Source organism: Dermacentor variabilis, chromosome 2 (genome assembly GCF_050947875.1).
Source record: "Dermacentor variabilis isolate Ectoservices chromosome 2, ASM5094787v1, whole genome shotgun sequence".
NCBI classification, from domain to species: Eukaryota; Metazoa; Arthropoda; class Arachnida; order Ixodida; family Ixodidae; genus Dermacentor; species Dermacentor variabilis.
The window spans coordinates 202,201,267-202,273,355 of record NC_134569.1 but is presented as its reverse complement, the minus strand read 5'-3'; the positions used below and the strand labels follow the sequence as shown (position 1 = coordinate 202,273,355).

At 45.5% G+C, this 72,089-nt stretch overlaps 1 protein-coding gene and 1 non-coding gene across 2 annotated transcripts; both read left to right on the top strand.

Annotated features, from left to right (window-relative positions):
- The first annotated feature begins 40,922 nt into the window (after nt 1–40,922).
- LOC142571149 (uncharacterized) lies at nt 40,923–67,148 on the top strand. Its single transcript, XM_075679429.1, has 6 exons — nt 40,923–41,060; nt 45,505–45,608; nt 47,239–47,378; nt 57,838–57,905; nt 59,173–59,253; nt 66,936–67,148. Exons 1-6 carry the CDS (start codon nt 41,039–41,041, stop codon nt 67,058–67,060), a joined length of 540 nt encoding a protein of 179 aa, XP_075535544.1. The 5' UTR covers nt 40,923–41,038; the 3' UTR covers nt 67,061–67,148.
- On the top strand, nt 43,763–43,955 carry LOC142573498 (U2 spliceosomal RNA). Its single transcript, XR_012826344.1, has one exon. It is a non-coding gene; the product is annotated as a U2 spliceosomal RNA (small nuclear RNA).
- Nucleotides 67,149–72,089: the final 4,941 nt, after the last annotated feature.

Sequence of the window (72,089 nt, the reverse complement as noted above, 5' to 3'; positions counted from 1 at the left end):
TGATGAGTACATTCGTAAAAGGTATGAAAACCAACTTACAAATTACAAACAGGTGAAATTTATGAAAGACAAAGATATCGCGGAATAGCATGCGCGATAGAACCGTGTCTCCATCTACGCACTTCTGCAGTTGGTTTAATTGCGCGGTTACGTTGTATGCCAGGGTTTGCATAAAGTAATTTGTTCGATGGTGCCTTATCATCCATTTTTCCTATCCTCGTGTTACACGGGTGCTGGGTTGTTATATGAGGGCTGACACATTTTTTCGGAACTGTATGGTTTTTTTATCTGCACATTGTAATCGGTGTAGGAGACGGTATGCGTAAAGAGCTTTGACGTTCATTATTCTGCTTTCTTGAAGTAACGGTATTGTAGGATGTAAATAGTGAACATTGTGAATACAACGAATAGCTTTCTTTTCGAGCAGCAACAGCCTGTTAATGTTACGTTGTGTAGTCGTGGCTCATACTCAGGTGCAATAGTTTATATGCGACCGAAAAGGGGAATGATAAAGCTGGAACATTACACGAGGTGGGAACATATGACGGCATCTGAATAGCACAGCTAAGGGAGCAGACAATTTCTTTGCGACAAAGTCTATGTGTGAGTTCCACATCATGTGTCTAGAAAATACAACAGCCACAATTTTGTGTTCCTGTACTACACCAAGCGAGTGGGAACCTATGTTTAAATCCACGCATGACACAAATCTGTTCTTTGCAGCAAAAACAACGGCTTTTATTTTTTCACATATATTTTTAGGCTGTTACATAAGAACCACTCTAACACTTTGTACAGCACGTTATTTTGGCGTGTAAAAACAAGTCTGACTCGTTATCAGAAGAAACAAAGAAGCTAGTGTCGTCTGCGTATAAAACAAAATCTGTACGCTTATCAATAAAAGGTAAGTCATTCACATATACATTAAATAAAAAGGCGTCCAAGATGCTTCCCTGGAGTACGCCACTCAGTAATGGGCGAAAGGATGACGTAAACCGTCTATAACTACGCACTGCTGTCGATCGGAGAGATACGACTGAAAAAGTGAGTCAACGACACCTCGTATGGCATATTCTTCTAGTTTTGTTAAAAGTGTGTCATGATAGAGTGAATCAAATACTTTGCTGTAATCAATGAAGATTCCGAGAGTTACCTTTCCCGCTTCAATGTTTTTGATAATTATTTCTTTTTGTACCAGGAGCGCAGACTCAGTCGACTTGCCCTTTGTGAAACCGTGCTGGCATTCAGACATAATTTCGTGCTTCAAAAAAAAAAAAACTTTGCAGTCGACATAAAATTATCTTTTCAAGGCCCTTGGCAAATATAGGCAAAACAGATATTCGTCGGTAGTTTCCGATGTTGTTTCCCCCCCCCCTCCCCTTTGAATATAACAGACACTTTGGCTCGTTTCATTTTAGCAGGAAACGTCCCTGAATCAATCGCTACGTTGAAGATATGGGCCAAGCACGGGCAGATAATGTCGATCACACATTTTACGGGTGTTATGCGGATATTATCGATATCAGTGGCTTTACTGTTTTTTATTGCAGTGAAGGTTTTATATACTTCGGAAGAATCTGTGGGTTGAAAAAATGCCGTTTTCCGAACATTTCCTTCCAGTCTGTGCAGGGGGCGGCAGAAAGTTAGATGGGCAGGTGAGATTAAGAAGTTTGCAGGAACAACATGGCCATAATTAGTACAAGACCGGGGTAGTTAGGAGAGGGTTTGCCCTGCTGTGAACGTAACCAGGCTGCTGCTGATGATGATGAGGACGTGATGATGATGATGATGATGATTATGATGATGATGCCCCTTAAGGAAAAGGGTCAGACAAGGAGACAAAATGTATCCAATGCTATTTACGGCGTGTTGGAAGACGTATTCAAGCTATTAAGATGGGAATGCTTAGGAGTAAGGATCAACGGCGAATATCTCGGCAACCTTCGGTTTGCCGTTGACATCGCTCTGTTCAGCAACACTGGAGACGAGTTACAAGAAATGATTGAGGACCTTAAAAGAGAGAGCGTGAGAGTGGGGTTAATAACTACTGTGCAGAAGACGAAGATAATCATGAATAGCCGGGCAAGGGAACAAGAGCTCAGGATCGCCAGTCAGCCTCTAGTCTGTGAAGAGTACGTTTGCCTAGGTCAGTTACTCACAGGAAACTCGTGACCATGAGAAGAAAATACGCAGAATTGAAATGGGTTGGAACGCATACGGCAGGCATTGTCAGCTCCTGGCTGGAAGCTTACCATTATCAGTGTGAAAGAAGGTGTACAATATCTGCGTTTTATCGGTGCTGACATCTGGGGCAGAAGCTTCGAGACTCACAAAGAAGCTTGACAACAAGTTAAGGACCGTGCAAATAGGGTAGGAATGAAAATTGCTAGGCATAACGTTAAGAGACAGAAATAGAGCGGTTTGGATAAGAAAACAAACGGGTATTGCCGATATTCTAATTGACATTAACATAAAAATGGTGCTGGGCAGGTGATGTAATGCACAGGTTAGATAACCGGTGGACCATTAGGGTTACAGAATGGGGGCCAAGCGAAGAAAAGCGCAGTCGAGGACGGGAGAAGGCTAGGTGGTGCGACGAAATTTGGAAATTCGCAGGCGCTATTTGAAGTCGGTTGGCGCACGACAGGGTTAATTGGAGATCGTAGCTGGAGAGGCCTGGAGAGATCGTAGCTGGAGAACTGGAGGGACATAACATAGGCTGATGACGGTGACGATCAGTCGACAAGCTCGTGTCTGGTAAAAGCTAGGTTAATCTACTCCGAGCGTGCAGAATTTGGAGCAAATGGGAGAACTCCAAAATCAATGCGCCTCCAATCGCATTCAGATGACGAGATTCGGTTCCGACGGATACTTTTTCTTCCATGGATTACAGTTACGAGTCTTACACTTCGTGTAATATTCTAACATGTTGCTATCGTATTTGTTGCTTCGCCCGTATGGCGAAACTATGATTTTTGCTATTGGTGGGTGGAAACCTCCACCAATAAAAGTAGTCAAGCATTGTATCTACAGACAACAATTGTGAGGCCTGTCAAAATAAAGAGTGCCTCTAATTCTGTAGCAGGAAAATACCACCGCTGTTTGGCGCATCACATTTTTCGTAACTACTCATTGCTGCACCACAGCTTAGAACTACAGCGAGGATGCTGCACTAAGGCCACATTAGTGAAACAAATTTTCTCAAATCCAAAACTGATCTTCGAGGCTGATTGTAGGCTCGGACATGCACGCACACATCGCGCTGGGTGCTCCGTCCGCCTCAACTCCAGCAGAAACTCCGGTCATGCCACCTGCAACCATATTAGTACGTCTCAGAACAGTTTCCCACGTAGAAGACGCCAAGTCATAACAAACAGACCGCACGACACAAGCATATATGGAATACAGCACGGAGCGCTCGCCCAAGCCAGCATACCAACTGCCCATAGATGGCGCCACAGCGGACACAATATGGCGGCACCCATGAAAAAACGGTCTATAAAAACAGGTTGGCTCGGGCGAAAAAAGGTTCAATTTAGAATTGGTGACTTAAACGTGGAGACGCTCAAGTGGTAGGTTTGTTAAGTGCTGAGAATTAGGAAGCACTATGTATACATTAAGAAAAAGGCAGAAGCGCCAGCGCTCTGCTTGATTGCAATGAAAACAACTTTAGACACGTTTTTATTCGTCTAGTGCTGGATGCTCGCTAGTACTTTCTTTTTTGCTATGAAAACAGAACTTTTGTTCGGAAGGAATTCTATTTTACTTATTATGTACGCCTGCTGACGATTCCATATTTGTGATACTTTATCTAGTGTAAAGTGAACTAATGAAATATAAGCTAAAAGTTTTGCTGTAGAATTGGCAGAATGCAAGTTGCGCTATTGAAGGCGTGTGTGTTATGTGCGCTACTAGTTCAGCACATATGTGTAGGTACTATGATACCGTAAATCGGATGCTAAATCAGCACCTCAAAACTTAATGTTAGATAGAAATTCAAGTGGCTTGGAATTCAATGCGTAATTATTTGTTAATAGATATATGTTTGCAGTGAATCTAGCGGTGTTTGTACTGTTTGTGATTACTTACATTTTCCAGTCATGACGATATTTACCTATTTCCATCGCACTACAAGTTATTAGCATCCTGTGTATTAGTTACCTGTCCGTATATCACGATATCACTCAATCATTCGCGATTATACTTACTGCATAAGCCTAGGAAATTACCAATATCCTCAAAGTAAGTTCGAAGCAACGTTGTCCCGAGCACATATCCTTGTAGAACTCCTGATTAGACGTGCACTAATGGAGAACAGTGTTCGTTTACTACAGTGGATTCATAGCAGTTAGCGAATATTTACCCATTTCAGTACATGAGTGCTTATGATAGGACTGGTAAGGTTTTATATCCGACGGATGTGATTGACCTTGTCGAAGGCTTTAGCGAAATATACAAAAACGGCATCAATTTGAGACAATCATGTACAGCACTCTGTATTTCTTTAATTTACCAGAATAACTGGTGCGTCTCGTCTATTGGCAATGAACCGCCTTGAAGAGATCAAATGTTTGCGTAGCTGATGTCGTGCCTTTGAAATATCATAATAATGATGCTTCATCTTTTTGGTGTTGTTATGTTTGAAGACCACTAGTGAGCGGTGTTCTCAGGCACCATACCAAGTCGATATGTCTAATTCTGGAACAAGGCGATTTCATCACTAGCCTCATTTCAGCGCGGGGAATCTTGTGGTTGTCGGAGCCAGGGCTTAGACGTGATAGAAGACTCAACAACTTGCATTGGGCGGGTTGGTTTATCTCGAGTAAAACTTGAAGGAGCGCGAAGACTAGCACAGTAATGGAAAACAAACACAACAGGACGAGCGCTCGTTCTGTTGTGTTTGTTTTCGATCACTGTCCTCGTCTTGTTCACGCTGCTTCAAGTTTTACTCATGATCAAAGACGGGATGGCCCATGGTGATAATGTAGCGACGCACTTTGTGGTGCACAAGCTGTGTGGAGCAAGGCAGGGCCGTAACCTTGGTTAACTGGCGCACTAAAGCCGTGCTAGGGCCTTCTGCAAAGTATGCACAGGGGAGCACCAAAATTGTTTCCAGTGAAGGAACGAGGTCATGAATTGAGAATAAAGGCATGTAGTCGAACTTAAATAATTGAATATTTCTCTTTGAATACCACCGTCATACTTCGATAAGAACGTCACGGGTTCCGAGGGAACCTAAAACAATACTTGCATAATGGATGTCAGCTACCAGTGATATCCAGCAAAGCGGTATACAGAAACTTAGCTGTAACTTCAGCGAATGTTACTTGCATAAAGAAATACGGGAATCGTTGACGGCTTGCAGATACACCTTGAGAAGTGCACGAGTGTGAAAAGAGATCGATAAACTGTACTTATTTTTGCAAGCAGATTGAACAAGACAACTAGCATTATTTCCAGTCATCTGAGCAGCCTCGTAACAATAGAAGAATCTACGCGGGGAGCTTATGTGTAATCAGTGCCATAAGAAGTGACGAGGCTATGACCAAGAGTGTAAAGGTATGCAAAAATGTTTGTGCTTTGCTCTTGGTGACCTGACAGAAAATAACTAATGCGAGTATTCAGCATGCAGCTGTTGCACCTGACACAATGATGTGGGGCTCCCGCACCGCGGGACGGCGCGCGCAAAGGTCAGTGCCATGAAAGATGATGAAGCGGTTAAACTGCACGCTCGTCTCCTGGCCCGCCATTAAAGAGAAGCGTCCATTTTGCAAGACGGATATACTTTACATTTTTCTGGTGGAGGTGCTGGGTACACGCCACCACTACCAGATCAAACACCGTCTACAAACCGAGTACGAAGTCCGGTCGAGCTGACTCCTGTTCACGCACGGACAAGGCGTCGACTTCAAGTACTGCCACCTGAGAACGAGCCTCTACCCAATCGAGTCAGAAGAAAGAGTACATCGGTTCCGTCTTCTTCCTCAACCGCGCCGACCGAGGTCGCCCTTAACCAGCCGCGAATCCCCACGTCCTTCCATGAGGACACCTTCGTGGAGGTTGAGATCTGGCTCGATCACTTTGAGCGTGTTGGAGAATTCAACGGCTGGACACCAGAGCTCAAGCTACCCATCGCCTACTTTTCCCTCGAGGACTAGGCGCGGACATGGTTTGGGAACTGTGAGGTGGCCCTACCGACATGGGACGAATTCCGACGGCAGCTAATCAGCACATACGCCAGCCTCGGTCGCAAGGAGCGAGCTCAATCTGCAATTCAGGCGAGAGTACAGCGGCCGAACGAAAGCGTCGAAATGTTTGTCGAAGATATGTGCCGGCTCTTCCGAAGCGCGGATCCGTCCATGTCGGAAGAAACGAAGCTCAGAAACTTGATGCGCGGTGTCAAGCAAGAGTAATTCTGTGGCCTAATAAACCACCCACCAAAGACCGTTGCAGAGTTTCTCGCAGAAGCCATGTCAGTGGAAAAGGCACTGTAGCAGCGAACAAGGCAGTACAACCGCAACGTATCGACGCTATTGCGTGACCCTCTCGCTATACCCTCTCGCTACACCGACGCCTTGCGTGAGCTCATTAGGCTTGTTCGAGAAGAGCTCCAGAAGCTTCAGGTGGCTCAGGCATCGGTGCAGCGTCTCGCTCTTGCTGAGGTCATCCGGGAGGAAATCAGGCAAGCAGTCCAAGTTCCAGAGCTAATAAGCGAGACACCACAGCACGAAGTACGGCACCCACAGCCTAGCATGTCGTATGCGGAAGCTGCGCGAAGTTTGTTGTCCCCGAGTTTTCACGATGTGAGCGACGTCCCGAATTTTCATGGTGTGTGCGCGCCGTTGAACAAGCAACTGGCGACTTCAGGCATCGCCGCACGCCATTCATGGCTGAAACACGACGACCCCGCAAGAGCGACGTTTGGCGCACTGCAGACCGGAGGCCCTTGAGTTTTCATTGCGGTGAAGCCGATCACCTCTACAGGGCGTGTCCTTACAGCTGAGCTGGGCTCCGTGGATTTTCACTGATGCGCCGTGCCCGCGCAATGGTGAACGCCCCCTGGAGATTGAAGCCTATCACTTCTATCGCCAGGCTCGTTGTGTGTGGGTGCCACTCACGTCAACACTTGACGCCATGCTACCTCTGGCTGATAATAGCCCGACCAGCGAACACCTGGAAGAGTTCGTACAACGAGCCGAAGAAGCACGCCAGCTTGCTCGGAATCGTATCCGGAACCAACAGCATACCGACACCCTTCCATACAACCAAGATCGACGCTACGTCCATTACAATACCGGCGCCTGCGTGTGGGTCTGGACGCTCATCTGTCGCCGTTGACTCTCGGAAAAGTTGCTCCGTTGGTATTTTGGTCCCTACAAGGTTACACGCCGCCTCAGTGACGTGACCTACCAAGTCATCCCCTGCAGTTCTGACCCCGGTTCGCTCCGTCGCCGTCCTCGCGCTAAAGTTGTCCATGTAGTGCGCATGAAACCATACTATGCGGGTACTTGAACGCCGAGATGCCCCTGAGGAGCTCCATTTCTTGTCGTCGCTGAAAGAACTTTTTGACGCAACCGAGAAGATCGCTTTTCGCATGAGGGGGGGGGGGGGCAACTTACATGATGATGTAGGGCTCCCGCGCCACGGGACGGCTCGCGCAAAGGTCGGCGCCATGAAAGACGATGAAGGGCGCAAGCTGCGCGTCCTTCTTCTAGCCCGCCATTAAGGAGAAGCGTCTATTTTGCAAGACTCAGTCGTCAATCTACGTTACACACTAGTGAATTATGTCTGTGTGCCACTTTGCGCTCAACGTTTCTCAGCCAGGTGGCCTGTCTGCAATACCATTGTCGCAGCAGTATGTCAGGTGGTTGTTTTTGTCGCCATTCTATCGTATATCAATGTCGGATGGGCAGCCTCCGCGAGAATAACTGCAAATGTTAGTGCAATGATAAGGTTTACTTAAGATACATTAAATAAATTCTGTGATTTTACATGCCGACACCATGATATGATTATGAGGCACGTAGTAGTGGTAGACTCCGGAATAATTTTGAATACCTGCGTTTTTTTAACAATCACCCAATGCACGGTACCCGGAAGATTTTGCATTTAACCACAATGAATATGTGGCCACCGGGACCGGAATCAGACTCCGTGTCCTCACGTTTAGCAAATGATAAAACTTATGGAGCCAGAATAATTGGTGCAGATGAATCCAAAAGAAATTATTCATTCGTCAATGTCTTTATTTTATTCATGCAAATGCCCTGCTCCGCCTAATAAAAGGCAGTATTGTACAGGGGTACAGTGGATAATAAATCACAGATAACGAGAAAACATAATAAACATTGGAAAGAAACGGTCAAAATGTTAAAAAAGGAGCTATTCAAGTACAATAACAAGCAAACTTTATCAGAAGGTCAACAAGAACAAGTTCCTTCCTCCCAGCGCACATTTTTACAGTCTCTTCGGGAGCTTAGTTCCGCTGTGCAATTTCGTGCGAGAAGGAGTATTCGAAAACAGCTGTGTGGCATCGGATTTCTCTTAGTATTATGCGTGGTCGCGACGGTTGGATAAAAAGTAAGAGTGTAGCAAATAGTGTGCCTGAGTAATAATAGATTTCTTCAAGTAAATGTGGAGATGCCACACCAGTTTTGTTTAACCTCCTTTATTGAAGAGTTGCCCAGCCTAAGCTTTACACATTGAGCCTGAGGGACGCGGCGAAGGACCCTCGGCCTAGACCACTATGGTGATGCGACTACCCGCACGATGAAGGAGAGAAGCACACACATGATGATGATGATGATGTACAGATGATGAAAAAGTGCTCATTAAATGCCTATAATATATATATATATATATATATATATATATATATATATATATATATATATACTGTCGCAGCCTATTAGGAGACGGGAAAGCCGGCGTAGAGGACGTGTAAAAGCTCTTTTATGACAGCAGTCAACGCGACGTCGTTGTCGTCTCTGTTTTTTCACTCGCGCGCCACTTCTGCGTCGTTCTCATCGCCTGGCACATACCCGCGGCGACCATATAGGATGTGGCATTTGCCCCCCCCCCCCCCTTTGAAGATTTGAAGAAAGAAAAGGCATCGTCCCGATGCCTTTTCATCGTCCCGATGCTGTCCACAGACGGTGAAAAGTTAAGGTCACGAGGAAATGTAGGGCTTCATACGAAGCACGTGCACAACCTCGGGCAGATGCCGCCGGCGTTTGGAGCAGTTATGGCTGTGGGGGACAACTTCATAATTCACATCGCTGATGCGGCGCAGAACTGTGTACGGGCCGAAGTATCTTCGCAGGTGCTTCTCAGACAGCCCCCGCCGACGAATCGGAGTCCAGACCCACACCTGGTCACCGACGTTGTATGTGACGGGTCTGTGCCGAAGATTGTAGTGTCGGGCATCGTATTCCTATCGTTCTTGGATTCGAAAACGCGCAAGCTGCCTGGCTTCCTCTGTGCGCTGCGTAAACTCCTCCGGCACCAGTGTCGTCGTCACCGCACTCGTGTGGCAGCATTGCGTCCCACATTGTTGTCACTTCGCGTCCGTAAACGAGGTTGAAAGGCGTCACGCGTGTTGTCTCTTGGCGAGCCGTGTTATACGCAAATGTAACGTATGGTAAAATCTCATCCCATTTCTTGTGGTCAACTTCGATGTACATACTCATCATGTCTGCCAGTGTCTTATTCATACGTTCTGTCAGCGCATTGGTTTGGGGATGATAAGCCGTGGTCTTTCGGTGAGTGGTACCACTTAGTCGCAACACGGTATCCAGAAGCGCAGCCGTGAACGCAGATCCTCTGTCTGTTATGACCACTGCGGGAGCGCCATGCCTTAGGACGACGGCTTCGACGAAAAATCGCGCTGCTTCGGCTGCTGTTCCACGTTGGATAGCACCTGTTTCGGCGTATCGAGTAAGATAATCAGTGAAGACGATTATCCATCTATTTCCGGCAGTAGACAGTGGAAATGGACCTAAAAGGTCCATGCCAATTTGTTCGAACGGCGCTTGCGGTATCTGAACAGGATGCAGCAGTCCAGCTGGCTTGCCGGGTAGGGCTTTGCGGCGCTGGCAATCTAGGCATGTCTGTGTGTAACGTTTTACGATCGACGCAAGTCTTGGCCAATAGTACTTTAGCCTAATTCTTGTCAATGTGCGGGTGTATCCCAAGTGACCAGCGGTCGGCTCGTTGTGACAGGCATGTAGGACTTCGTCGCGAAGAGATGCGGGAATGACGAGTAGGTAGCTGCTGCCATTAGGTGAAAAGTTCTTTTTATAGAGAACGTTGTGGCGTAAGCAAAACGAAGGCAGCCCTCTAGCGAATAACCTCGGGACGCTGCTTGTTTTTCCCTCTAAGTAATTGAAAAGAGGAACCAGTTCTGCGTCCTCGCGTTGGTGGCGTGAAACGTCGACAGTATCTAGCACGCCTAGAAAGCCCGCGTCATCATCGTCGTGGACTGCAGTCTCAACAGGAGACCGAGAGAGGCAGTCGGCGTCGGTGTGTCGTTTCCCCGACTTGTACACAACCTTGAATTCGAACTCTTGGAGCCGAAGACTCCAGCGCGCAAGCCGACCAGCTGGATCTTCTAAATTAGTCAGCCAGCAAAGTGCATGATGATCACTGACAACGGTAAAACTCCGACCATACAAATATGGCCGAAATTTCAGGACGGCCCACATCAGGGCGAGACGTTCTTTTTCTGTAGTGGAGTAGTTAGCCTCCTTCCTTGATAGCGTCCTGCTGGCGTAAGCAATCACTCTTTCGGTGCCGTCCTGCCACTGTACAAGCACTGCGCAGAGGCCGACATTACTAGCGTCGGTATGAAGAATCGTAGGAGCGTCTTCATCAAAGTGTGCGACGACGGGAGGCGCCTGCAGCCGTTGCCGTAGGTCATCAAAAGCCCGTTGCTGGTCTTCACCCCACACAAAGGGGACATCTTCTCTGGTAAGATGGGTCGATGGCCATGCGATGCACTAAAATTCCGCAATAAACCGTCGGTAGTAGGCGCAAAGGCCCAGAAAACGTCGCACGGTCTTTTTATCTGATGGCGTTGGGAAATTAGCAACGGCAGATATTTTATCAGGGTCAGGTCGGACACCTTCACGACTAACAGCGTGACCGAGAAATTGAAGTTCTTCAAAGCCAAAATGGCACTTTTCAGCTTTTAAAGTTAGACCAGCTGAGCGTATTGCTTCGAAGACCATCTTTAGTCTCCGTAAGTGTTCGTCGAACGTTACGGAGAAAATCACGTCGTCGAGGTAGACCGGACAGGTTTGCCATTTGAGGCCTGAGAGTACAGTGTCCATTAGTCTTTGAAACGTTGCCGGCGCAGAACACAAACCGAAGGGGAGCACCTGAAATTCATAAAGTCCGTCGGGCGTAACAAAAGCGGTCTTCTCACGGTCTCTCTCATCAACTTCTATTTGCCAGTAGCCGCTTTTCAAATCCATCGACGAAAAGTAACGTGCGTTTCGTAGCCTGTCCAGTGAATCGTCGATACGCGGTAGCGGATAAACGTCTTTCTTTGTGATCAGGTTGAGTTTTCGGTAGTCGACGCAGAAGCTCAGGCTACCCTCCTTCTTTTTCACCAATACGACAGACGATGCCCAAAGACTCTTAAATGGCCGAATAACGCCGTCGTCAAGCATCGTCTTCACTTGTGTCCGGATTGCCTCGCGCTCTTTCGGTGCTACACGATAAGGATTCTGCCGAATTGGTCTGGCGTCGGCTTTGGTGACAATACGGTGCTCAGTGAGCGGCGTCTGGCTAATTCGTGACGTGGATGAGAAGCAGCTCTTAAACTCATCGATGAGCTCAAGAAGGCTGCTGCGTTCGACGGGCGATAAGGTGGGACTGAGATCGACCACAGGGGCAGGCATAGCCCCAGTGAACGTCGCGTGCTCCACTGAGAGGCACTCCTGTATTGATGTAAATTCGTCGAAGTAAGCAACAGCCGTGCCTTTAAAGGGAAGCTGAAAGGTTTTCCAGAATAAAATGAGTGAACATCTGTACATAATGGTTTTCAACCCTCCGAATTCGAATATCGTATCGAAAGTGAGCGAAAGAAAGCGCAAATATATTTTATTTCGACGAGTGTGAGTGAGTGAAAAACTTTATCAGCTCTAGATTCGCTGGTCTTCTGCGGTCTTCAGATGGAATCGTCCATCTTCTAGCACAACGGTCGGTTGCCCTTAGTCCAGGGCTCCGCTGGATGCTGCTGCCAGTTGTGCTCGCCGAATCAGACCTTCTTGGTCGACCTGGCGATCGCTGGAGAGCACTCCCTCCCATTGCTCCGCACTCGGGTTTGGTATAACGGGTACCACGTCTATCTTCTGGCATGCCCACGTTATGTGATACAGCGTGGGTGTTTCGTGGCACCAGGGGCATTTGTCATTGTATTGTGTGGGATAAATTTTGCTGAGTACGTTTAGGTTCGGGTACGAGCCCGTTTGTTGCTGCCTCCACGCGACAGAGTCCTCTCTGCGAAGGGAGTTGTGCGGTGGTGGATACCGCTTTCTGCAGCCCTTGTAGTAATTTAGTATCGCCGAATAGTCTTGGGCTACAGGTTCGGTCTCCTCGAGGTCGCCTATGTTGGATGCTCGGTAATAAGTGTACCCTCGAGCGATCCTGTCCGCCTCTTGGTGCCCTGCCACTCCCGTGTGTCCCGGCGTCCATACTATCGTATGCCTAATTGGTTCTTCTTTTGTTTGTCGTTCTCTTATGGGGTCTCCGGAGCGGAGTATGCGGAGCGCTCCGTGCCCTATTCTGCCGCGTAGGTAGTTGCGGCACGCTGTTTGCGAGTCTGTAAGGATTGTTAGAGACCGTTTAGACCGATATCCCTCCGCTGCCGCTAGAGCGACGGCCGCTTCTTCAGCCTCGACTATCGTACAGCCTTACGAAAGTGCAGCAGCGGACACGCCCAGCTCGCGCGTCTCGTTTCCGCCTGTGATTGGTCGGTGCTCCTCGTGACGTCAACTCTGCCGCTGCCGACCGCTGCCGCTACACATGAAGCGCGGTGCCAGGTAGTTTAGTGCTGTTTTTCTGAGACGGTAATGGAAAATTTAGAGGTACTGCGTTTTTCTGAGGAGTTCGGCGTTAATCCCTACATGCACGAGCCGATTGCGAAGAGCCGGCCTCTCGAAGAAGCAAACGATGCTGGTGCGAGCAGTGCTTTCGACGCGAACGAAAGCAAAGCCTTGGGATCTCCTCGTGTTGGAAATGCTCTTTGGTGAGTATGTTTTTTACAAAGCGATCTAGTGATCTCGCCGATCTTTCGCCGATTTAGTGAGCTAGTTTCCGGTCAAACAACTGTAGTGTTGTGTTCCTGCATGCCTCCTCGTGGAACGTAAGCGGGGATGCGATCGTCGGCATTTGTGCGCTGTCCAAAGCTGTCGGCAATCTACAAAGACGGTTTAAACGCGTGAAAAGCTTCCCGGTTCATGCAGTACGTATAGTGACCTTCATCTGTTGGCTACCACTCACGTTGACTACCACTCACGTTGATTACCACTCACGTTGACTACCACGCACGTTGACTACCACACACGTTGACTACCACTCTACATACACGCAGACGCACCAACAAAGGAATGCAGGGTCGAAGCAGATTACGATGGCACGCACGCAGAAACAAGCGCGGTCAGGCACGGTCGCGGACGCTGCGAAGGAACGAAGCAGAGTTCACGTCACAACACCGCGGTTTCCGGTCTCCGCTCCGCTCGCTCACTCAAAGGGGGGCGGAGCTACAGCGCAATTTGAACCGACGATTACGTCGCTGCTAATTGAACAAAAACCCCCAAATTTTACCTACATGGTTTATAAGGTTCCCGCATCCGTATATCAGCGTCTTATTGAATTCGACAGACTCTTCAGCTTCCCTTTAACAATCTGTCGTCGGCGTTCCCTAATAAAATTTGTCAGCAGGAGTTCAGCACGTCCGTCGTGTACGTTAATTACGGCCCTGGCGATGGAAACGCCTTGACTCAGTACCAGTGCGTCGATGTGTTCAGCGACGCCAGTCCCAGTGTTCAAGTTGTCGCAGATTACAGGCACAAGGGAACAACTTCGCGGCGGAAGCGTGACGTCGTCGTCGGCGATACGTAAGCGGGGTCGCTGGTGTCCCGCGGGGTCGACGTCGTCTGAACTCGTAGAAAATGTGACGACGAGGTCACAGACATTAATCACTACACCATACTCTCTCAAAAAATCCATCCCCAATATAAGTTCTTTACAACACTCAAAGGGAATGACGAGGGTGGCGACGAAGGTTGCACCGGCGATTGCTATTCTGGCTGTGCATTTTCCAATCGGCGTCATCAACTGGCCACCGGCAGTTCTGATGTTGGGCCCAGTCCATGGCGTCTTCACTTTTCGCAGCCTGTCGGCCAACTTTTGACTGATTATCGAAAAATGCGAACCAGCATCGACGAGAGCGGCCACTTGGTGGCCGTCAAGGCAAACGACAAGATCGGCGCTGACGGTGTCGGTTACAGGAGGTGTGGTTGGAGTCGTCGGAGTTGTAGAGTCGTCGATCGTCGGAGATGGGGGCTCTTGGGTAGCTAGCCGGTTTGCAACCTCACCCCCGGAGGTCGCTGCGTCTAGTTTCCCCGGCGCGGGCTAGGGGACCTGACCCTAGAGGCGTCAGAAAAATCGCGACGGGTCGGTGGGGTGTAACGAGCCGGAGATGGGGAACGCGATCGAGGCGTCGTTGAACCTTCTGGCCGAAAGTTTGTAGAATTTCCGTCGCGGCTACGTGCAGCATCAGACACAGGGTAACTGCAGCTGTAAAATTTCGGATATCCAGCCGCGCGGTAGTGGCACGCGCGGTAAACATGTCCTGCTTCGCTGCAATGAAAGCATAGCGGCCGGCGGTCAGCGGTGCGCCACAAATCGGTCTTTCGAAGCGGGTAGCCGGCAGAGGATTCACTGTAGAAACGAGGCGCAGCGATCGACTGGCGGCGATACGGCATAGTTGGCGGCGGCTGTGACTGTCGAAAATAGGGCGTCGGGGGTGGCGCTGATGGCTGCGTCGTAGTGGTCGACGGTGTCAGCAGCATCGAAGTGGCAGGAGGTGGACGCCAGACATCTTCCGCGTGCCAGTCGGGCGACGAAAAGGCCTCTCGAACTTCCTCCCGAACGATATCAGGCACAGAAGCCACCGCTGGTGCCATGGGAGAGATGCCGAGCTGCCGGATCTCCTCTCGCACAATCTCTCGGATGACTTCACGTAGAGACGTGCTGCAGCTCTCAGGTAGAATGGAAGCATTCACCGGCGAGCTCTTGCGATCATATTGGCGGTACCGTTGCTGTAGTGCCCGTTCTATAGCGGTAGCCTCCTTGGTAAATTCGGCCACTGTCGTCGGTGGGTTCCTCACGAGCCCGGCAAACAGTTCCTCCTTCACTCCCCGCAAGAGATAGCGCAACTTCTTTTCTTCGGCCATATCAGGGTCTGCTCTGCGGAAAAGCCGGGCCATGTCTTCTGCAAACATGCCAACGCTCTCGTTTGGTTTTTGAATACGGGATTCGAGTAGGCGCTGCGCGTTGTCTCTTCTGTCGCTACTAGTGAACGTGTCTAGCAGCTGGGTGCGGAAGGCATCCCACGTGGTCAAATTTCTCTCCCGGTTCACAAACCACGTCCGCGCACTGTCTTGAAGCGCAAAATAGACATTAGACAGCTTTTGCTGGGAGCCCCAGTCATTATAACTGGCGACACGCTCAAATTGGTCAAGCCAATCTTGGACATCCTCAAAAGCGTCGCCGTGGAAACATTCTGGTATCTTAGGATTCTGCTGCGTCACCTGCGATGGATTTGCAGTAGCCATGGGGGAAGTAGGTTGACGCGTTGCAGCAGGGTCCTGCAAAGGGTTGAACTCGGGCGTCAGGCCTAGCAGGCGGCGACTGTACCGGCGAACAGGAGTTTCGATGAACGAAGGTGATTCCGCTTTCGAGGTATGGCTCCGCGAAGGGCTGCCGAGCATGAGGCAATCCTACCCAGCACCTCTACCCGTGTCGCAGCCTAGTAGGAGACGGGAAAGCCGGCGTAGAGGACGTGTAAAAGCACTTTTATGAGAGCACTCAACGCGACGTCGTTGTCGTCTCCGTTTTTTCACTCGCGCGCCACTTCAGCGTCGTTGTCATCGCCTGGCACATACCCGCGGCGACCATATAGGATGTGGCAATATATATATATATATATATATATATATATATATATATATATATATATATATATATATAATCGAATTTTTCAGTGAAGATTACCTTAAATAATCAGCATATATCCATACATCCTGTGCGATCTGACAAGTACTTGACTATAGACAGAAAAACGGCACTGTGTCCATCGTCTACCATCCAGCACATCCATCGCATGTGGCCCTACGCGGGGAATGTGTGTGAGCACCCCCTTGAGAATTCGGTTCAAGTTTTTACGGTAAAGGTGACCTCCCCCGCCACCAAGAAAAGTGCCGGGAGAATGGTGGTATGCAGATTCAATTCGCAGACGGGTTTCTATCGAAGCGCTAATTTGACTTAGCCTAACCCCATATTATGAGGGGCGCATTTAGGTCTGCGGAAACAGTTTATTACTGGCTAGCCAGGATAGTGCTGCCGCACGGGCGCATGCCAGCCGAGACATAATTTAGACAGGCGCGGCTGCTCTTAATAAGAAACAACGTGGGAGATTTGCGCCGTCACTCTGATTTCTTTATGTGTCCCAAACCTGCGTCAAACAAGTTGACTGGTGTTGAATATAGGTGGAAAGAGATAGAAATAGGAGAAATGTTTCCCAGTTGCAGAAAAACAATGTGACACACAAATACGCAGATATATCATCATCATCATCATCATCATCAGCCTGGTTGCGCCCACTGCAGGGCAAAGGCCTCTCCCATGCTTCTCCAACAACCCCGGTCATGTACTAATTGTGGCCATGCCGTCCCTGCAAACTTCTTAAACTCATCCGCCCACCTAACTTTCTGCCGCCCCCTGCTACGCTTCGCTTCCCTTGGGATCCATTCCGTAACCCTTAATGACCATCGGGTATCTTCCCTCCTCATTACATGTCCTGCCCATGCCCATTTCTGTTTCTTCATTTCAACTAAGATGTCATTAACTCGCGTTTGTTCCCTCACCCAATCTGCTCTTTTCTTATCCCGTAACGTTACACCTATCATTCTTCTTTCCATGGCTCGTTGTGTCGTCCTCAATTTGAGTAGAACCCTTTTCGTAAGCCTCCAGGTTTCTGCCCCGTAGGTGAGTACTGGTAAGACACAGCTATTATATACTTTTCTCTTGAGGGATAATGGCAACCTGCTGTTCATGATTTGGGAATGCCTGCCAAACGCACCCCAGCCCATTCTTATTCTTCTGATTATTTCCGTCTCATGATCCGGATCCGCCGTCACTACCTGCCCTAAGTAGATGTATTCCCTTACGACTTCCAGTGCCTCGCTGCCTATTGTAAATTGCTGTTCTCTACCGAGACTGTTAAGCATTACTTTAGTTTTCTGCAGGTTAATTTTTAGACCCACTCTTCTGCTTTGCCTCTCCAGGTCATTGAGCATGCATTGCAATTGGTCCCCTGAGTTACTAAGCAAGGCAATATCATCAGCGAATCGCAAGTTACTAAGGTATTCTCCATTAACTTTTATCCCTAATTCTTCCCAATCCAGGTCTCTGAATACCTCCTGTAAACACGCTGTGAAAAGCATTGGAGATATCGTATCTCCCGGCCTGACGCCTTTCTTTATTGGGATTTTGTTGCTTGCTTTATGGAGGACTACGGCGGTTGTGGAGCCGCTATAGATATCTTCCAGTATTTTTACATATGGCTCATCTACACCCTGATTCCGTAATGCCTCCATGACTGCTGAGGTTTCGACTGAATCAAACGCTTTCTCGTAATCAATGAAAGCTATATATAATGGTTGGTTATATTCTGCACATTTCTCTATCACTTGATTGATAGTGTGAATATGGTCTATTGTTGAGTAGCCTTTACGGAATCCTGCCTGGTCCTTTGGTTGACAGAAGTCTAAGGTGTTCCTGATTCTATTTGCAATTACCTTAGTAAATACTTTGTAGGCAACGGACAGTAAGCTGATCGGTCTATAATTTTTCAAGTCTTTGGCGTCCCCTTTCTTATGGATTAGGATTATGTTAGCGTTCTTCCAAGATTCCGGTACGCTCGAGGTCATGAGGCATTGCGTATACAGGGTGGCCAGTTTCTCTAGAACAATCTGTCCACCATCCTTCAACAAATCTGCTGTTACCTGATCCTCCCCATCTGCCTTCCCCCTTTGCATATCTCCTAAGGCTTTCTTTACTTCTTCCGGCGTTACCTTCGGGATTTCGAATTCCTCTAGACTATTTTCTCTTCCATTATCGTCGTGGGTACCACTGGCACTGTATAAATCTCTATAGAACTCCTCAGCCACTTGAACTATCTCATCCATATTAGTAATGATATTGCCGGCTTTGTCTCTTAACGCATACAACTGATTCTTGCCAATTCCTAGTTTCTTCTTCACTGTTTTTAGGCTTCCTCCGTTCCTGAGAGCATGTTCAATTCTATCCATATTATACTTCCTTATGTCAGCTGTCTTACGCTTGTTGATTAACTTCGAAAGTTCTGCCAGTTATATTCTAGCTGTAGGGTTAGATGCTTTCATACATTGGCGTTTCTTGATCAGATCTTTCGTCTCCTGCGATAGTTTGCTGGTATACTGCCTAACGGAGTTACCACCGACTTCCATTGCACACTCCTTAATGATGCCCACAAGATTGTCATTCATTGCTTCAACACTAAGGTCCTCTTCCTGAGTTAAAGCTGAGTACCTGTTCTGTAGCTTGATCTGGAATTCCTCTATTTTCCCTCTTACCGCCAACTCATTGATCGGCTTCTTATGTACCAGTTTCTTCCGTTCCCTCCTCAGGTCTAGGCTAATTCGAGTTCTTACCATCCTGTGGTCACTGCAGCGCACCTTGCTGAGCACGTCCACATCTTGTATGATGCCAGGGTTAGCGCAGAGTATGAAGTCTATTTCATTTCTAGTCTCGCCGTTCGGGCTGCTCCACGTCCACTTTCGGCTATCCCGCTTGCGGAAGAAGGTATTCATTATCCTCATATTATTCTGTTCCGCAAACTCTACTAATAACTCTCCTCTGCTATTCCTAGTGCCTATGCCATATTCCCCCACTGCCTTGTCTCCAGCCTGCTTCTTGCCTACCTTCGCATTAAAGTCTCCCATAAGTATAGTGTATTTAGTTTTCACTCTACCCATCGCCGATTCCACGTCTTCACAGAAGCTTTCAACTTCCTGGTCATCATGACTGGATGTAGGGGCGTAGACCTGTACAATCTTCATTTTGTACCTCTTATTAAGTTTCACAACAAGACCTGCCACCCTCTCGTTAATGCTATAGAATTCCTGTATGTTACCAGCTATATTCTTATTAACCAGGAATCCGACTCCTAGTTCTCTTCTCTCCGCTAAGCCCCGGTAGCACAGGACGTGCCCGCTATTTAGCACTGTATATGCTTCTTTTGGCCTCCTAACTTCACTGAGCCCTATTATATCCCATTTACTGCCCTCTATTTCCTCCAATAGCACTGCTAGACGCGCCTCACTAGATAACGTTCTAGCGTTAAACGTTGCCAGGTTCGTATTCCAATGGTGGCCTGTCCGGAGCCAGTGATTCTTAGCACCCTCTGCTGCGTCGCAGGTCTGACCGCCGCCGTGGTCAGTTGCTTTGCAGCTGCTGGGGACTGAGGGCCGGGGTTTGATTGTTGTGTTCATAGGAGGTCGTGGCCAAGTACTGCACCAGGGTGGCCAATCCTGCTCTGGTGAGGGAGTGCGTTACCGGTTCTGGTCACCGGGATCAGGCCACACTCCAGGCCTGTTTGTGTAATGTTATCAACACGCGGATTTTTTTTTTTAATACGGTGGAAAATTGCCGGCACCGGGATTCGAGCCACGGACCTCTTGCACCCGAGGCGGGTGGTCTACCTCTACGCCACCGCTGCACTACGCAGATATATATATATATATATATATATATATAACGAGATAAGCAGGAATACCGAGCGGTTCGGTTTTGTAAATCATGACCATATTAAAGCCAATAGATAACGAACCCAAGGAACGCATCGGGGAAATTAACTGTTGTAGAAATCGAAATGGTGAAAATAATAAAGAAAAGGGAAATAAAAGTGGACGAAACGATAACGTATCGCTGATAGGTGCCGAACCCACAACCACCTCACAATGCGTACGTTGCAGTACCAATTCTGCTACGGCGAGGGGTATCAATTTAACCACTAACTTGGGGGCCTTTATGTTTACTCTATCTAGCTCTGGGATTGTTAGCCAGCGCCACTCAGAACCAAGGCGGGCAGCTCTAAAGTCTTCCGGTAGCATGTGTGGGCTTATTTACCAGTTCCCTTCACTCAGAAAACTCCCTTAGACGTGACGCCATCGGCAGAAAGGATGTTCCACATTCGTCGCCGTCAAGGTCGTAAGTGGTGGCGCTGGCTAACTCTAGTTCTAGTAGATAAGCATAACTACCCCAGAAAGTGGAAAGGCAAACGGCGCCGCGGTACCTCATTTGGTTAGAGTATCGCGTGCGTAATGCGAAGACGTGCGTTCGTATCCCACCCTCGGTGCCTCGGTTTCCTTTCTTCTCGTTCATATACGTCACTTAGAAGCCCGCGGATGGCTGTTGACCAGCTCTGAATAGCCTCAAATAATGTTGAAATGTTATTTCGCGGAGAAGCAGAAAAATGTTACTGACAAGAAAAAATCATCCTGGCATCATAGTGCCATAAAACTGATTCCGCAAATATTATACAGGAATATCCACAAGGCATTATTTGATCACTGGCTTCAACGAAATAGCGCATGGCGTCTGCAGTTTCGCTTCGTTGATAAGGATGTGATCAGGGTCTAAGCCATTTCCTTTAGCAGACACCAGTGTAGGAGTCAAGGTGTCTGTCTAATGGTAAAATTTTGATGGGCATTTGCCGATTACGTGCTCTGCATAAGGTCTAGGGTGAAAAGACGTGCCCAGCCCCCTGGGCCCCTTTTCCGCATGCGATATGGGAAGAGGGGAATGTCAACACCGCCTTGGTAGGTGAACATTGCGACCATCCTCTACCTTTTTGCCATGACTTTGGTGTAGGAGGATCTCTAGCGCTAACGCCGCCAAAGGTAGCGGGAGTCCAACGTAAAGGACAGCCAGGTATGCCTGCAAAGGAATATCGAACGAAACATTGTCCGCCGTCGCTTGTGGTAAGTAGATGAAGATGGGGGAGTGCATCCAGATTCCAGATTCGGAGACCGCCATTAGTAGTCGTCTGCGTTGGTACCTGCAGAGAGGCCCGAAGCCAGCCCCAATTACGGGTCACGTATACACGAATCAAGGATTGCGCAATAGAAGTCGGTGGTAACTCCGTTAGACAGGATACCGCTAAGCTATCGCAGGAAACGAAAGATCTGATCGAGAAACACCAGTGTATGAAAGCCTCTAACCCTACAGCTAGAATAGAACTTTCTAAGAGGCAGAACTTTCTAGGTTAATCAACAAGCCTAAGACAGCTGACATAAGGAACTATAATATGGATAGAATTGAACATGCTCTCAGGAACGGAGGAAGCCTAAAAGCAGTGAAGAAGAAACTAGGAATAGGCAAGAATCAGATGTATGCATTAAGAGACAAAGCCGGCAATATCATTACTAATATTGATGAGATAGTTCAAGTGGCTGAGGATTTCTATGGAGATTTATACAGTACCAATGGCACCCACGACGATAATGTGAAAGAGAATAGTCTAGAGGAATTCGAAATCCCACAAGTAACGCCGGAAGAAGTAAAGAACGCCTTGGGAGCTATGCAAAGGGGGAAGGCAGCTGGGGAGGATCAGGTAACAGCAGATTTCTTGAAGGATGGTGGGAACATTGTTCTAGAAAGACTGGCCACCCTATATACACAATGCCTCATGACCTGGAGGGTACCGGAATCATGGAAGAACGCTAACATAATCCTAATCCATAAGAAAGGGAACGCCAAAGACTTGAAAAATTATAGACCGATCAGCTTACTCTCCGTTGCCTACAAAGTATTTACTAAGGTAATCGCAAATAGAATCATGAACACCTTGGACTTCTGTCAACCAAAGGACCAGGCAGGATTCCGTAAAGGCTACTCAACAATAGACCATATTCACACTATCAATCAGGTGATAGAGAAATGTGCGGAATAGAACCAATCCTTATACATAGATTTCATTGATTACCAGAAAGCATTTGATTCAGTCGCAACCTCGGCAGTCATGGAGGCAATAAGGAACCAGGGCGTAGACGAGCTGTATGTAAAAAAAAACTGCAAGATATCTATAGCGGCTCCACCGCCAGCGTAATCCTCCATAAAGAAAGCAACAAAATCCCAATAAAGAAAGGCGTCAGGCAGGGAGATACGATGTCTTCAATGCTGTTCACAGCATGCTTACAGGAGGTATTCAGAGACCTGGATTGGGAAGAATTGGGGACAAGAGTCTATGGAGAATACCTTAGTAACTTGCGATTGGCTGATGATATTGCCTTGCTTAGTAACTCAGGGGACCAATTTCAATGCATGCTCACTGACCTGGACAGGCAAAACAGAAGGGTGGGTTTATAAATTAATCCGCAGCAAAATAAAGTAATGTTTAACAGTCTAGGAAGAGAACAGCAGTTTACGATAGGTAGCGAGGCACTGGAAGTGGTAAGGGAATACATCTATTTGGGGCAGGTAGTACTTACATGCGTTAGGAAGACTGTAACATCTTATTTAATTGATTCCGACACTAACCTAGAAATTGTCTGGGTTGCGTGCATGGGTCGTATTGAACAATTATGGTTAGGTTGATGTTATCGTCCTCCTCATTCAAGTGTGTTGTCTGTTAGCGACCTGCGAAACAGCATAACTCACGCTGTTAAAGCTTGCCCGGCTGAAAGTATCTTTCTCTTCGGCGACATTAATCTTCCGTCCATATCTGGATGCAGTTGTCATCGACCTGCCGCTTTTCTTCAGACTTCATTGCCTTAACATTGGATTTCAACCTGTCACAGATCGTGAGTTAGCCCACTCGTGACTTCAATTTATTGGATCTAGTATTGACAACGGTCCCTAATACTGTTCAAAAAATAACATATTTGGCTGGTTTCAGTGACCATAAATTAATGCAGGTAAACCTTAAAGACCCGTCCCGTTTTTCTGGTGCCAGAACTAAGGTAATTCGTGCCTCTAACACAGGAAATTACAGTGTTATTAACGGTGAACTTGAAACATTTCATGTTAGTGTATTACTTCCTCGTTTCAGTAACCGAGCAGTTCAATATAAGTGGGCTTTGTTCAAAAACAAGTTAAGAACCCTGGTTAGTGAACATGTCCCGTTAATTAAAGTAACAAATGACAAACGCAACCCGTGGTCCACTAAGTCACTTAATAAATTGAGAAATAAAAAGAAGCAATTTTGCAAGCCGCCAGACACGCGTTCACTCCAATATCTTGGAAAAAATACAGCGATTTTTTGAAAAGCTACTGCTATATGTACGCGTTGCCAGAGAGAATTACTTTTCGCACAAAAAAATTGTGGTAATCAGTGTGTCCGGACCGACAGGACAGCAACATCATCTTGCATGATAACGACCACATTCCAATTCCAGACCATGACTGTCCAAACACGTTCAATTCATTTTTTTTCATCAATATACACTAATGAACACGATTCAAACGTGCCTGAGGTAGCTGATCATGACTACCCTTTTTTACCTTCCATCGACCTAACTGTCGACGGCATCACATCAAATATAAATAATCTGAAAGTATCCACATCAGCAGGCGTTGATGACATAAGCTCGAAGATACTAAAAAACACGATATCAGTCTCGAGTAAAATGTTATGTCATGTATTCCGGCCATCGCTATTGACAGGAATGCTTCCCCAAGACTGGAAAATCGCGAAGGTCATTCCTATATTTAAATGTGGCAATAGAAACTCAGTACTAAACTACAGACCCATATCACTTACTTCCATCTGCTGTAAGGTGCTAGAGAATATGATCACCTCCCATATTTACAATCATTTAGAGAATAACAACTTTTACACCCGTGTGCTTAGATTTAGGTGCACGTTAAAGAACCCCAGGTGGTCAAAATTTCCGGAGTCCTCCACTACGGCGTGCCTCATAATCAGAAAGTGGTTTTGGCACGTAAAACCCCAAATATTATTATTAATAACAACTTTTTCTTCGCGAACCAACATGGATTTAGGAAGCGTTCATCGTGCGACACACAACTATTTGAGTTCACGAATGAATTACATTTTAATCTGGACAAGAACCTGTAAGCTTGCTGCATGTTTTTAGATTTTTAAAAAGCCTTTGATCGCGTTGCTCACTGCTGACTGATTTCTAAACTGTCTTCGTTGTCGTTAGATTTACTAACGCTATCTTGGATTCGGAACTTTCTTACCAATCGGCAGCAGTTCACTGTGGTAAACAATTTTTCCTCCCCGCTCTCTTACGTTCCCTCTGGTGTGCCACAGGGCCGTGTCCTCGATCCACAACTTTTCCTGATATATATTAACGACTTACCGAATAACATATCTTCGCATGTGCGAATGGTTCGATTTTTGCTGACGATCATATAATTTACCGAGTATTTGGTAGTACTGATGACCACGCAAAAATTCAAAAGGATCTTGACCTTATTAGCAGTTCATACCATAGTAAGTTATTAGCAGTTTCATAGCATAGTAATAACAATCCTGTGTCTGTAATTACGTCTTTCAAATCTGTAGGCGTAACCCTGACATCAAACCTTTCCTGAACTACACAAATCAACAACATCTGCAGAAATGCCTCCCGATAATTGCGATATTTACGCCCGGAACCTCTGTAAGACGCCGACTAATGTCCGCAAATTAGTCTGTGTTACATTTGTTCGTCATAAACTTGAATTTTTTTCTCCAATATGGTCCCCTCATTACATTTATTTAACCAATATGCTAGAATCAGTTCAGAATAGTGCCGCTCGATTCATGCCAGAAAATTATGACTGCAACAAAAGTATAACGCAAATTAAGAACAATTTATCAATGCCTTCTTTGAACACGCGTCGTGATGTAGCACTTTTATTGCTATCCTCGGAAGACAGCTTTCGACTTGTCCAGTACCGCAAGGCCGAACGAAGACTTATCAACTCATCTTCGGCGTCCAGCTCGAGCACTGTGAAAACAGCTCCTCAGCGATGGCCTCACTCCATCCTGTTTGTGCCACAGAACGCTACCGACAACCTGCGCGTCCTCAACAGGCAAGCACTCTCCGTGTATCTAGAAAACACCGTGCCAAATGAGATCAAGGATGTTAGGATAAATGCTAGGCGAAACATCCTGGCAATCGATGTGATTAACCCGAGTGCACTGACCATACTACAACATGTAACGCACCTGGGAAACATCAAGGTCCGATCCATCGTGCCAACGAATGGTGCCACAATAACAGGAGTCATCTATGACATTGACAATGAAATATCTAATGCAGACCTCCCAATTCTCATAAAACCAGCAAGCGAACACAACGTGATTGTGCATGTTGGTTGCCTCGGCAACACACGTTGTGTGAGATAACCTTCAAAGGCGACTGCCTTCCACCCTACGTGAAGGTCGGCCACTTTCGCCACCAGGTTCGACCATTTATTCCAAGACCAATGCAATGCTTCAATTGTCAGAAGATTGTACATGTGAAGGGTGTTTGCAGAAATTTGGCCGTGTGCCCTCGATGTGCCGAACCCCACTCAGAAGACAACTGCAGCGCAACCACGTTCAAGTGTCCTAACTGTCAAGGTGATCACTGCGCCTCTTCCAAAGACTGTCCCCAGATCAAGAAAGAGATCACCATTCTTAAACAAATGGTGAGAGACAACTCTACCCACAAAGAGGCCGCTGTGAAAGTACGGCGAAGACGACGTCACCGACGAAGGTCTTCACGGCGGAAAACATCAAGCTTTTAGGAAAAGACCCCTAGTCAAGCAGCATCATCAGCGGACGTTTCCAGCACTCAGAACACCAATGTTGGAAGGGAGCAAACTGCCAGATCTCTCTCAACAAAGGAATGGCCGCCACTTCCGCGTATACGACCGCCGGAAGAGCCGCAGAAGAAGCCGCCCCCAATACAGCAAGGTGCTGTATCCGAGGAGTCGCGGAAAACAGATGAGCAAGTGATAGCACTTATTAGGGCTTTAATGAATGCCATTCGCGTGCTGCTAAGCAACATGCACACACCGCCTGCCAGAAGTGCGCTTCAAGTACTGGACGCTCTTAGTCCGGTGCTTGCAACCCTTGAATAGATCATGGCTCCATAGCCATGGTCTTTTAGGGAAGCGGTTCGTCAAGCAGTTATTTTTCAGTGGAGTGCCCGCGGACTCAGAGCGCGCCTTTCGGATTTCCGTCGCTTCGTGTTCGCCAATATGTTTCCCATTATCGTCATTTGCGAGCCGAACTTATCGAACAAAATCAGGCTTTCTGGATATGAATCATTTATGTCGTCAGCTGTTTATGATAACAGTAAGGTTTTGGTGTTTATTCGCCGTGACCTCACCTACACTCATCAGCCTGTACCACCTAATGACAGTAATCAATATATATGCCTAAACATAAGGAAAAAGAATCTGGCCTTCACTTTTGTAGGCGCCTACCTATCTCCGTCAAGTCTATTTGATTACAAAAGACTACGAGACATCCTTTCCTCAACTTCCACTCCCTGGGTCATCACTGGAGATTTCAACGCCCATCATACACTCTGGGGAAGTCCGATCATCAACGCAAGAGGCAGAGCTCTGTATCTTTCGCCTCCAGTAATGAACTTTGGCTGCTGAATGATGGGAGTCCTACGTTCTTACGTGGCTCCACGTACAGCAGCTGTCTTGACTTGGTTTTCGTCTCACGAAGCCTAGTCAGACGTGCAGGGTAGTTTGCGGACATAGAGACGCATGGAAGCGACCATATCCCCACGTACATCAAGATCAGAGGATTGACCGCTTCCAAAATACGGGATACGATCCAAAGAGCGGACTGGCCTAAATTTCAGTCTATTATGGAAGCACACTGCGACGCCAATCCATCTTTCGACTTCGAAGAGGCAATCAAGAGCGTGGTGCAAGACGCTATGCGTACTCTAACATGCTCCTCGAAACTTAATGATTTTGATGTGGAACTAGAACGACTTCGAGCAATCCGACGACGTGCTGAACGAAGATACCGACGTACGAAAACAATGGGCGATCTACGGACCGCCAGGCGCACGCAAAAGAAGATACAGCGCCGGTTAGACAAGCTCGAATCGCAACGTTGGGCTGCCTTCTGTGAGTCGCTAGATCCACGCCAGCCTTGATCGCAACTATGGAGAACGGTGCGCGGACTGCGGACACTTCCCGTACAGCGATTCCCATTCAAGGCACTTGCCCTCTCTCAAAAGAGATCGGAGATTGACGTGACAGAAGATTTCTGCGCCAGATTATCCGACCAACTCACAGCTTCCGACAGTCGATCGCCTTCGAGTAGCTGTCCGCCACCACGTGATCACCGGATGGATCGACCATTCTCAATCCACGGACTTAAGGCAGCATTAGCTTTGTGTAGCCGCACATCAGCGCCAGGACCTGACGGAATTTCCTACCGAGCTCTGTGTCACCTGGGGGAGCGAGCGAGAGGGGTTCTTCTTGAGGTATACAATGAATCTTGGAGAAATGGTACGCTACCTACAACCTGGAAGACAAGTCGCCTTGTTCCACTGCTCAAGCCTGGCAAGTCACCGTTGGAGCTCTCATCATATCGCCCGATCGCTTTGGCGAGCTGTGTGGGCAAAGTAATGGAGAGGATGGTCCTAGGACGCCTGGAGTGGTACTTGGAGTACCACAACACCTACCCAGATGCCATGGCGGGCTTCCGACTCGGTCGATCATCGATCGATAACGTCGTCGACCTGGTGACCTACATTCAACATGAGAAACGCCGTAAGCGTCTCTGCGCATCCTTATTCCTCGACGTTAAAGGGGCGTATGACAACGTTACGCATGAAGCCATCCTCTCTGCTCTCGCGGCGGTAGGAGTGGGTGGTCGGATGTCTCAATGGATACGGAGCTATCTATCCATGCGATCCTTCTTTGTAAGCACCAAGGAAGGCCATAGTTCTCTACATTATAGCTACCGCGGCGTCCCCCAGGGCGGTGTACTTAGCCCCGTGTTATTTAATCTAACACTAATTGCTCTCCATGAGCACGTGCCAACCACAGTCAGGCTATCAATGTTCGCGGATGACATCTGCATATGGACATCTGCAGTAACACGCCTACAGCTGCGAGCGAGAATTCAGAAAGCCGCGACACAAACTGCTATCTACCTCCGTAATCGAGGCCTGGAAATTTCCTCCGAGAAATGCGCACTAGTGCCATTTACGCGCAAACCCATGGCAAACTACAGTCTAACGATAAATGGCCAAATAATACGACGGGTCCGATCGTACAAGTTTCTAGGTATCATAATCGACAGGGACTTGTCATGGAGCCCACACATATCTTACGTGAAAAAACGGTTGACAGGCATCTGCCACCTGCTGGCAAGACCTGGGGAATGTCGCCTAGTGCCATGTTAGAACTGTACAGGGTGCTTTTTCTGGGATTTCTGCGATATAGCTTGCCAGCAATAAACAACACCGGCAAAACAAATCTACGCACAATACAAAGTCTTCAGGGTCAAGTGCTCCGGATCTGTCTAGGCCTGCCTCAGAGTGCTTCAACAGTGGCTACGATAGCAATCGCTAGAGACCACCTTGTCAAGACCCACATTGAAATTGAAGTACTCAGGACCCATATAAGGCATCTAACCAGGACTCCTCGTCACCATTTAGCCTCTCTACCAGCGGACAGGCCACACACATCTTTCAGCCAAACGATATCTGCATATGATGAATGGTTGCTAGCTGGTTTCACTCCGGCTGCGAGACCTTCGATCCCTCCATGGTGCCTCGCTCACCCAAAAATCAACCTCGCAATACCTGGTATCTCTAAAAAAGCTGATCTGTCATCACCAGCCCTTAGACAGCTCACGCTACCATATTTGTACGAGACCTACCGTGACTCTACGCATATTTACACTGACGGATCTGTCCTTCCAAGCAGCTCCGCGGCGGCAATTGTCATACCAGCGAAAGCTACAACAATCAAATTTAAGACGACCCACGCGACAACATCGACGGCAGCAGAGCTCGCAGCGCTCTTTACTGCTCTTCATCACATTGGTAATGAACCGCCGCACAAATGGACAATATTCTGCGATTCGAAGGCGGCACTGCAGTCTCTACTGTCACCTTTACGACGCGGACCGCACGAACAACTAATATTCCATATTACAGAGACATTCCACCATATAAGTGGTGCAGGCCACGAAATAACCTTCCAGTGGCTTCCCAGTCACTGCGGGATTATCGGCAATGAACGGGCGGATCACGCTGCCCGCTCAGCCCATACTGAGGAGCGCCACGTCCCAATTCCTCTTTCTAGAACTGACGCGGCACGGAAGCTCCGCCTACTTGCTCGGCAGTGCATCGCGTCGCAATGGAATGAGCCACATTTAAGAAATCCGCGACTGTACTCACTTGATCCAACATTAAGTCTTCGAGCGCCATCACAGCTTCGCCGTAGAGACGCCACGCTTTTATATCGACTTTGGTTGGGCGTTGCCTTTACTAAAGCCTATGCCTTCCGCATAGGGATGACCGACACCCCAACCTGTGACCACTGCGGCCATGAAGAATCAATTGGCCATATTTTGTGCACCTGCCCGCAGTACAGTCCACAGAGGGCACGCCTTAGCCACGAACTTGACCAACTGGACGACCAACCGCTATCCGAACAAAGAATTCTGCAACATCGAAAGGACCTACCGTCACAGAAGAAGGCCCTGCAAGCGCTTTTGCGCTTCTTGCGATCTGCCCGCCAGTGTGAACGACTTTAACTGGAACGTCTTTTGTGTGTGTGCCTCCATGTGTGCGAGTTCGGTTTTTTTTTTGCGTTTTCCTCTCTGTCATCTTTCTAACCCCTATCCCCCATCCTCAGTGTAGGGTAGCAAACCGGAGACTCATATCTGGTTAACCTCCCTGCCTTTCCCCTTCATTCTCTCTCTCTCTCTCTCTCTCCGTTCACCTCACGAAGATCGCATAATCATCTTTCTTTCACGCGCGTCTGTGGTAAAACAGACGCTTTTAACTCATCTGCGCTTCCACGTGTAATCCGCTTGTGGAATGACCTTCCCGATATCCTGGTAGCTGAAGCTAACGAAGAAAGGTTCCGTCACGACATAAACATTCATTTTGTACTGTAGATTAACTTCTTGTCAGTGTTGCTTCTTGTATGCTTTTTTTTCTTTTTTGATCTGGAGGATTTTAGAGCTTGTGTAAACTTCATTCTTCCTTGCATGGTTAACAAAGCGCTATATGATCTGTATAATTTTATTCTCTTCACTATGTAAAATTTTTGAAGCCTCCCTTACCCAATACCCATTTTTCGGGCCTGTAACGTATCATATATATATGGGGGACAACAATGATATGAAGTCAATCAAAAATTACACAAAGAAAAGCAAATAAGCTAATATACTTCAGTAATCTTCACTGTAACCTGGAATTTATTCATTTTTATTTTTTTAATTTCCTATCAATAGTGCTGCTGTTCTTCGACAGCACGGCAGTTGAGCAGTACAGTAATTCATATGTACTGTGCAAGGCAACAAAAGTAAAGATTATATAAAAAAACAACATAAGCTGTGCAAGTCAATCATACTATACAAGTAATACAACATTAGGATTAAACGAAATAGTAAAAAAGAAGGAAAGATAAATTGGCTACTAGCTTTGCTAGCAATGGCCAAGAAGAATAACCATAGCACAGGTATCACTAGGGGCAAGTAATAAAACAGAAATAACTAAAATTGAACTTCGAGTGTTTGAGAATCATTATGGCGTACGAATAAGCTGTCGTAAATGATAAGGTTTACTAAAATTTCCTAACGAATAAACCAATCTGTGCCGATGCCCCTGCATGCATAGGTACTCTTACACGCATACCGCTTTTTTTTCTATTTGTGACATTATTTCAGATAATGATTCTATGTGGGTGTTAGTAGGAACAAGTTGTTTCCATTCTGCTATTTCGAATGGGAACAAAGAACACTTAAACGTGTCGTTTTTACATACGTATTCTGTCAATGTATACGCATACTTATTACGTGTAAGTCGAGGCTGGGAAAATGAAATCTACTTGGAGGTATCGATCCTATAGTTACTTTTAGTAGTTAAATATGAATATTACACAAACGTGTTACGCTCTTGCGGATGGCCTTCGCAAACCGGAGTGGGTTAAAACTTATGTTGGCGAGTCTGTACGTTTACATTTCTTATGAACGAACCTCACAGCTTTCCTTTGTATTGATTCTAGTTAGTCAGTGTAAGCAGAAACTAGTCCGTGTTGCCGTATTCTAGAACAGGAACAGGCTAGCAGCTTCGTTGACGCGGTTGCAAGCGCCAGGCTTCTTGTTATAAAATTAGTTTGCGCAGCGCCTATGAGAATATATTGCTGATATGTTTGTCTCATTTGAGCTCCGAGGTTAATGTAACGTCTAGATATTTGTGTTCAACTTTGTTAAGCGGAGTGCCGTTAATTGCTTATATAAAGATTGATGACATCGTTTTCCTGGCTACAGTCATGATCGCGGACTTGTGTACGTTTATTTCGCTTGCCCTTTGGAGCACCAATTAGCTATGTCAGCTAGAGAATCATTTAATTTAATATGACCATTGTAATGTTTAAGTTTTCTGTAAATGACGCCGTCGTCCGCGAATTGTTTTATATTGCAAATGATGTTAGCTATGATATCAACAATACAGAGTAAGAAAAGCAATGGTCCGAAAACAGACCCTTGAGGGACTCCGGATGTTAGTGCGGCCGTGTTAGAAAGCGTTTTTACGTAAACCACAAATTATGAGAAATTACTTAAGAAGCTCTTTATCAAAGCAGAAAGTTCTCCTACGCCAAAAACATTTTCAATTTTAGCTATTAATTTTCTGCGACTCACACAATCGAAAGCATTAGGTAGATCTAGTAGAATCAAGTCGGTTTGACCGCGGTTATTAAATTTAACAGCAAGATTGTGGATTAGTTCTGTTAGCTGAGTTACTTTCGATAGACCACTGTGAAAACCGTGTTGGTTGGGAGAGAAAAAAATTTATGCGCTCTAGGAATACTATCATGTGCTTTAACATTGTGTTCAGGATGTTTACATCATGTGCTAGTTAGTGGAATGGTTCTTAAATTTGAAGGTAACGTTGTGGCGCCTCCTTTGTGGATCGGGATTACCTTTGCAATTTTCCAGTCATGAGGTAGTTGTTAAGTCCTAAGCGATTTCCGGAAAACTGGGCTAAGATATTTACTGCACCACTCTGCATATCTTTTGATAAAAGTATTAGGGATATCGTTGCGTCCACTACCTTTCTTGGGGTCAAGTTTAAGCAGTAGATTGAAAATACCCGCGTCCGTAATGTCTAGTTTATCAATTTTCGTGCAATGTTGCGTTGTAATAGCGGGAATAATATTATCATCTCTTGTAAACACTGATCGACAAAAGCGTTATATCCGTTAGCCTTAGCAGTTCTTTCTTCGGGAAGAGGATGTGATGTAGCATTTTTATTGACATGGAAGTAATTCAAGAACTTCCAGGGATTATTATCAAGAAAGTTATGTAGTGTTACATTAAAGTAGTCCTGTTTAGCAAGTTTAGCTTTCAATTTGAATACCGCGATGGCGTCCGGTAATTTCTGGATTCTGCATTTTCCCCGGCCTTTTGTTTCCATTGTCCTACGTAACCTTTTCAAACGTGCCTTTGCTTGAATAACTTCTTGCGTGATCCATGAAGTATTTTTGGAGGGCGCTTTGTTTTTGTAAGTACGTAGTGCGTAACGCAGTAAAGTACAACCAATGTGAAGTGCAAACAAAGGGAATTGACCTCTACTGAAGCGTCGAAGTCTTTCTGAAAAAGGCTGGAATTCATGAGCGAGGTGCGTCAGTATGCTGTCGTCACCAGCGTTTTTGAAATCTGTTACAACAGATACAGAAGAACGAGCGGTTATGATGTCACCAAGAGGTACGATGCACACTGGTACGTCGTGGTCTGATATATCATGGCAATTTCGATATGGTTTATGTCGAAGTGATTACTGAAAAAGATTAGATCAACTGTGGTCTGAGTATTTCCCTGTGAACAGGTGGGGCGTGAAACCACCTGACGCAGATATAAGGTTAACATGGAGGTCAAACAATACATCCGAAGCTGATGATGTGTAGCACATAATATTCCAGTTAATTTCTGGCAGATTACAGTCACCCATGTCACCCAGGACAGCGCGTGAACCACACACGTGACGTTCCATGTAATCGTAAATGACAGTGATAGAAGCATCATCAGAGTTTTGCTCCGATAAACACAACCTATGAATGTGCTCAAACCGTCACAATATAGTTCGCAAGAAATGGCTTCTGCGCTTTGTACCTCTGGAAGAGCCACAGAGGAAATACCCTTTTTGTCAATAACGCAACTCCACCACCACGTGTCAGGCGGTCTTTTCAGATCACAGAGTAGTTGGGCGGTGAAAATTCGTGATCAAAAACGTCAGGCGTGAGCCATGTTTCTATTCTGGCTGCTAGGTGAGGTTCATGATCAGTGTTCACATTTTCGAGTGGTACAGGCTTGTTGTTGACGCTTCTTGCATTCACCGTGAGGAATGTTGGATCGCCAATTTTGCACCGCGACGAGTAGTAGCTCTCTTATTTGTTTGGTCGCTGGGTACGCTCACCGCCTTTGCTGCACTTGCAGTAGCTAGTTCTACGCGTTTTTCATTAAGTGGCACCTTGTCATCCTTCTCGTTGCTCCAAACATATGCTCCATTATTTATATATAACTTATCAAAAACGAAGGAAACTGTCATCTTTTTGTTGGTTTGCTTTCGCACTGTTCCAAACCTTCCTTCGGATATCGCGTACGCGTTTCATAAAGTATTCTCCAATGGCTAGGCTCGTATATGTTAGGTCGTATCCCCGTTTTAGTATTGAGTATTTTTCTCTTGAGTCAAGTACCTTAAAAATTGCAGGCCTAACCTTCTTTGGCGCTGCTCTACCAATCCAGTGTATACGTTCGATTGCTACTGGTTTTAATTCTAGGATGTCTACAATTATGTTTTTCTTCACTGCACTTCCGAGTATCAAGGGTGCGCACCCTCTCCCTCTGCCTCTGGTAAGCTATATGTTATCAGGTTAGTTCGCCTGCTATGATTCTCTAAATGGTCAATTTTTCTTGCATGGCTCTGATAAGAATATTTCTTCTTGGCAATAGTGGGCCTTTTCTTCTAGCCTTGTCAGCAAGTCTAATTTCTTATCTATTTGAGGCAGGCGACTTTCCTGAATCTCTTTGATATGCGCACCTATACCTTTTAATTGTTGGTTAATTTCAGGGCCTGGATTCGTCTCAACGTCTCCGCCAAGCAATAACAGTTTAAGTATATGCACCGCATGCTCAATCACAACACATAGCCATGGGCACGGCAGCACAATAAGCAAGGGCTGTTTGAGCACTTTCCATATCGCCTCCTCACCTGTATGATGAAGTTAAGCGCATTATCAGCTGACCTCATCCCGCGAGTGCCGCCGTGCCTTATTTATTTATCTAGGTATTTAGTTATTTCTTTATTTTGTAAATAAGCATTGGAACGATATATTGGGCCGTCCTGTCCAGTGGTTTCTTGTGGATCTTCAGCGCTTTATCTCGTTAATACATACATACATACATACATACATACATACATACATACATACATACATACATACATACATACATACATACATACATACATACATACATACATACATACATACATACATAAATGCATACATACATACATACATACATACATACATACATACATACATACATACATACATACATACATACATACATACATACATACATGACAACTTGACAATGGCATACCTGCTGGTGCTACCTTGACGACGTAGTTGTTTTCGCACCGCACTTTCCCACGCACCTTCAACGCCTCCGGCGTGTTTTGACGTGCTTGCGAAACGCCGGCCTACAACTAAATTTAAGAAGGTGCCGATTTGCAGCGCGCCAGCTGACATACTCGCTTACGTCGTATCCAAGGATGGAATTCTCATTGATTAACCAATCAATCTCAATCTCAATCAATCTCTATTTCGGATATAAATACTATGTAGTAGGTATGTCCTCAAGGCATAGCAAAAGGAAACACGTATGTTTCCTGACAGGGCCTTCGCCCTGTCAAAAAAGGCCTTACTCGCGTTACTAAGGTTCCTGCGGTGTGCGGGGCTTCACGATAGACTGTAAGAACGCCGCCCCCTACCGCTCTGTAGTGTACCCGGTTTGGTCGTGCTCGTCTCTATTTCTTTCTGTCTCCCCCTTCCGCTCTCTTTCTCTTTTTATCAACCTTCGCCCTTCCCCCCGTGCAGGGTAGCCAACCGGAACTGTCTCTGGTTAACCACCCTGCCTTTCTATGTAACCTTTTCTCTCTCTCACTCTCTCTCTCTCTCTCTCTCTCTCTCTCTCCCTGATTAAGCGAAACTCCAGGCTGTTGGCGAATTCCCTAAACCTACATCCGTCAAAGACCTACGCAGTTTCGTAAGTGAGTGTTTCTACTTTAGAGAGTTCATTCGAAACTTGGCCACCATAATATCGCCCCTGACGAAGCTCCTCAGAAGCACCGGGCCCCTCACCTCGTGGCCATCGGAGTACGACAAGGCATCCGCAATCCTGTGCCGTTTGCTTGCGTCACCTCCAAATTTGCGTCACTGCGAGTCGACGGCCCCTGCAGAAACGCACACTGATGCCAGCGGTGTTGTCCTCGGCGCAGTCCTTGCAAAGAGCAAACACGGCTTTTCTGAATACGTTGTGGCTTATGTAAGTCGCACGCTTAGGAAAGTCGAGAGTAACTACACCGTGACGAATAAAAAAATGTTTGGCGATCATGTGGGCTCGTACTAAGTTCCGGCAACATTGGTATGGCCACCCGTTTGACGTCATCACGTACCACCACGAACTTTGTTGGTTGTCGTCACAGAAGGACCACTTAGACCGCCTTGCTTTTCGGGCACTTCGCCTGCAGGACTACGATATTCGCGTGTTCTACCGTAGCGGCCGCCAACACTCTGACGCCGACGCCCTGTCACGTTTTCCCTTGTCCGACGACAATGGCCGCTGCTTTGTATCCCAGCTTGCGGTTTCTTGCATCGACCTTCGCACCATCGCTTCCGAACAGTGCAAGGACCACTTGATCGCCTCACCGATAGACTTGCTCGCTGCTCTATCGGCACAACCAATCACTCGCGCGTGACGTTGTCAAGCCCACCATTTCGCAATTCGCGACGACCTACTCCACCGACGCAATCACACCGCCGACGGCCGCCAGTGGTTGCTAGTAGTATCCCGCAGTCTGCGCTCTGAAACATGCGCGTCATTACACTCTGATCCACAGTGTGCAAACTAGGGAGTATACAAAACTTACCTGCGCATTCGGCAGCGCTACTAGTGGCGCGGGATGTACAGCTACATTCAGAAGATCGGTCGCTCGTGCCCCGACCATCAGCGCCCGCAATCCTCACCGCACCTCTCGCCAGCCGCTCTAAAACCATTACCTTGCCCTACCCGGCCATTCGGGTGCGTCGGCACCGATGTTTATGGGTCGCTTCCTCTGACACCTGCTGGTAACCGCTGGGCCATCGTGGCTGTTGACCACCTCACGCGATACGCCAAAACTGCCGCCCTCCCAGCAGCTACAGAACGCGATGTTGCCTCTTCCCTGCTTCTCCAATTCACATTGCGTCACTGTCCACCACAAGAGTTGCTCCGTGATTGTGGACGTGTCTTCTTGTCGGAAATCGTCGAAGCCATCCTCAAAGAGTGCCATGCTGTGCAACGCACAACTACTGCTCACCATCCGCTGACCAATGGCCTCACAGAACGCTTTAATCATACCCTTGGCAACATGCTCATGATGCACCTAGCCTCCGACGACACAAATCGGGGTGCCACTCTGCCCTTCGCAACCTACGCCTACGATACCACCACTCAGAACACCACTAGCTTTTCACCCTTTTTTCTTATTGCAGGGCCGGTACCCGTCGCACACAATCGACACAATCCTTCCGTACAAGCCTGGTGCATCTCATTGTGCGCCTATTTCTGCCACAGCCAGACATGCCGAAGAGTTTCGCGATCTCGCGCGCGCCTTTACTCCAAATGACCAAGAGCGCCAAAAGAGCGTTCTCGGTGACACCACTTCTGCGCCCACGTTCCTCCCTGGAGCGGTTGTGTAGCTTTCGGTACCTTCCACTACACCCATTCTCTCGTCGAAACTACAGCCCAAGTAGGAAGGCCCCCACAGCGTCGTCGAACGAACATCTCCGGTCAACTACGTGATCGAGCCCACTAAACCATCTTCGGATATGTGCCGTCGAGGACGACGTCAACCGCCTCAAGACTTACTATGACCCACTCATTGTGACAAGCTATTTGGTCACCCGGTGGCTCCCTTTTGTTACCGGGTTCCCGGGGGTAGAGAAGAATTGGAGTGAAATAGTGGGTCGTCCTCTTCATCGCTTTGGTCGTGAATGCCGCTAGTGCTCGGAGTCTGTGCTCTGCCTATACAGCCGCTGCGCTCCTCCTAGTCCGATCAAATAAACACCTTAACAAAGTATTTACTTCTATCAAAAGACGCCAATGCGCCATCATTGAGTGCATGTTAAAGATCCTCAGGTGGAGAAAAATTCCGGAGTCGCCCATGGCGCTACGGCTTGCCTCATAAAGTGGTTTTGGCACGTAAGAGCGCAGAATTTTTTTGTTTCAATATTTCAGTTGCGCGAAGAACTTATTTTATGATATGATTGTGTATTGGTTCGTTGTCTTCTCCGGTGCAATATTGAATTTTTTGTGTGTGTGTGTGGTTAGAGCTCATTCCTTCTCTAATGCGTTGTACACCCTGACGGTACAATAAATAAATAAATAAAGATAGGCGACCCTAACCTTTGTTTTAGGTGTCTCTTAGTGGCACTCGCACCTCGGCGTTTGTGTTCTTCAGGTTAACTTAAGGCAAACGCAAAGCACGAACCGAACTCGGAGGCAACTGTTTTTTATTACTTAACGGTTAACTATCCTGCCACCCTCTTGTGTGTTACTTTTTAGTGACATCATTACTTCCGCTGTCTACTTCCTGTTTTCCAGGAATTTCGTCGAAGTCGTGGTCACCTGGCGGGTGCCTAAAATCTTCGATTCTGTGCTTTCGTATGCTGTAATTAATGATTTCTAACGGCCACGGCGGCCGCATTTCGATGGGGGCGAAATGCGAAAACATCAGCGTACTCAGATTTAGGTGCACGTTGAAGAACCCCAGGTGGTCAAAATTTGTGGAGTCCCCGACTCCAGCGTGCCTCATAGTCTAATCAGATCGTAGTTTCGACACGAGAAAGCCACAATCTAATCTAATGAGTTCTAATTAATTCTAATCATTCCAGACACTTCAGTAACTCAACTCGTAACTAAAATTATGCTCTGATATATTTAGACTGAAACCCTTGAATTTTCTACTATACTGCGCAAGAAACAAGAATGTCACTCGATGCTCGTGTCACTAATAAATGGATTGTCTTTTGCATATAAGAATGATCAAAAAAGGACAGGAAAGTCGATAAAAAATCAAAACGCCGCAGGTGGGTTGCGAACCCACGTCTTCGCATTACTCGTACAATGCTCTGAGAAATCGAGCTACCGCTGTGCCGTTTTCTCATTTACTTTCTTGAGTAATACTACCAACATGAATGCATTTGCTTGCCGCCTCGGAATGACGGACAGTTCTACCTGCGATAGTTGCGGCAGTGAGGAAACAGTCGAACATATCCTCTGCCATTGTCGTCGCTACAGCTCCCAGAGACAGTCGCTCGTTACGGCATTCGCACGCCTCGATCAGCGGCAGTTTTCTGAGCAGACAATCTTTAGAGTGCCGGCTGATGCGAACTTCGCACCAGAAGGCGGTGAAGGGGCTATGTTTCCCCGGTCAAGCGACCTCTTGAAGGTGTGTGACACTCCTGCGTTCCTTTGTGTGTGTGTTTCTAATTTTTCCCTCTCCCACTCTTTTCACGTGTGTGCACTATCTTTTAAGATCTTTGTGTCTCTCGTTACCCCTTCCCCAGTGCAGGGTAGCAAACTGGATCTCTACCTTCCGGTTAACCTCCCTTCCTTTCTCATCTCTTTTACATCTCTCTCGCTCACCAGCAATACCTAACCGGCAACTTGCAAAGCGTAAGGGGATTAGCATATCTGTAGTTGCGATAGCGTCTCCGAAATTTACGACTTGGTGCACGACGTGTTCTGTAACGTATATCCGTAAGGTTTATGGCTATACTTCCATCGGTGATAGTCACGCAGCACAGAGCAGCTAGATGAAAAGGATGTTCATTCGAAACCAGTGGTTGGGCCACTCATGAGAAAGTCAAACACGAGAAGTTACACTTTGGCACGACATTAGTGGTCACTTACAGAAATTATGGGTTCGTCTAGAAGCGATATATATGCAAAAAGAAGGCTATTCACTGGCCAACGGTGCACAGTTTGCTAAACCAGGACGCACCTTTGCGGAAGTGTCTTACGTGTGCCAATATTTGCGCATGCAGTGCTTCAGGCGATTCCAGGCAAGATTTCGGTATTAATTGCTACATACAAGTTATAGTTCCGACAATAACTTTTAGTGATACCGCAATAGATGTTTTCAATGAAGTAAGCGTCATACATTCATGCCTTGTGCATGAAAATATCCTCATTACGCCTCTTAAAGAAGTCCGCATATGTTGTTGGCTGTGCAATACTCTTATAACCTGCAACCATAAAACATTTCGTGGATCTACGTCTTTAATATGACGCGACAGGCAAGTTTGTTCACTGCTTATTGTTACGAAGTGTCAATTGCTCAGTCAGCAAATTGTAATAGTATAAATTTCTGTTATGTGCATCGCTATTTGCTCAAGCAACTATCCACCCTCATTTTATTAATTACATTAACTATCATACGACAATAACTTTAACGTGCGGAGACAAATTTCTAGCAATACTGCTGAAAAACAACATAATCATCGCGATAGCAACTGTCACATGAGGAAAGAAAAAAGAAACAAACGTAGCATACCATAATCTTAGGCTAGTGTAGGCCAGAAAAGAAAGCCTGCACAATGAATTAGAAGCTTAACAGCGCGCAATATCCGCGCGTTTACCACAACGAGGAAAACCAACTAACAAATGAGGTAATTTTCTGTTATTTACAACCAGCTGCGTTCTCCTGTGTATTGCAGTGGTTGTTTTCGCTGCAGCTCGGGAACAAGTTTCGCCAGAGAGGAAAAGTCAGCTAAGCCGACAGAAATATCCACCCCCGCGTCCCCAGGTAGTTGTTTATCGCCACCGGAGAGGCGAATACTGCAAGGAGCGGTCAGACAAACCGGTCCCATGGCCGTCAGACAGGGAAAAGGCGTGAAACTTCCTTTCGAAATACCTTTAGCCACACCGGAAAAGCTAATCTATTGCGGACAGACATATCGGATGTCTCTGCCTCGCGAACTGTCGAACGTCTCCGCTTTCGGCTTGGCAGCTCGGGTGTGATGAAATGAGGTGCCACCACCCTTCCTCCGCACGATTTTGCATGCGAACAAAAGCGCAAAACTGACACATCCCGTCTCAAGAAGGCAGACCGGCGTGTATGCGAACTCAGTCCTGACTGCATAAAACGGGCAGACCGGCTTCACCGCAGACCCGCTTGGACAGACGAAGCTCACGTGTAAGCGACGAGGGCTACCAAAAATGGAAGCGAATCACCTCTATTGTGAGTTTATCATTCTTCCGTATGTGGAATCTTGACCGACAGATAAAGTAAGGGCACTTAATGCCGCTTAAATATACTGGGACAAATAAGAACGTGCCAGGATTGAATTGTTGTGCAACGTGATGATGAATCTGAAGCCATAAGTTACGACCGGGAAAGGTTTCTTAGTTCGTTCCTTGAACAGTGCTAATGACCAGTTAAGAACCGCGCTAAGAGCGATGGAATGAAAATTTTTAGACGTAAAGTTCAGAGACATGAAGAGAGTGGTGTGGATCAGAGAACAAACGGGGATAGCTGATATTCTAGTAGACATTAAGAAAAAAAGCTGGTGCTAAGCAGGTCATATGTGATGTGCAGGGCAGATGTTAACCGGTGAACCATAAGAGTTACAGAATGGTTGCCAAGGGGAGCGAAGCGCATTCGAGCATTGCAGAAACTCTGGGCGAAGAGGAGGGAGGGAAGGTGATGAAACTAGAAAACCTTGCAGACCCAAGTTGGAATCAGCTAGTGCAAGACAAGGGTAAATTGAGCTCTCTGGGAGAGGTCTTCGTCCTGCAGTGGACATTGGACATAAAAATAGGTCGATGATGATGATGCTAATGATGAATAACTAGAAAAGGTTTATTTCCTTCTCAGTGCTATATTGGGCATATTTGCGTCCAAAGCAACACACAAGCGCCGGCTTATGGACTACGCCGCGGTCTTCGGCGCTGTTAATATATCTGTGCAAATGCTCGTTGTCGAGGCATTCAAAACTATGAGCTCAACCTTCATTAAAAAATAATAACAATGATAAGAGCTGCACTCTACTATTTAACTTTTTATCTTGTCTTCTTTTATTGTTGGGGTACGCAGTTGCTGTCACGGTGACAAAGGAAGTTCGTAGAAACTAACTTCGTGCCTGCCACAACGCAATAGGATGATCGAGCTACAACAACTATAGGCGCTTTTCGAACTCTGCCTACTTTTTTTTTAGGTGAAGCTATCAAGGAGAGTTCCAAAGCGATTTTCATGCAGTGGTGGGCGACGTTCTGACCGTTAGCAAAGGCAAACCCAATGCAACGTGTGTCGTACCTCCGCGTTCGATTTGGAACATAATCATCAATGACTATAAAATAAAATGTACGTTGCGGATATCTCATTCTAATAGGCAGCAATCTGTATACGTGGTTTTTTAACCCGCAACCCGGGATTTTCTTCCCCACGTCGACCGAATCGGCGTTAGAGTTCGCCAAGGAGTTTCTACGACTGCGACCAGGAAAGCAGAAGCCTTTTAAGTGCAACACTGCCACCGTGAGAGAGACAAAATTAATTTATTCAGCACTTCAGTACATGGGGGCGCATCCTTGTTCCAGATGTTCCGTCTTGGCTTGACAGCGCCTCTCGACCAGCATGCAGGAGTTGATATTGAGGCAGAGAGTTGGGCAGCAGCGATATTCATCACTAACAACAGCCAGTCACGGCCGCTCTCAAACGCATCAGCAGTTACATCATTCGAGCCCGATGCGGTGAGACAGAAAATAGATCCCTAGTACTTTTGAAGGGTGGGAAAACTCTCCTATACAACTTTGCCGTCTTGGATGTATCAGATGTCATATTGGCATATATTGGCGGAGAATATTTTTTTCTGTTTCGTGGTGTTGGTTTAGTTGCTGCGACATTTACACTGAACACCACGAAATATTCAATGCCGCTCCACATTGTGAAGGTGAATGACCAGCAAAGCTGGTGTATGTGGGCCCCTTAATGGCGAACTGTCCATTGCCGTGCTTCAAACCCCGTATGCACATAAATGGAAAGGCGCGACTAACCGCTCCTCCACACTGTTGAGCCTCGGAAGATGATGAGACACCGGGGACTGTGCATACCCATGTATTGCTGCAAAACTCGGCACGACACCTTTTACTAACGAATCCCGGCGCGTAGAACAAACAAGCACCTCACCGCACTCCCAGGTCAAACACCTTTTCACCGTAGCCAAGACGATCGTGCGAAGTACGACGTCTCGCAGTGCACTAATGTTTACGAGGTCGCTCGAAAACCTCAAGTGTTCACATACCGCACAGGCCACACCAGAGTAGTTCCCCACAAACTGCCTCCTTCAATTATATCTATACTGTAAAGTGGTAGTGGCGGTTAAGAAGACAGCAAAACTGCAGTTAGTGATGCTAGCGTTTTATTTGTTGAACTTGTGCCCTCAAAAGTAGGCTACACTTCAACAACAACGATAGCGGCGAACACACTCGGCGATCGTCGAAAATCTGATCAGCGAGTTTAGCGCGTCGGCTTTTATGCATCAGTCGTCGAATGTTCCAGAGTAATCGCTGGGACCCGCGTGTCTTCTACATTATTCGCGTCGCGCACACATGCAATCAGATTACACAAGGTTCGATGACAAACGGCGGATGGAACCATCGATAACATTCCAGAAACTTCCTATACATGCAGGCGCGTCCTGCGTTGTGCGATAACATTTGTTAGGCGATGAAACCTGATTACCTGATAAAGATAAACATGTAACTGTGTCAATATATAGATTTGGTTATACTTATCTATGCATTCGCGTGGACTACGGGACCGCCGCCCCGAGGAACTGGAGGAAACTAGACAAGCGGACGTTGCGACGGTACCACCACCCCGGGCGAGCGGAAGGAACGGAAACGAAATACGCAAGCGCTTGGAAAGCCGACAAAGAGAGGGCGATACAAACCTGGACATGGGCGACGCGGGTTCAAGTGTAGTATCTGTTTTATCAGCTTAATATCTGATACGGGTTGTATTTAGACCCAAGATAGTAAGCTCATTTTTACAAGCAGGCGGAGTGCTTGACGCCTGCTTCACCTCTGCCGCGGGTCGGTCCGGTATTCGACTATCTTCGGGATCGAACCCCGTGTTTGGTCTACGGACATAGATCCGCAGGAAATTACCCATATCCGTAGCTCTAGTTAGCCAATCCGTAGCTGCTAGCTAATAATAATATTTGGGGTTTTACGTGCCAAAACCACTTTCTGATTATGAGGCACGCCGTAGTGGAGGACTCCGGAAATTTTGACCACCTGGGGTTCTTTAACGTGCACCTAAATCTAAGCACACGGGTGTTTTCGCATTTCGCCCCCATCGAAATGCGGCCGCCGTGGCCCGGATTCGATCCCGCGACCTCGTGCTCAGCAACCCAACACCATAGCCACTGAGCAACCACGGCGGGTCTGCTAGTTAGCAAATTCTCGTTTTAGTTTCTAGTGACAATTTTCATATAGGCACGACGCTCTACTTTTAACAAAGTCACATCAGCGTGTGGTGTTTTAACCTTGCTTGTACAAATTCTCAAAAACATTGCTATTCTACGTATTGAATGTCACTCCAGTGTTAAAGAGGAGGACGAACAGTCAAACGGACATATTCAGAGTAAGAAAATTAGTTAACCATATATTCGCCGACAAAAATAAACACCTAACAATAATAAACACATAACAATCAAAGCCGCAACATTGTATATCTTACTACGTGTTCGCCGCGCGTACTCCCAATATTTTATTTTCTTGCATCTTCTCTGGAGAGATAACATGGACCGCCTCTTGCACAAATTTTTCGAGTCCTTATTTAATGTCTTGCGAAATCTTCAGCTGCATGTAAAATAACTGAGCTGATGTTATCTGCCCAGCCCATACTATTAACCCAGAATTACGCGCTGTAAGAGAAGTACGAGATTTTTTTTTTGCCTTTTCATTTATTCACACAAACCGACAAAATACTTTCACTTGACTGGAGATGAAATCAGCACCAGAAATTTCGTGCTGAGATAAATTTTCTTTCTAGCCTTGAATTATACAGCACAGAATTTTGTATGCTGTGTTAAAGTACACGTTATTATAAAACGATAGTGGACAGCATGCAAAAATCAATAAGCACCAATTTATGCCGAAAATACTTTCCCGCGGAAAGTTATGCCTACACACAGCACATCGTCACAGCTGGCTTTTTACACCACACTCAAAAGCAGGAATATGACCAGTTGCAGACACGCGCGTAGTGTTGCAAGAGATTTGTCAAAAATAAGAAGTATCCATACTTTTTTTTTTGAGCTTGTCCAATATACGTGATGTAATGAACGCACTTCAGGCTCTGACGTATTGTGCGAAAGACGATATATGAACACACACAAAAAGAGGCTCTTTGGTTCCAGGTTTGTTTACGAATTCCGCATGTTTCAATAAACTGCGTAAAATGTTAACAAGATAGATACCGACGCCAAATGGTTCCCGTGGCCTCCTGCAACACTGATCATTGCTATTTCTTGCTTTTTACCATGAAGGACCAGTTCGAAATCAGCTTTGTATGTCGTTCGCTTTGTCTTCTGGTTTTTCTAGTTTCCTTCTCTAAAATCAAGATACCAACCAAGTCAGATTTCAGCTTAGCGAGGTGCCGTTGGTTAAATCTCCTGCAGTGGTCGCCCTACTTGTCCTGTGCTACTCTGCCGCAGTCTTGGGCAAGTTGGCTGCACCAGGAGGTCCAAGGAAGTTGCACTACGATGAGGCGGACAGTTTCAAGGTGAACAGCAGGGCAGCGATGCCTTTTCGGGTGCTAATATTTTTTGCGCTTCGCCAGTGGCCAAAGAAATGCACCGCCCACGTTATCAAAGGAATCAGTCGGCCGTGAATGTTGGATCATAAGAGTAGCACGTAGAATCGAGTGGAAGGCATCGCTATAAGATTGCAGCTCAGCCTTGCAAAGCAGCAGTTCGAATTTTTTTAGACTGTCAGCTGCTAAGAGTTTACCTAACGCTTTGTCTCTCGGGTATGTTACTCCGGTGAATGGAACCTTTGCCGACGTGCAACTCCAGGCGTGCTCGTACTATCGCGTCGTACTTAAATATAATCGTAACAGGTAGTGAAGTTACCGGGGTGAAACTTTGTAAATATGAGCTAGATACAGCGTAGATATTTGCAAGACCATTTATCTGTGAAATTACTAAAGCCCAAAGTTATTGCTAACCAGAGAGTAGGTAACTAATTTCCAGAATACAGCAATGTAGGCCGGAGATAAAGTTTGTTTTAGCATGCTACTCTGCGTGGTTGAAGAGGGATGGGAAAGAAGAGATGATGATATTGATGTTGATGAAATGAATGAAGTGCGTATACACGGGTTCACCGCGCTGTGAAATCTCTAAAGTCGGTTCATATTCAGCGCTGAATAATAATAGTCCTCCGCGAAGAGGATTTTCAGACAATAGAGAATGCGGTGTAGAATTTCTAATTCACAAGGACACTGCCCCATACATGAATTAGTACTACAGTATTATTATGTTATAACACCGCGTCGGAAAAGCGACGTGCGCTACTAGATCCTGCACAAGCTACAGCTGACACAGAGTATGAAATCTGTTTCATCTTCTGTTTCCTGTGTGGGCTCTTCCATGTTCTCATAATGTTATTATGAATCCAGAAAATGTATTGACCAATTTTTTTTCAGTTCTACCAAAACGTCTCCTGTACTATTTGTAGAGCCGATATCGTAGTTACAAACTGGCTGTTCTTTAGTGAATATTTCACCATGTTCATATTGAAAACGCCTATCTCTAAAGTTCGCTGTGTTTTCACCTTTCTTCACTGCTGATTCGATTTTCTCATAGAACTGTGCTCCTTCTTCATAACGGGAAATGGCTCCTAGTTTGGTAGTATTTTGTTTGTGTCTCTTTTTAGCTTTTTATTGATCTTGTAGATTTGAAATGTGGGCCAATTGTATTCATGATCATCGATCAGGAACGAAACACGAGGGACGTAACATTTAAACATCCACCGCTCTGTACACGCTTCTATGTTACGTCCCTCACCGTCTCCACGAATGTGGAGAGGGCAACTTTCATTATACTGTCTCAAGTTTATTGCGGGCTTTCGAGGCATGGCATGGCTGTACATGGCACGGTTTCCGAGGAGCAATGGAGAAGGCGGTGCTTGTGTTGCGGTCGCATCGTACCGCAGCAAGCTTCGTTCCCTTCACGCGTGCTTCGCCTGCTGTCTCAGCTGGCGGAAGCCAGAGTACGCTAAAAGGCTAGGATGCCTACAGTAAGTTAGAGGGGACAATAACAATGACGAACCACTTCCCGCTGCACAGATGCACTTGCACTCTTTATGTATAAGAAGCCTACAAATTAGCCTTTCTTGTGCCTGTCTTATCTCAGGTATTTCAGAGCTTTCCGAATGCTGTGGCTATCATAGACTCGGACAATGACACCTCCTTCAATTGCTGGACAGCGGATCGTACGGAAATCGACCATAAGACCCAAACAGCGACGTATGCGGCTCTTTTTCCGACGGTTCGGTATGTTGTTTTCGCAGTTGTGTTTAGGCATTATCTGCGTAAGAGAATTTATGTTTCTATAATTCCTGTTAAAGGAGCATGAAGAATGTGATAGATCATTCTCAAACCCGTAAACAGTATAGACGCAAAATCATTTTCATCAAGTGAGCTATCTTTACCAATTGGCAGGTTACAGACGTGAAAAAGTAATTTTTCTTTAAATACCACAGGTACGCAATAAAAATAGTGATGTGGGCGAGTTGGTTTAAGTCCATGGTGTAATATTACCGCAGCCCGACGCGCTCAAGTACGGAAATAAAGGTAAGAAAGGATGAAGGAAGAAGGATTGCAAGAGTACAGATACGAGCGCTGACTACCAACTCACTTTATTGGTCACTAAGCACACACACACGTATGTATGTATGTATGTATGTATGTATGTATGTATGTATGTATGTATGTATGTATGTATGTATGTATGTATGTATTCATGCATGCATGCATGTATGTATGTATGTATGTAGCTCATCGTAACAAGCAAATAAACATTGACACCAAGGACAACATAGGGGAAATTACTTGTACTCACTAAATGAATTGTCCTTACTAAATGAAGAGCATCGCCCGCGTAATGCGAAGACGTGGGATCGTTCCCCGCATGCGGCAAGGTGTTTTTTCATCCACGTTGATTTCCATCAATTTATCATTTATGTAATTCATTTAGTAAGTACAAGTAATACCCTATGTTGTCCTTGGTGTCAATGTTTGTTGTCTTCTTATGATATGCTTAATGAAAAGCGCGCCCCTCGGTTAACCCCCTGTCTTCTCGTTTATATATATATATATATATATATATATATATATATATATATATATATATATATATATATATATATATATATATATATATATATATATATATATATATATATATATATGTGTATGTATATATATATATATGTATATATATATATATATATATATATATATATATATATATATATATATATATATATATATATATATATATTAGTTACATCGGAAAGTTAGTTACCAAGAAAAGCAGACAAGGTTAGGTTTTGCATAGGCCCAAAAGTGCGAACTCTTTATGGTGTAAAGCTACTAATGGTCGACAGACGCATCTGTCGCCACATTTTTGATTAACTGCGGCTGTGATATTTATCGCGTTCCCTCCTCGTGATGGCGACGAAGCACACATCCATCGTTAAGCGGAGGCTTACATAAGCAGCTATTGCAGTGCAACATTAAATTAGAAGTTCTTCCGTTACGTAGGCCATTTTTGTGCCCCTTGCTCTTTGGTTAATGCAACTATCCGTGTGCGCAATGTAACTTATATTACACCTTTGTGTCATCGGATGGGTCCATTTAAAAACAGTGAACGACGGTATGCATAGGCTTAAGTGTAGCGCCAGTCCTGAGCGAAATCTTCCCTGCAAAGGTTGACAGCATTCTTGAAGAAAAACTAGACGGCATTGTAAAAGTCGCCTTTAGGTATCTAGATGGTTGTCTCATTTTCTTGCGGCCTTCCTTCTCGAGTACTAGTAGCGACTTGCACAATCATATTGCCACGGGGCATAAATAGTCAATCCAAGTTGTATTTACAGGTATTTTCAAATTGCAGCAACGCTGGTTACACAAGATCGCTGCGCGAAAACAGCCGCACGCTCGCTTCGCCAAATCGTCGTCTTTGTTCATAGTCACACTCTGCCCCACTGCTCCTTAATAATATGTTAGGTGTTTTCAAAGAAAATGGTGGGGCTTGGACTTTGTGTGCGCGGTTCCTCAAGACGACTCGTTACGCTTTTTAGATATTAATGTTATACAACGGCGAGATCATGTTTGCTGGGCTTAATTACGCCTCTAATCACTCCAGACTAGTAAAGAGAGCGATTGTTTCGTCCGCCATTAGCACCGCGTTAACAAAATCTTATTCACACATGGCGGAGAAAAGCGTAAAAGTACAGTTAGACGGGCTACTTTCAGCGGGATTCCCGAGCTTTGTCATTTCGTCAGTTTCCGAAACCATTGTGGCAAATAGTAAAAAATAAGCGGTACCAGAAAATACCAGAAGCGGAAAGAAAAAAATCATCACCGACCAAGCACTCCGTACAGGTGATTAAACAGCGAAGCTTAAACGTGTGGCCTGTTGTTTATCACTGGGTTAATCCAGGCGGTTCATTAAACGACGGCTTGGTAGGCTGCCGAATCATCGCAACGCTCGGCTGCACGGGCCTGTTCTTGTGCCCCAGCTCCAGCAGCGACATAGGTATTCCTTCCCGGTTCTGCTCATGACGTTGCTGATCAAACGCTGCCTGCTGCTCAGGAGTGCGTATGACCCGTGGCCTACCCATTTCGGAGTCGGAGAGAAACTGCTGGTGCGCGCGCTCAGCTGCGACGGAGGGCAAAGACGTCACTACTAGCGCTCTTAATCCAACACCACCAACATAGTACCAAACCGTTTCACTCCAATCCATGAGGTCATGTTACCTGCCCGACTGCCATAGAATCGAATTGGGATGCTTCCGAGTAGGCATCAGTGATTTTGGCGTCACCACTTTCATCATGCCAGCCTTATCAATGGAAATTTCGGGACAAGTAGCGTAACGTCATGGATCGGAGTAAACAGGCCTTGGGCTATCTAGGTGGTGTTGGCTAATTGCGAGCCTGTTTTCCTCTCTCGTTTTTTTGGGCATGCGCATGAGGTTGCCCGGAAGAGTTTTCGGCGTACAGGCGACCGCCAGACGCACAGACGGATGAATGGGCTAGCCATGTACAGCTTCGCTGTAAAAGAAACGAGCAGCATATCCCGTATGTGCACAACGCTTCTCATGGGCTTCGAAGAATAGGGTCGCGATATGGTGTCAATGTAGTGCTATCATCTCCTTGGAAGAATGGACGTATTTGCAGGATGACAGGCGAACGCCTTAGCAGGACATCGAATAAATACAGCTGGTCATGCGCGGTAAAACATGAAAAGGAAAACAAATTTGTGAATTCCTGCTTTGGGGTCATCTATCGAGTATCCTTATCATCTGGCGGCAGTCATATTGGGCAAACGGAGCGTTACTTGTACAAAAGACTAGGGGAACACAAAAATTTCCTATTCAACTGAATCCAGGGAAAACACAAGACGGGGAAAGCGGTAGATGGATTACAGATTTCAACTAAAACCTTACACTAGCTGCATTAAACAGAGGAAAATCCCAAAAGGTTTCAGAATTAAGGTTAGATATGCCCTCGGCGTTCTACCCTCCAGGCTATTATTGATGTGGAATGCTATCCTAGAACATGTATCGCTCCCTTTAATTTATATTCTCAGGAGAACACTATAAGGAACAACTTACGCTAATTACTATAATTACTGATCAGCTTGACAGCATTAATGTAACTGAACTGGAAAAAAGAGAATTTGAACAAATCGTCAAAACTAGACAGCAAAAAGTAGTAGATAAATACCAGCACAAAGGCATTAGAGCTGCAGATCCACCCAAGAAAACTCAAGTAACCCCTACGGCACTTATCTCCACAGATAGTGCTACAGGCGAGCATCCAGAGCACTGCAGCAGCACAGTAGAGATATCCCAGGGTCTAAGCCCCGATGAAGTTGATCTCCTGAAACGTGGTCTAACGTTTTGTTACCACGAACAACGCCGTCAACGAATACAAGCTCCACAAAGATATAACAGAGTCACTCAGATGCATGCGCATCAAGTTCTTTTTCGATAGGAAAGATGTAGGAAACAGGACACAGACTACCTTAGACCTCCTTGTACTTCGACATCGGAAGCCGAACAGTGCCCAGACCTTGATTTATACATGAGGCTAATCTCAAAGGAAATTCTAGAGTTAGCGTGCATTGCCGGAACCGCGAAAATTTGTCCCCTGCTCAGCGCCAAATTCTTAAAGAACTCGCGGACAGAAATGATATTGTATTGTGATAAAATTAGCAGACAAAGGCAGCAGTATCGTAATCTGGCCTGTAGAAAAGTACAAGAATGAGGCCTCCAATCAACTGAGCAACCAAGCCCATTACAGAAAGCTCGACTCTAACCCAACTTCAGGCTACAGCAATATTGTGCGAAGCACAATAGCGTAGCTCCTGTCCGGTGAACGAATAATGCATTCTGAATATCGCTTAATGATTTCGAAACAATGAAGCTGGCCGCTTTTATCTTCTTTCTGAAATACATAAGGTTCCCGTAGAGGAAATATGTACACCAGAAATCCCAGGTTAGCCTATAGTATCTAATAACAACACGCCTACCAAGTCACAGTCTAAATTATTTAATCACCACCTGTCAAACATCCCCACCACCATCTCACCTTTTGTTCGAGACACGCCGCAATTCCTTCGAATTATCGATGGTGTCAGTGCCAACCAAACCCTTTCCGACCGTGCTTTTCTAGTCACTTTCGACGTTTAGGCCCTTCACACCAACATATGCATGAGGGAATTATTTGAAGCCGTATAGAAATCTCTTGCAGTCAATCCCCAAGCGCACGCTCCTTAAGTTTACCTGTCACACCTTAGACAAGTTCTCACGCTCTACTATTTCAAATTCGATTCTATTCAATACCTGCAAACTTTCGGCGCTACCATCGGAAGACCATTCGTTCCCACGTATGCAAACATCTTCATGGAACAGCTTGAAGCGGGCCTGTTAAAATCATATCGTTTAAAACCGCACACCTGTTTGTGGTATATTGACGACATATTTATAATGTGGCAACACGTCACAAGCACGTTAACGGACTTAATTGGCCATTTCAATCGCCTTCACCCGAGTATTAAACTTACTGCTCACCACTCTCCTAGTCAAATCAACTTGCTCGAATCAACGATATACATAGAAAACGGAGAACTGAGAACGACACTTTAGCGGCAGCATACGGATAGCTAGCAATTTTTAGACTACAGCAGTCCTCACCCGTGACACTGCAAGCAAGGAACTCTTGGCGGACAAGCGAAACGAATAAGAAGAATCTGCTGCGAAGACAACGATTATATCCACCACCTAAATGACCTTAAAGCAGCGCTAGCAAAAAGAAACTATCCACAAGTTCCTCTCGACAGAGCTTATGATGTCGCGTCAAGATTGGAGAGGCAGTCCGAACTAGCTAAGAAACAGCCTACACCAGAATCTGACAGACCGTCAGCCTTTACACCAATCCTCATCCATAAGTTCACGACATTGCAACCAATAGGCATAAACGTTTCAATAGGAGCTTTAGAATCTATTCGCTTTGCTAAATTTCAAGCTATAGGCAACAACACTTAGTTATTTGCATTTAGTTGCTTAGTGTTTTTTCCTTCCTTTCTTTGTTTCTTTTATTTATATATTTTTCCATTTGGGGGGGGAGTAATTTTTTCTTCACGAGCACCATTTCCTGCTGCTTCTTTTATTATCTCTTTCACAGAGACGATAGCCCACAACCTCCGCCGAATCAGATAATAGAGGGGTTCTCTGCACACGACCGTTGACACGTCGTCTGGCACACGGCCGTGTCCCCGCCCTTGCGCACAACACCCCTTTATTCTCAATTCTATACCCTTGCCACTAACATACCTTCGGTCGCTGCCGCACCAACTCGCCTTGCCCACTCCCTCCTTTAGAATCATCATCAGCCTGGCTACGCCCTCTGCAGGGCAAAGGCCTCTCCCATACTTCTCAAACTACCACGGTCATGTGCCAATTGTGGCCGTGTTGTCCCTGCAAACTTCTTCATCTCATCCGCCCACCTAACTTTCTGCCGCCCCCTGCTGCGCTTCCCTTCTCTTGGGATCCAGTCCGTAACCCTTAATGACGATCTGTTATCCTCCCTCCTCATTACCTGTCCTGCCCATGCCCAGTTCTTTTTCTTCATTTCTACTAATATGTCATTCACTCCCGTTTGTTCACTCACCCCATCTGCTCATTTATTATCCGTTAACGTTACATCCAACCTTCTTCTTCTCATAGCTCGTTGTGTCGTCCTGAATTTGAGTAGAACCCTTTTCGTAAGCCTCCAGGTTTCTGCCCCGTAGGCGAGTACTGGTAAGACACAGCAATTATACACTTTTCTCTTGAGGAATAATGGCAACCTGGCAACCTGCGATTCATGATCTGAGAATGCCTGCCAAACGCTCCCCAGCCCATTCTTATTCTTCTGATCATTTCCGTCTCATGATCCGGATCCGCCGTCACTACCTATCCTAAGTAGATATATTCCCTTACCACTTCCAGTGCCTCGCTACCTATTGTAAATTGCTGTTCTCTTCCGAGACTGTTAAACATTACTTTAGGTTTCTGCAGATTAATCTTTAGATCCACTCTTCTGCTTTGCCTCTCCAGGTCAGTGAGCATGCATTGCAATTGGTCCCCTGAGTTACTAAGCAAGGCAATATCATCAGCGAATCGCAAGTTACTAAGGTATACTCCATGAACTTTTATCCCCAATTCTTCCCAATTCAGGTCTCTGAATACCTCCTGTAAACACGCTCTGAATAGCATTGGAGAGATCGTATCTCCCTGCCTGACGCCTTTCTTTATTGGGATTTTGTTGCTTTCTTTATGGAGGACTACGGTGGCTGTGGAGCCGCTATAGATATCTTTCAGTATTTTGACATAGTACTCGTATACACCCTGGTTCCGTAGTGCCTCCATGACTGCTGAGGTTTCGACAGAATCAAACGCTTTCTCGTAATCAATGAAAGCTATATATAGGGGTTGGTTATATTCCACACATTTCTCTATCACCTGATTGATAGTGTGAATATGGTCTATTGTTGAGTAGACTTTACGGAATCCTGCCTGGTCCTTTGCTTGACAGAAGTATAAGGTGTTCCTGATTCTATTGGTGATTACCTTAGTAAATAGTTTGTAGGCAACTGACAGTAAGCTGATCGGTCTATAATTTTTCAAGTCTTTGGCGTCCCCTTTCTTATGGATTAGGATTATGTTAGTGTTCTTCCAAGATTCCGGTACGCTCGAGGTCATGAGGCATCGCGTATACAGGGTGGCCAGTTTCTCAAGAACAATCTGTCCACCATCCTTCAACAAATCTGCTGTTACCTGATCTTCCCCAGCTGCCTTCCCCCTTTGCATATCTCCCAAGACTTTCCTTACTTATTCCGGCGTTACCTGTGGGATGTCAAATTCCTCTAGACTATTTTCTCTTCCATTATCGTCGTGGGTGCCACTGGTACTGTATAAATCTCTATAGAACTCCTCAGCCACTTGAACTATCTCATCCATATTTGTAATGATATTGCCGGCTTTGTCTCTTAACGCATACATCTGATTCTTGCCAATTCCTAGTTTCTTCTTCACTGCTTTTAGGCTTCCTCCGTTCCTGAGAGCATGTTCAATTTTATCCATATTATACTTCCTTATGTCAGCTGTCTTACGCTTGTTGATTAACTTCGGAAGTTCTGCCAGTTCTGTTCTTGCTGTAGGGTTAGAGGCTTTCATACATTGGCGTTTCTTGATCAGATCTTTCGTCTCCTGCGTTAGCTTACTGGCATCGTGTCTAACGGAGTTACCACCGACTTCCATTGCACACTCCTTAATGATGCCCATAAGATTGCCGTGCATATCTTCAACGCTAAGGTCCTCTTCCTGAGTTAAAGCCGAATACCTGTTCTGTAGCTTGATCTGCAATTCCTCTATTTTCCCTCTTACCGCTAACTCATTGATCGACTTCTTATGTACCAGTTTCTTCCATTCCCTCCTCAGGTCTAGGCTAATTCGAGTTCTTACCATCCTATGGTCACTGCAGCGTACCTTGCTGAGCACGTCCACATCTTGCATGATGCCAGGGTTAGCGCAGAGTATGAAGTCTATTTCATTTCTAGTATCGCCGTTCGGGCTCCTCCGCGTCCACTTTCGGCTATCCCGCTTGCAGAAGAAGGTATTCATTATCCGCATAATATTTTGTTCCGCAAACTCTACTAACAACTCTCCCCTGCTATTCCTAGTGCCTATGCCATAGTCCCCCACTGCCGTGTCTCCAGCCTGCTTCTTGCCTACCTTGGCATTAAAGTCGCCCATTAGTATAGTGTATTTTGTTTTCACTCTACCCATCGGCGATTCCACGTCTTCATAGAAGCTTTCGACTTCCTGGTCATCATGACTGAATGTAGGGGCGTAGACCTGTACAACCTTCATTTTGTACCTCTTATTAAGTTTCACAACAAGACCTGCCACCCTCTCGTTAATGCTATAGAATTCCTGTATGTTACCAGCTATATTCTTGTTAATCAGGAATCCGACTCCTAGTTCTCGTCTCTCCGCTAAGCCCCGGTAGCACAGGACGTGCCCGCTTTTTAGCACTTGATATGCTTCTTTTGGCCTCCTAACTTCCCTGAGCCCTATTACATCCCATTTACTGCCCTCGAATTCCTCCAATAGCACTGCTAGATTCGCCTCACTAGATAACGTTCTAGCATTAAACGTTGCCAGGTTCATATTCCAATGGCGGCCTGTCCGGAGCCAGGGATTCTTAGCACCATCTTGTCTTACTACAAAACTTCTGAGTTCGTAGTAAATGAGTCACATAAGCTAACTTTATAGAGAAGCGGTTTACCGAACTCACCTGCAGCCCCAAAAAGTGTTGCCGAAACTTCTTTGAACGGGTAAACAAGATTTAATATCTCTTTCGGCGACGTCAGGCCATTTCTGGCCAGTTCGGCGTTCTGACCGTGTGCACAACACGTGCGCTATTCTGCACATAGTAGAGGCAGATCAGGTAGAGTAAAATGAGGGCTGACTGGACATACTGGAAGCAGTACGGCTCCGGCTACTTCATTTCACTTCTACGCAAGAAAAAAAATTTGGTCTATAAAGAATAGAAAGCGTAAATATTGATAACAAAACGGGCATTTCAGCAGGCGCAAACAATAACAGATATGAAAGTGAAAGTAAAAAAGACGAAACGTCAACAACAAAGGCGATTTCCTGCACAAAATTGACCGTAGTATTTCGAGCACCCCGCGTGGGTATCTAAAACAGAAAAAAAATTTCACTGCCCTTTAAGCTGTTGCTTGAAGGCCGCTAACTGGCCGTAATCCAAGCATCGCCCCTTCTGACACTGTAATACTGCGAAAGGCTGTAGCGACCGCGCGTTCCTGCGTTGCCGCCGCTCCTCGGAAACCCGGTTACCCTCGCCTTGGGGAGTCATTACCTCCGCTCTTTCTTGGAATCGAGGCAGCTCCGCGACTAGGACGACATCACAGCCACTCAGCAAAGCTGCTTTTACTTTTCAATAAAAGCCAGTTGCCCCTCCGTTCTCAAGCTGTGAAAACGTCTGTCCCTGGCCTAAGCTAAACCGTACTCCCAACAAGACCCTTATTTTGAAGCGCACCTGTTAACTTTGCTGGACATATAGAGGGGCACTCCAGCAACATGTGGGATAATTGTGACATATGTCAACTGCACCATCTTGTTAGTTCCGATTGGTTCACAGGGCGGCTACGGCATCTATGATTGGCTCAAAATTCCAGCATGCCCAAATTTGAAGATTGTTTGATTGTTGTGTTCATTGTTGTGTACATGACCGGGGTTGTTGGAGAAGCATGGGAGAGGCCTTTGCCCTGCAGTGGGCGCAACCAGACTGATGATGATGATGATGATGATGATGATGATGATGATGATGATGATGATGAAATTTGAAGATGTCTAAAGTAGCAGCAGGGCTCGGCTCATTCCACATGACGGGCAGCATACAGCCAACACTAGCCCGCATAGCTGCTCCGCAAATCCTACTGTACCATCTGGACTCATTCTGGTTAACCTACCTCCCTGCCTTTCCTTCTTCCCCTCTCTATTTCTGTCTCTCTCCCTACTGTACCTTCATTTCTCAGCGTAGATATAGTATGTGGTGCCCTTAGAGTGCTATATTCAATATATGTATATATATATATATATATATATATATATATATATATATATAAACGAGAAGAAAGGGGGTTAACCGACGGGCCCGATTTTATTAGTCATATCATGAGAAGCCAACAAACACTGACACCAAGGACAACATAGGGGAAATTAGTTGTGCTTAATAAATGGAATGAAGAAACGATAAATTAATGGAAATTAAAGTGGATGAAAGAACAACTTGCAGCAGGTGGGAACCGAACCCACAACCTTCGCATTTCGCGTACAATGCGAGGGTTTACTAGTACACATAAATACCCAAGGAAGTGGATGGGGAAACAGCGCCGCGGTAGCTGAATTGGTAGAGCATCGCACGCGAAATGCGAAGGTTGTGGGTTCGGTTCCCACCTGCGGCAAGTTGTTTTTTCATCCACTTTAATTTCCATCAATTTATCGTTTCTTCATTCCATTTATTAAGCACAACTAATTTCCCCTATGTTGTCCTTGGTGTCAGTGTTTGTTGGCTTCTCATGATATGACTACATATATATATATATATATATATAACCACCCCAGTTTATTTTTCCTCTATTTCCTTTGTGCAGAAAAACCATACTGTTTCACGTTAAAGCCGAAAAGAACTCTCCGAAGTACACGTTCACTCTCAATGACGGTGAGTTGAGTTTCACGGAATGCAAGGAAATGCGCACTTATGGTGTTTATTTCGGGCATGGAACATTTCCGAGTGAATTCCGGGAACTACACAAGTAGAACCACTGCAGAATAAGCAATTGGATCATAATGAGCAATTGAGCAAATACTGTTCAAGGAGGAAAAATTGTTATTTTAGTTAACACCATCTCATGACTGAACTGCTCTATAGTTGTTTTAGCTGAAGGTATTACTATGTGTTCAGCTAAAAACTTACTTATGTACTAATTTGATAAGGTTGAGCGCAGGTCACTCACCATGCGTTTTGCTTTCACCCTTCAAGTTAGTTATAGGTGCTGCCTACGTAATAATAACCGACTTCTCATTGTTGTGCCGTGCCCATGGAAGTGCTTGCGCGTTGCTTACGATTGTTATTGTGTTTGTGAATTGATAGCTTGCGGGCATGTGGAAAAAAATCATGGAACCACTGTATAGGAAATTCTCCAGACATTTGTGCAAAGTCAACCGTCTACTAGATCAGATATATCTGACTTAAAAACACGTCTTGACATCACAAAGAGTTGCGTACAGAGTATTGGTACACGTTTAACAGACATCGAAGACAAAGTAAATGAGATGCAGTGAAAGATTACTGAATTGAAGTTGTAAGCCTAGCTGCTAGGGGCATGCAAAAGACGCTCCACTCGCAGCACGAAAAACGAGTGGATTGGGACGACATAAATCGTAGATCAAACTTTTGGAATCCCAGACATACCTCATAAAACAGAAACCGCCCAAAGACACATAGGTATAAAGGACATTTTTCGGGATAAATTAGGCGTTACCAGTTAGTCCGTTGCGCGAATTCATATACTAGGAAGGACGACAAGAAATGGACCAATTATTCTTTTTTTACCAATATTTCTATGAAACTCAAACTGTCTTGTCAAACTCAAGAAAATTAAAAGCAACGGATATGTACACTCAGCAGGATTATTGTGAAGACACAATAAGAAAACGCAGGTTGTTTTGGGCTAGTGCTAAACGCGAAAGAGACGCCAAAGGAAAGGTCTTTGTTGCATATGATGAACTTCGAAAAGGCGAAAAAAATTTCCTTTGGGATGACACGTTCAACACTCAAAAAGAAGTGCCGAATTCGAACAGATTATCTTCTAGCTAACAATCAAATCCTTGCCAGTTACGTTTGCTGTCTCTGAACGTGAATATAATTACTAGTGTTAACTGAGGATGTTGGCAAAATTGACAACGCTTCAGCGTGTATCTTGCAGATCCAACCCCCAAGGAAGGCATGTTCTACTACACCGACTACGAGAACTGCGTCATCGAGGATCTTGAGTACCATGGTCATCGTGAGTTGAATTCCAGAATTTCTCTGTCCTGACACACCGACTCTGAAAGCTGTCTGCCACTAATACACTATCACAGTGGCGTATATAATTACTAACAGTGAAAAATAAAAATAAATATTTCGCAAAAGTTGAACATAGTAATGCAAGGTTGTACAGCCATGCAGAGCGTCGAACCGCACTATATTCGGCTTTGGTTTCGGGTTCGTACTTTTCGGTTCATTTCAAGCTTTTCTCCAGAGCAAAAATTATAACGGATCGAACCGGCTGACGAATTTGTGAACGACTTGATTCGGGTTCAAACGGGTTCGAACGACAAAAAACACACATTCATTTGCTACCGAGTTTCGAGAAAACGTGCATCGCTTTTGCGAATACCTACTAGTGGACACTCTGTGTAGCAATGCAGAAGACAGTTTTCGTCGGCGCGAGCACTAAGTAATGATAACAAATAAATCACAATGAGACGCCATATACTTTTTGGGAGCTCTTTTTAGCGGACGCAAGGAATACACGTTTTGACAGCTTGATAGCGAAGAGTCAACTGGCTTTTATTCAAAAGTAAAAGCAGGTTTACCGTGTCCGTGTGGTGACGTCCTAGTTGGGGAGCTGCCTCGATTCCATGAAAGAACCGGGAATAATGACTCCTCAAGGTGAAGGAAGCTGGCTTTCCGAGAAGCGGGGACGAAATAGGCACGGATGCTCGCAGCATACGGTTACGAACGTGTCGGAATCTACACATTGAGTGGGCTTCATGGCGCCCTGCCCGGTTACTCAATGCATTGCCCCACCATCAGCCCACCCAAAATTTTCACCTAGGTATATTGACCTTTAAGTAGTAGTGGCGCAACAGTGTTGGTCCGGCTTTTTATTGCAGTAGCATTATCTTCCCCCAATTCGGAGGTGTGTAACAGGAAACATGTGCTCATCCCGAAGGCAGTGCATTTATTGGTACACAGCGTACCAAAGCACCAGCTGTCACGAGAGATGAATGCGAGAAACTTACGCGTGACGCACGCTACAGACGTTACATAGAGCGAATTTGCATGACAGAAGCTTCATTGTAATCGTAACCTTGAAAGATAGATTGATAGAGCATTGGGCTGCTAGGGTGGCCGACCGAGGTTCGATCCCAACTCCGGTTGCCTCTTTCTTATAGCATTTTAGGCGGATTTCAACATTTTGGAAGTATCTAGCAGGTTACTTGAGGTGTGTTGAGCGCACCCCAGTGAGTGAAAGGGGCCATGCAGACGTCACTTTGATAAACGATAGTGTGGCAAGCCGCCCGTGTTGCACGACCGCGGAGCTGTCGACACATCACCAGCATCAGATTCTAAGTATGCAATCGCGCAGTTAGAGAGAGAGGGTGGCGATATGGGCTTGTTGGTCGGTCATCATTGAAAGGTATCTGTATAGCGCAACAAAACGAACACGAAGTCAAGCGCTAACTATCAACAACGAAAATTTACTTCCGGGATGAGTCGTGCTTGTTAACACTGCATTTATAGTCGTATTATTGATCGGAGTATGTGCAGAACATTTCGCTTATGCATCTATTTTGTTCGCTTATGTTCGCCTATTTATGTACAGCGTTATTCATGCACTATAATACTTGCCGAAATACTGCTAATGACTTGTTTTTTTAATCATGTACTGTACTAATTGCCGAAATATTGTTATTGACTTGTTTCTTTTTTTGTGGTATATGTATTATTGGGATATTCATATATTATATAATTGTTGAAGTGCTGCTTTTGACCCACCCTGTAACGGCCGACAGCCCAACAGTATGAGTAAATCAAAAGAAATGCCCAAACAACCACGTGCACAGCGATATCGACCATGAAGATACACTAAGATGACGGCATGAAAACAATCTAAAATCGGTACATCTGTTAACCACAAAAAAAACCTAAATTACATATTGCAAATGCGGTCAGCCTTCATGCAATGCGCAAATAATCTAACTCTATCGCGGACAATGATATTGACGGTTTGCTGATGCATTGGTCAGCGGCCAAGAGGATTCGCTCCGCTTCTATTATTAATCTTACACACTCGCGCTTATAAATATCTATAACAGTGGTATCTTCTAGAAGTGAGCGGCATCGCCGGCATGGATAGGTTTTGCAATGGAAAGCAAGAAAACCATCGTCTGATACACTCTGACACTTATTTACGTGCTTATCTTATCGCTGTGCACGTGGCTGTTTGGGTGTATAAGTACGACTGAACCGGGAAGTAAATTTTCGTTGTTGATAGTTAGCGCATGTCATCGTCTTCGTTTCTTCTTGTGCCCTTGTTTTGTTGCGATTTCCAGATGCCTGTCAATGAACTCAGTTTTGGCCTCTTTCTTTTTTGTCATATAGGCCTACGACACGATGTACAGTAAGTCAGTAGTCATGCATTAATCAGGCGATCCCTTCCCCGATGCTCTTCAGTATGGGAATGACCTGCCTGGCCTGGCAGCTCTAAAAAGAGCATGAACTCCAATTTGCCATATACACTAATGACTTTATGCCCCGAACATCTTGCGAAGAATAAATCACCGATCAAATGGTGGTTCTTCAAAAACCGCTGGGCATGACAACAGTATTTCTGAAAAACACGTGATTAAGTCCCTCCTTCGGGAAGACCGCATATATCAGAACCGGGGGCCACGACAAACGCGGACGCCAAGGGGCCTTATATTTCGCGAACACGCCCATCCATTCAGCACCCGAAGACTATGTTATTATTCTTGGCGTATGGATAGCGGCAGGTGGTATAGTCCCGACATATGAATGTTGCAGTTATGCCCAACTCGGCGTCATATATTTCATTCGGTACGCCGAATATCGTGGTGTATCGGAGGAGCCGGTGTCAAAACAGCCCGCCAGCTCATTCTGGGTATGATGGCGTCCCGCCCAACGTAGGAGTGCTTAAGCAAACTGAGAGAACAACACGTTCAGCAGCGGGAAATGCCTACAACGAAGCACTCCGCGTCGTTACCCGACTGCCCGGCCACGTGTGGCGGACGACTTCCGGCGCTAAGCACAGTTGCCTACACTACAACATATTCATGAACGTCGGGTCGCAATGCTGACAAGCTCCGTCACCACTCCGTCACCCGCGGCACAACACAGCTTTTATTTGACCTAGTTGGTCATACGTACTTCTATAAGTAATAAGGCGCGAATTAACAGATAAAAAGAGAGACACATAAACAGGACGAGTGCCAACTACTAACAGCTGATTGTATTACTTATGGAGGACAAGCATTTATGGTTGAGCATTTTACTTTTCGGTTGAGCATTTTACTTCGTCTCCGTTTCTTTTGCGCCCTAATACTTATATCAGTACTCTCAGAATACTGATTCTGGACTGGCACAGCCCGCACCACCGATGGCACCATGGCAAACTCATTCGCAACAGTTCAACTCACATGGAAGCCTATTCAGGTCTAGTGCTGCTTACTTTTACCTAGACGCTGCCTTCCGTACCAACCACGACGATACGCGGGGCCCAGTTGGAATTCACGGCCTCGTCACAGGAACCACACGCGCTCTAGGGTACGTGTTTAGCGATCAAGAGCCCCCGGACGTGCTCATGGTCCAAGCGCAGGCTATCCGTGACGGGCTGCACAATGACCTCGAAAAGCCTGCCGATACGACACCTATGAGGATATACGCTGACAATGTGACGGCACGCCTGTTACGCGACCTCCATCCCTACCCGGTCTCCACTAAAATAGCTGAGGCGGCTAGGATTCTGCGAAACTCGTGCGTAAAGGGTTGCCGGCCACTGCGGCGTGCCAGGGAACAACGACAACGAGAGGTACACGCCTATGCGAGCACGATACTAACTTTTAGACGTAACAGCGACATAGCAACTTTTTTGTGTTGTGAGAGTGACGGAACTGTAGAGACGTCCTTCTTAGAACAGTGATACAGATGACAACACTCCGTATACGCCTACGACAATATACGCGCAAGGAAGACAGACTGCGTGCTGGCTGGTTTGTTTGTTTGTTTGTGTGTCTGTTTGTTGATATACTTAACCTCGAAAGGGCCATTACAGGAGGGGCAGTACAGAATATAAGACATAATATGCGTCACTATCACGTAAATAATATAACAAAGCATGAACATAGCAGTACATACAAGAGTAGTGTACACGTGTTGCGCATATTAGGCAGTAAAAGCGACAAAAACAACGATTTTTTGTTTATATTCATAGTTAGGAGAAGATAGCGCACAGTGAATAATTGCACACAATGATCAATAAACTGCAGTTTTACAGAGTTGCACCATCGTGATAAACAAATGATTCAAGCAGCGCTAAAAATTCATTCACAGAAGAAACTGTTACCACTGATTCGGGAAGCATGTTTCAATCTCTAATTACCCTGGGGAAATAGCTGCATATAAAGGCATCGTTTCATGTGAATGGTGGAAAGATATGCACAATACGCGGATGTCCTGAAAGCTCAATAGGCTGAAATTAAAAAGAAAGTTTGGTGCCGTGATATTGAGTTCACTATTAATTTTTCCGAAGATAAATTTTATCCTCTCGAACGTTGCTCTCGTTTCTAACGTAGGTAAATTTGCTGACCAGCAAAGTTCTCCAGGAGAGTGGAAGCGGCGATATTGATTAAAAACGAATCTTGAGGCTCGGCGCTGTACTCTGTCTAGTTTTTGGCGATTAGTTGTGGTGTGTGGATCACAAAATATTTTGGTGTACTTTATAATAGCCTTTATGAGTGTCTTATAAGCCAAGCTATTTACTTCGGATGTCGTACTTCACGAATTACGTCTTAGGCTACATGGGGCTTTATTAGCACGGTTGCATATTGCATCAATTTGTGTATTCTACGTAAGGTCTGAAGTAAAAAGTTTACCTAAATATTAACGTTCAAGTAATATATTCTGTTTGCTATCCCCAATAATATGCTGATAGCCTGTGTCCATCTTTTTCCTTTGTTATGGACGTAAAAACTTATTTTCCTGGGCTATGCGCCATTTGTCATTCGTTACAATATTGCCAAATTTTCTGCACATTATGTTTTAAATTCTAATTATTCCTGAGGAGTGTCTACCTTGTTACATAAAACGCAGTAGTCTGCAAATAATATCAGTGGGACTGTAATGCCGTTAACCAAATCATTAATAAATCATAACTAATGAAGAGGCCCAATACACTGCCTTGAGGCATGCCAGATTTCACCGAAAGAAATAAACATTTTCACACACTTATCTCTGCGTATTGCTCTCGACAGTGCAGATATGCTGTGAATTATTTTTTTTATTTTGAGGGTTTTAAAGATTGCGTCAAGTTCGAGCAAGTGTTTTGGGTGCGAGATTTTATCAAAATCCTTCGCGAAACCAAGAAAGATAAGATCTGACTGCTATTATTGTTTCGGAGATATCATGTACTATTCCAACTAGCTGCATTGTAGCCGAAAGTCTCGTTCGAAACCCATGGTCAGCTCTAGACTATTAAGTGCGTTTTTCAAGGCACTACCACGGGGTACTTGCTAATGTTATGCTCAATTAAGTTGAAGAAAGTACTTGTAAGAGAAACGGTTCAGAAGTTGCAACGTCTGACGTTCTGCCACACGCATGAATTGGTACCATTTTTGCTCGTTTACGGGCTGACTGAAGGTTACCTTCCTTCAGAGAAGAAAAATTAATTTCAGGTATTTGGATACCCATTTAGGGTATCTGTATAAGAACCCCTTAGGAAATCCGTCAGGGCCAGGACTCTTTTCATGTTGACACTGAGAAAATTTAAAACGCCTGCTTCACTAATTTCGAGATGGGACAAGAATGGAGAGGCGGAAGCACAAGGCAAGTCAAAAGTAGTTCCTTTAGCGCAAGAAAAAACCGAGGAAATTAAAATAACAAAGATCTCAACATTATTCAATGTAAAATTTTTATCCTGGTTAGAGTGGAGGCTTCTCAGAGGGGATAGCACTGCGCCAGAACTTCGCTGGTGCTTCAGAGAAGGAGGTTTTCAATGTCAGATTAAAAATTGGCCGCTCGATTTCAGAATAAGGCATCTTAGTTTCACGAGGTGTATTTTTGTTTTCATTCGGAAGAATCTTGCCGTTTTCCTTGAAGTTTTCATTTCGCATGCGTCGTTTCCGGCTTTCCGTTTTTGCACTTTTTGACGCACTTTGGAACAAAGCTTTCAATGCATTGTTCAGTAACAGAAGGAAATTCTGTAGTTTAAGAACGCCACCTTGCGAGTCGTAAATCAAACGAAAGTCATCAAAACAACATTAAAGGTAATCCAAGGCGTTAGTATCGTCCGCGGCATTGAAATTAAACATATGAAATTCGAAATCCTTCTTTAACAAGTCAGGAATTACATCCATACTTAGTGTAACAGTCTTATCATCGGGCAGTCCTTGATCTACGCAGCATTCGTTCGTCAGATACTGCTTCATTTTAGTAGACACAAAAGACAGGTCTAGAATGCACGACCTAGTCGCACATGCCCAGGTGTTTTCATTTACAATTTGCTGCAAATCACAACAATATATTAGTTCCAGAAACCGTTCACTAACAGTCTAGTCCATTTGTCTAGTTGTCTAGTAACCCCAATAAATATCGAGGAGTTTAAAATCCCCCAAGAGTATGATATTTTCATTGTGCTTCATATTACACCACATATTACTTTTCAAACTTAGGAGCTATTTTACTGTCGAGTTACTAGGTCTGTATACTCCTCCAATGGAGTTTTTACAACTTTTTTCTTTAATTGTCATCCGCATGTCCTGATTATCGTTTGGAGTTTTTACTGTAGAAAATGCAATTTCTTTCCTAGTCATAATAGTCATGCATCCGCCTCTCCCTTCTCCTTCTTGTCTATCTTGCACGTTCATGGATTGACCTGGGCATCTGGTGTGCATCTATGCACCCAAGTCTTTGTACCTACAAGAACATCAGTTTCGTGGCATATGACCAATGCTTCAATGTATTTGCTTAGTTTAATATGCTTCTGGTGTTCACATTAATGGTTTTGATATCTTAATGTTCAACTTGCTCGTATCCATCTTCGGCAATTCCAGACTTACCTCCCCATTTACATAATTCATTTCTCCCCTCAGTCAGGCCGTGATATACTTTATTAACCTTCACTTTACCGAAAACAATCAATTCCTCAGAAAGGCTGGAAGAATCGTGCGCGCACTGTACACCTTCGCTACGGAATCGAGCATTGTCCTCATGATGAAACCGCACGGGGGAGCATTCCTCGTTAGCTGACCCTGTCGACATCTCCCGATTACCCCATCACGCTACCCTTGGTACGTCCATGAGCTCCGTCTGCCCCGAAATTTCATTGTACCGAGATATCTGGCACAAAACCACGTGCGACGCACCTGCATCCCTCAGTCCTCCTGAAGTCAAGTGCGAGCCTCTCCCTCCGCCGCCCTCGAAAAAGAAAATATCCCTGCTCACCACACAACCCACGTGACTCACGCAACAGCAGGTGACACTGTCTCCAGGATCGACACAATTTACTCGACGAGAAACACACCGATTAGGCGGGCCAAACTACGGGCAAGTAGCGGGAAGAAAAAGTTAATCTAATCGACGCGGTTACGTTTTAATACTGGCTGCGTGCTGCATACATTCCTTTATATTAGTATGCGCTCCAGGTATTTTTCTTACTTTTCTTTGTGATATTTCTTTTTTCAGAGTGTGTCCTTTGGGTCCGGAAAGAGCTCAAGAACTCGGTACCTCAAATCTGCATCAACCACTTCGCTGACACTTGCGGGGCTGGCGTTCCGAAGCACGGCAAAGATCTTTGCAGGGAGGACTGACATGGCTACTTAAATGTAACATAAAGCGATTTAGCCCTTGTCTACTAAACGTATGTTGGCAATAAAGATTTCCCATATTTACCTCAGATCTTATGCCTTGCAAATTTGAACTGCCTCTGAAAGTAGTGTCTTCACCGTATCACCTTCTCCTCCCATTTATACTCACTTCAGCCGTACGAATCATCGCATCGTTGTCTGTGACAAAAATAATCACGCGATTGACCATAGATATACTGCGTGTGTTTACCTTTCTTTCTTTTGGTTTGCAGATAGCCTATATTTTTTAGCGTGCGTGCGAGCTTTTTCGCCTCTTCAGGGACTGAAATCACAAAGCATTTCATCCGTAACTGCTCTTCGACATTGGCTGACCGCCTTCACAAGACCCTTTCCATCAACAGGGTTGGCTCGCATATGCTCTTATGAAAAATTCCAGCGTAAAGTTATTTCGTGTTATTTCGCCCAGGTGTAGCTAACGAAGACAATCGTTACGTTACTTGAATCGGAAATTGCAACGTCCATGTAGGAAATTATTTTTTGTACTAATTACTTCTCTGATTAGTTACCTTAGAATGCATGTTGTAATTGCGAAGTCGAAGTCGAGCAGTACAGAAGTCCAAAAATGTTTAAGAAAAGTCGTTAGACTAACACCCCTATCGAGACAAAACCTGCTAGAAAATACATTGGCGTTCCGTCAGCACACGACCTTCACTGCCCAGCAGCTGCATTTCTGTCGCATATCAAATCAAGCACAGTACGTACCACACGCACCAACTGTGAAACGCTCCCGCGGTTGCGCCAGCCGGGATGCGCGGAGGCGAGCAACATCTGGTGACCTGGCAAGAAACCCAGTGGCACGCGCGATCAAGGCCACAGCAGCAGCACCCGGAAAATTGTAAGAAGAGGCAAAGAAAGCTTCAATAAATATTTATATTTATCAGAAACGGCATTGCGACTTACCATCTAAGTACTGCCAATTCATTCAGGTACTCCACCTGAATATACCGAATTCAGCTATGGGCTGAATGCATTTTCTAAAATTAAAATTTGGCATAAATCATCTCAGGGTGACTGTCGACGTGAACTCGTCATGAATAATCTGCGTACTTCAGCCGGGCTCCTCTCTTGCGCTTGCCTCTGGAAACGTTCCGCCATCACTCGCCGCGCCGGCAAAGTCCGCGTGTCTCTGTCTGTATTGTTTGAATGACAACAGTTGGTTTCCTGCTTGCAGCGAAGAAATGTTAAAGGGGCTTCTTGTCATTTAAGAGCAGCATATACCAAGTGACACGTACTCACTGATTCAAGTGGGCGTCAGAGAGGTTAATTGAATAGCAGCACATACCCAGTAGTACATACCCTGCGAGCTACCAAGTTGTCTTGTTTAGGGGAAAGCCCTCCTCGAGGGTCGAAAAATTTGTTCTCCGGCGTTATTAAAAGATGGACCGTCCGGCGTTATGGCACCAAAACCTAATGGCACCAATATTGATGGTGCCACACACGACCATTGGTTGGACTCGAACCCACGACCTTTGTTAATTAAGCCACTCGAACCAATAAGCTTTGGTGAGCCTAACTCGCGACTTTTGTTGGGATCAAAATGCAATGGCACCAAAATTGGTGGTGCCACCATTGATGGTCGAACCCACAAACGTTAGTGGGAGGCCAACCCACGATCTTTAGTGCTAAGGCGAACTTAAGGCGCAGTTATTTAAGAAAGATTTAATTAGGATACTTGAACCGACGACCTTGGTTTGAGTCGAACCCAGGACCATTGGTGGCAATCGAACCCACGACTTTTGATGGGAGAACCAGAGGAAGTAACAACGCATTCGAGTGAAAATGTCAAGTAATTTAATGATTTTCTCGTGAGCGCACAGGCTTTCGCCTTAGCCCACTTTAGTGTGTGATAAAGTGACTGTCAGCTTTTCATAAAGGCGAAAGTCTTAGACGGCTCATGTGACGAAAAATCCCATGTCCGGCGTTATGGCGCCAAAATTTCATTTGATTTCATTTATTATGCCCTCAAGGCCAGTCAAGTCTTTACAGAGGCGAGCTGGTTACAGGTAATATCAGCAATTACATGAGAAAAAAATACAGCCTAAAAAGTGCAGTTCTACAAATAATAAGTAGGAACACAATGAGCAGGGAAAAAGAGCTATTGCAAAAAATAAAAGATACACAGGTACATGCAATCGCATTCTAGTAAGCAGTGTTCTCTAAGACATCGCGAAACAAGGAATTATCAGTCATGGATAGAATGTTTGCGGGAAGGCGGCTCCCCTCTAGGGACGTCCGAGGTACAAATGCCTGGGAAAATGTATTTGTGCTCCAAGAAATTACGTGAATCTTGCATGAATGATCGATGCGACGGAATACGTAGTATGCGTCTTGCAGTGTTGTATGGTGAAAGATTTTTGAAATAATGATTAACGGGAAACATTACGTCGATATGAAGGAGATGGAAGAAAGGTTAGTTTTAATGGCTGTTACGCTGGTAGTAATGTTATAATTCGAAAGACTAAAACGAGCAGCGTTATTTTTACTAGGACCCCATGAAAAAAGTTACGGGGTTTTACGTGCAAAAACCACTTTCTGATTATGAGGCACCCCGTAGTGGAGGACTCCGGAAATTTCGACCACCTGGTGTTCTTTAACGTGCAGATAAATCTAAGTGCCACGGGTGTTTTGGCATTTCGCCCCCATCGAAATGCGGCCGCCGTGGCCGGGTTTCGATCCCGCGACCTCGTGCTCAGCAGCCTAACACCACAGCCACTGAGCAATCACGGCGGGTACTACTAGGGCCCCAGACTGCTACAACATATTCTATTTCGGGCGTATTACTGTTTTACAAAACAACAATTTAAAAGAGTCCGCAAGCTTAAAAAAAAGTTTGGCCTTAAGTAACCAAGAGCGCGGTTAGCATTGTTCACTACATTATTAATGTGGGTTGCCCTGATAAGGTTGGATGTGATATGAATTCCTAAGAGCTAGCCTGTTCTAACGGAAGGTAATTTAAATAGTATACATGAGAGGAGTTAAGCGTCCTACAGGCATGCATATATTGACATTTAATAATAATTAATTCAATTAGCCATATATGCACCCGTTAGATATTATAACTAGCCTCTAGGTCTTATTGAAGACATCTAGGATCACAATCTGCAGCAATTTCTTTAAAGATAACACAATCATCAGCGAAGACATGAACGTTAGAAATAACTTGCGAAGGAAGGTCGTTAATATAAATCAAGAAAAACAAGGGACCGAGAACCGATCACTCGGGCAGATTGGAGGCAAAAGAGCACATGAATGAGTTGTAAACTTTAGCACTAATTTATTGTGACCGATTAACAAGAAAACATTTGAGCCATTTGAGCCATTATTGGAATGGTTCGCACTAATGGTAAAGTTCATAGCAAAACGGTCACCTAATGGCGGAAGGAAGGCAATGTTACAAGTTAGTTTGGGTTCAGAAGTAAATACTAGGTCGAGAGTGTTTGGATTACTAGCGGAATCCCTAGTAGGTTGCGTTACAACTAGTGAAAAAAAAACTGGAACATAAATCCAAAAATTATTTGCCGTGAGATGAAAATGGCAGTAATGAAGGAGGTTGAGAGTTTCATCTAATGTTAGGAATGTCAAAATTGCCTAATAGATAAAGGTAATAAATATAGTGGCGATGATGGAAAGCGTGATGATACGTTATTAATTGCATCATGCAATTTGCTAACGAATGTGGGTCAGGAAGAAGGATATGGGTAGCATAGGCCTTAACTTCATTTTGGTGATGAATGTGAAATGAACCCCAGAAGATTTCGAGGTCAGTAGTAAAGGAAACACGCGAAAAAGGAATATTGTTAGAAATGGCGAGTAGCAAGCCACCTCCACGACGCACAGCACAATCCTCCCTATAAATTGTAAAGCGTTGGACATTCCCAAAGTTTGCAGAATTATAGATATCATTCGAAAGCCACGTTTCCGTTCAGGCGATAATGTGTGGATAGGAAATTTCAATCGCTTAGGGCAATGAAAAACCGTTTATTCAGCACACTTCTAATGTTAGTAAAAAAGATGGATACACGATGTTGCGAGGACTGTCCACTTCCCCTCTCGCTCCGCTAAGTCGGATTACCTGCAGGAACTATGTTTCTTGCGCGTTGGCCCTGCGACTGCTTTTCTGTCACGCATTTAAATTCGGCATAAAAACGTAGCACTTCTCGTTCATAAGCAGTTTGTCGTGTCTCAGTTTAAGCGCCGGTTAACCAGGATGACTTTTCCAAACTCGATAAGATTTTTACAAACGAGACGGGTTGCGGGTGAGTAATATTCGCTAAGAGCGATACTGCTTGATTTGAGATGATTACGCAGTAAAAAAACAATTTATTTTATTTTGAAACTTGAGAAATTGCCTATTACAGGTCACCATTTATCCGGTTAAAAAATGCCTAAGCGATGAGCACGTTCGATTGGGTCGGATGAAAAGGATGGAAGTACGGATTTCGAGGCCGATATAACCTCATTCTCGGTTCGTTCCCATGTTTGTCATCTGAAACGATGTGAGCGATTAGGTTCTTGCGCCGAGATCTGTCTTGAAGCTCGTTGGTGCGAGAGCGCAGAATTGTGTTTTCTTTTTAGGGCCCCCGACAGTTCTCTTCAAATTAGACAGGACAACGCCCTGTGCATCAACGCTAGTACATTTTTCTTCCACACTGTCCATCCGTTTGCTCAACGCTGTGAATTTTGTTTCCATGTTTTTTTTGCTATTCTTGATAGTTTTATTATCGGCTAATGTTTTCGAGTACTGGAGTGAGTGGGTGCGCATGTTCATAATAGGGCGAAAGATTACCTTCATTTGTTCAGCAGGGTCATTAGTCAGTGTTTCAATATCTAAAAGTGAATCCGCTCTAGGGTTTGATCCAGAGTTTATCTCAACATCCCCTGAACAGATCAACAATAAGGCATATGACAAAGCCGAGCATTCACAAATAGTCTCACTCAGCTCCCGTGGGCACGGAAACAACGCTGTGAATCG

Excerpts from the sequence above, each read along its gene's own strand:
- LOC142571149 (XM_075679429.1), top strand. The coding sequence starts at position 41,039 with ATGGAAGCGAATCACCTCTATT. Across the intron at positions 41,061-45,504 it reads GGAAGCGAATCACCTCTATT|TGGTCGCCCTACTTGTCCTG; the intron begins GTGAGTTTATCA and ends AATCTCCTGCAG. Across the intron at positions 59,254-66,935 it reads TCTTGAGTACCATGGTCATC|AGTGTGTCCTTTGGGTCCGG; the intron begins GTGAGTTGAATT and ends TTCTTTTTTCAG.